Here is a 72,089-nt window from a genome sequence, read left to right as displayed (position 1 = left end):
TGATATTAGAGTCGTGCTAGTTGAGTAATTATGAAATTGAGAAATACTTGTGTTGAGGTTTGCAAGTCCCGTAGCATGCACGTATGGTGAACCGTTATGTAACGAAGTCGGAGCATGAGGTGTTTATTGATTGTCTTCCTTATGAGTGGCGGTCGGGGACGAGCGATGGTCTTTTCCTACCAATCTATCCCCCTAGGAGCATGCACGTAGTACTTTGTTTCGATAACTAATAGATTTTTGCAATAAGTATGTGAGTTCTTTATGACTAATGTTGAGTCCATGGATTATATGCACTCTCACCCTTCCATCATTGCTAGCCTCTTCGGTACCGCGCATTGCCCTTTCTCACCTCGAGAGTTGGTGCAAACTTCACCGATGCATCCAAATCCCGTGATACGATACGCTTTGTCACACATAAGCCTCATTATACCTTCCTCAAAACAGCCACCATACCTACCTTATGGCATTTCCATAGCCATTCCGAAAAATATTGCCATGCAACTTCCATCATCATCATATACATGACTTGAGCATTTATTGTCATATTGCTTTGCATGATCGTAAGATAGCTAGCATGATGTTTTCATGGCTTGTCCGTTTTTTGATGTCATTGCTACGCTAGATCATTGCATATCCCGGTACACCGCCGGAGGCATTCATATAGAGTCATATCTTTGTTCTAGATATCGAGTTGTAATATTGAGTTGTAAGTAAATAAAAGTGTGATGATCATCATTATTAGAGCATTGCCCCAGTGAGGAAAGGATGATGGAGACTATGATTCCCCCATAGAGTCGGGATGAGACTCCGGACTTTACAAAAAAATAAAAGAGGCCAAAGAAGCCCAAATAAAAAAAGAGGCAAAAGAAGCCCACCAAAAAAAATAAAAAAGAAGAGAGAAAATAAAAAATGAGAGAAAAAGAGAGAAGGGGCAATGTTACTATCCTTTTACCACACTTGTGCTTCAGAGTAGCACCATGTTCTTCATAGAGAGAGTATCCTATGCTTTCACTTTCATATACTAGTGGGAATTTTCATTATAGAACTTGGCTTGTATATTCCGATGATGGGCTTCCTCAAACGCCCAAGGTCTTCATGAGCAAGCAAGTTGGTTGCACACCCACTTAGTTTCCATTTTGAGCTTTCATACACTTATAGCTCTTAGTGCATCCGTTGCATGTCAATCCCTACTTCTCACATTGATATCTATTAATGGGCATCTCCATAGCCCGTTGATACGCCTAGTTGATGTGAGACTTTCTCCTTTTCTGTCTTCTCCACATAACCCCCACCATCATATTCTATTCCACCTAAAGTGCTATGTCCATGGCTCACGCTCATGTATTGCGTGGAAGTTGAAAAGGTTTGAGAACGTCAAAAGTATGAAACAATTCCTTGGCTTGTCATCGGGGTTGTGCATGATGTAAATATTTTGTGTGGTGAAGATGGAGCATAGCCAGACTATATGATTTTGTAGGGATGAGCTTTCTTTGGCTATGTTATTTCAATAAGACATAATTTCTTGGTTGGTATGCTTGAAATATTATTGTCTTTATGTCAAAAGATAGATTATTGCTTTGAATCACTCGTGTCTTAATATTCATGCCATGATTAGACATATGATCAAGATTATGCTAGGTAGCATTCCACATCAAAAATTATTTTTTTATCATTTACCTACTCGAGGACGAGCAGGAATTAAGCTTGGGGATGCTGATACGTCTCCGTCGTATCTATAATTTTTGATTGTTCCATGCCAATATTATTCAACTTTCATATACTTTTTGGCAACTTTTTATATTATTTTTGGGACTAACATATTGATCCAGTGCCCAGTGCCAGTTCCTGTCTGTTGCATGTTTTTGGTTTCGCAGAATATCCATATCAAACGGAGTCCAAACGGGATAAAAACGGACGGAGCTTATTTTTGGAAAATATGGAAAATTCGGAAGGAAAATCAACGCGAACCAGTGCCCGAGGTGGTCACGAGGCAGGGGGCGCGCCCCCTACCCTCGTGAGCCCACCATAAGGCGGTTGACGCTCTTCTTTTGCCGCAAGAAAGCTAATATCGGAAAAAAATCACGGCGAAGGTTTCAGGCCAATCGGAGTTACGGATCTCCATATATATACGAAACGGTGAAACAGAGCCAGAACAAAACGCAGAACCAGAGAGAAACAGAGAGATAGATCCAATCTCGGACGGGCTCTCACCCCTCCCATGCCATGGAGGCCAAGGACCAGAGGGGAAACCCTTCTCGCATCTAGGGATGAGGTCAAGGAAGAATAGGAAAAAGGGGGCCCCTCTCCTTCGGTGGTGCCGGAACGCCGCCATGGCCATCATCATCATCACCGTGATCTTCACCAACACCTCCGTGATACGTCCATTTTGCATCATGCTTTTATATCGATATTTATCGCATTACGGACTGTTATTTCACTTTATGTCACAATAATTATGTCTATTCTCTCTTATTTTACAAGGTTTACATAAAGAGGGAGAATGCCGGCAGTTGGAATTCTTGTCTGGAAAAGGAGCAAATATTAGAGACCTATTCCGCGCAACTCCAAAAGTCCTGAAACTCCACGGAACGTCTTAAAAGAAATAAAGAAAAATCCATGCCAAATATGAAGGCCAGGGGGGCCACACCCTTCTCACAAGGGTGGGGGGCGCCCCCCTAGGGCGCGCCCCCTACCTCGTGGGCCCCCTGGTGGCTCTCCGATGCCCATCTTCTCCTATATGAGGTCTTTCGATGAGAAAAAATAAGAAGGAACTTTTCGGGATGAGACTCCGCCGCCACGAGGCGGAACCTTAGCGGATCCAATCTAGAGCTCCGGCAGAGCTGTTCTGCCGGGGAAACTTCCCTTCGGGAGGGGGAAATCATCACCATCGTCATCACCAACGCTTCTCTCATCGGGAGAGGGCAATCTCCATCAACATCTTCACCAGCACCATCTCATCTCCAACCCCTAGTTCATCTCTTGTATCCAATTCTTGTCTCAAAGTCCGGGATTGGTGCTAGTAGGTTGCTAGTAGTGTTGATTACTCCTTGTAGTTGATGCTAGTTGGTTTATTTGGTGGAAGATCATATGTTCAGATCCTATATGCATATTATTACCCCTCTGATTATGAACATGAATATGCTTTGTGAGTAATTACGTTCGTTCCCGAGGACAAGGGGGAGAAGTCTTGCTATGAGTAGTCATGTGAATTTGGTATTCGTTTGATATTTTGATAAGATGTATGTTGTCTAGCCTCTAGTGGTGTTATGTGAACGTCGACTACATAAAACTTCACCATTATTTGGGCCAAGAGGAAGGCATTGGCAACTAATAAGTAGATGATGGGTTGCTAGAGTGACAGAAGCTTAAACCCTAGTTTATGCGTTGCTTCGTAAGGGGCTGATTTGGATCCATATGTTTCATGCTATGGTTAGGTTTGCCTTAATACTTTTGTTGTAGTTGCGGATGCTTGCAATAGAGGTTAATCATAAGTGGGATGCTTGTTCTAGTAAGAACAGCACCCAAGCACCGGTCCACCCACATATCAAATTATCAAAGTATCGAACGCGAATCATATGAACGTGATGAAAACTAGCTTGACGATATCCCCATGTGTCCTCGGGAGCGCTTTTCCTATTATAAGAGTGTAACGCCCTCGATGCGGCTATATCTCCCACGTGTCGAAGCACGACTTAGAGGCATAACCGCATTGAAAGCAATGTCGCAAGTGAGGTAATCTTCACACAACCCATGTAATACATAAGGGAAAGAGATACATAGTTGGCTTACAATCGCCACTTCACACAATTACATGAGTAAAGCATTACATCATCCAGATACAATCAAGGTCCGACTACGGAACCAAAATAAAATAAGACTACCCCAAAAGCTACACAGATCCCGATCGTCCCGACTGGGCTCCACTACTGATCAACTAGAACGAAACAACACAAAGGACAAGATCTTCATCGAGCTCCTCCTGAGCTCAGTGGCGTCACCTGCACGGTATCATCGGCACCTGCAAACTGGTTTTGGAAGTATCTGTGAGTCACGGGGAGTCAGCAATCTCACACCCTCGCGATCAAGACTATTTAAGCTTATAGGAAGGGTAACATGTATGAGGTGGAGCTGCAGCAAGCGACTAGCATATATGGTGGCTAACCTATTCGCAAAAGAGAGCGAGAAGAGAATGCAAAAGCACGGTCGAACAACTATGATCAAGAAGTGATCCTAGAACAACCTACGTCAAGCATAACTCCAACACCGTGTTCACTTCTCGGACTCCGCCGAGAAGAGACCATCACGGTTACACACGCGGTTGATGTATTTTAGTTAAGTTCAACTTCAGGTTTTCTACAACCTGACATTAGCAAATTCCCATCTGCCCATAACCGCGGGCACGGCTTTCGAAAGTTCAAATCCCTGCAGGGGTGTCCCAACTTAGCCCATCACAAGCTCTCACGGTCAACGAAGGATATTCTTTCTAGCGGGAAGACCCGATCAGGCTCGAAATCCCGGTTACAAGACATTTCGACAATGGTAAAACAAGACCAGCAAAGCCACCCAGATGTGCCAACAAATCCCGATAGGAGCTGCACATATCTCGTTCTCAGGGCACACCGGATGAGCCAGACGTCGGGTAAGCCAGCCCAGAGTTGCCCCGGGTAGCCTCGGACATCGCTCAGTTGGACCAACACTTAGAGAAGCACTGGCCCGGGGGGGTTAAAATAAAGATGACCCTTGAGCCGGCCGACTCAAGGGAAAGAAAAGGCTAGGTGGCAAATGGTAAAACCAATGTTGGGCCTTGCTGGAGGAGTTTTATTCAAGGTGAACTGTCAAGGGGTTCCCATTATAACCCAACCGCGTAAGGAACGCAAAATCCGGGAACATAACACTGATATGACGGAAACTAGGGCGGCAAGAGTGGAACAAAACACCAGACATAAGGCCGAGCCTTCCACCCTTTACCAAGTATATAGATGCATTAATTAAATAAGATATATTTTCATATCCCAACAAGTAAACATGTTCCAACAAGGAACAACATCTCCATGTTCCAACAAGGAACAAACTTCAATCTTCACCTGCAACTAACAACGCTATAAGAGGGGCTGAGCAAAGCGGTAACATAGCCAAACAACGGTTTGCTAGGACAAGGTGGGTTAGAGGCTTGGTTTCACAATATGGGAGGCATGATAAGCAAGTGGTAGGTATCGCAGCATAGGCATAGCAAAAGAGCGAGCAACTAGCAAGCAAAGATAGAAGTGATTTCGAGGGTATGGTCATCTTGCCTGAAATCCCGCAAGGAAGAAGAAAGAGTCCATGAAGAAGACAAACGGACGTAGTCGAACGGGTCCTCACAATCACGATGTTAACGGAACCAACTCGAAGAAGCAACACCGAAAAGAAGCACACAACATAATAAACAACCAACACATGAACATGGTATGATGTGCGGGATGCGGTATGCGATGCATATGCATGATTTGGAAAGGAATGATTGAACCTGGCCTCAACTTGGAAATCCAAGAGTGCCACTGGAAAGGTGAGGTGATTTCGGTTGAAATCGATATAAAGATCACCGGAATCGGATGCACGGTTTGAAATGGCAAGCAAAACAAATATGGCACCGGTCTGCGATAAAACAGCAAGTGACCAACTAAATGCAACAAGATAAATATGCTACAACACTCAAACATGACAACACAATACATGGCAGGGATCCACTCATGATGCTTGACAAAGGATGAACACTGAGCTACGACTAATTCATCCATTAACAGGTTCAAACAAGCATGGAAAAAATGCAAATGATAACAGGTTTCAGACTTAGTGAAATTAACACAAGTCTGGAATTTAACATCAGGTAGCACACTTTAGAGCATGAAAACTATATGATACAGGAACTTAACATGGCAAAGCAAGGCATGGCATGGAGCTACTCAAAGCACTTAACAAAAGTTCCTTAGTGACCTTGAGCCAAAAGGGATCAGAAAATACAATTGCAAGCATGTGAACATGACAAAAATATAAACAGATTACAGACTTTGTGAAAAACTGGAGCATGCAAATCTGTTAACGAGTAGGCATGTTTACGAGCTCGATGCACTCACTACAGAGCAAGGCATGACAAACTAAGCATATACCCATCAATAATACATGGCATAGAAGCTATACATGGCAAGAACAACAACATAGCATGCACGGATCAATAACAACATCCTCGGCAAAATCGCTAACAAGTCAACAATATTCCAGGAATCACGAAATAGCAAAAGTAGAGCTCGACTGACTCAAGCTAGGGTGCTCCATAAATGCAAACAAAGACATGGATGGATAGAGCACTACAATGTTAACAAAGCATCATTACTGATCATCCTCAAAAGAGGCACGGATCACTAGGGAACAACATGAACATATGGCATAATGACAAAATCAGAACAAGGACTTAGAGAAATTCTAAGTCCCTGAAATCAGCATTACCGAATACGCTACTTTGCAAGCTTGTGCTAGTCACCACACATATCATAAAAATACATGGTAAGCACCTCTGTAAAGATGGCATGACACATAACAAAACACATGTAGAGCTCAGGAGCATATCATGCACACATTAATCATGGCAAAAATGACAAATAGCTATTTGATGCAACAGATCTGACAAATTAACCACATAGCCCTCTTCAAACAGCATTTCGGGCATCAAGATGAGCTCAAATAAAAATGATGCAATGAGATGAAATGATGTACTCGTCGAGACAAACATTTTGATATGCTACATGCGTGAAACGGATCTACGATGAGAGAGTTACGACATGATGAAGATTGCATAAAATTACTGGAAACTGGGACTTGGAAGAATTCGGATGGGCGCAGGATAGCTATAACTCGCACGGGCGGAAATTAGGGGAGGGCTCACCGCACGGGTTTCGGCCCACGCGCGGAGAGGAGGCCGGCTGGAGGAGGTGGGCCAGAGAGCTGGGCCGGCCCACGCGGGCGAGCGAGCAGGGAGGTGCGGATCGGGCTCCTCCCGATCCCGCACGGCGGCGGCGGCGCACGCCGGTGCTTCGGCGATGGAGAGGCATGGCGGCCGCAACAGGAGGCTGGCCGGCGATGAACAGGCACGGCAGGGCGGAGGCGTGCGGATCCGGCCACCTTGGCGCCGGATCAGGCCGGTTTCGGGCAAGGCCGGTGAAGGAGCTCGGCAGGGCGGCAACCATGGCGTCGCGGAGGCGAGGTCCGGCGAGGGCGCCGGTGGCCGGGCGGAGAGGGTGCCGCAGTGGTGAGGGACCAGAGTGGCGGCGGCGGAGGAAGGGAGCGTGCGCGCGGGGCGCGGGCTCGCAGGCGGCGGGGCTTTGAAGACCGGCGACGAGGCGACGGTGTTGCGGCCTCCGGCGAGGTCCAACTCCGGCGAGCAACGGAGTCCGGCACCGGCGAGTGGCGGAGTTCGTCGCGAGTGCCGCGGGCGGATCTGGGCTCGCGCGGGCCCGATCTGGGCTCGCGGGTCGGCGGCGAAGTGGGGCGGCGCGGGCGCTGACATGGCGTGCTGCGGTTGGCTCGGGCGACAGTGGAGCTGATGTGGTGCTCCCTGATACGTCGGGATGACGCGGCCGGTGGACGCGTCCGGTGCGGGCGGACACGTCCAGCGGCGGAGTGGGAAGTTGCTAGGGTTTTATCTGCGCGAATTTTCGGGGGAGGTGCAAATATATAGGTAGAGGGGGCTAGGAGAGTCCAAATGAGGTGCGATTTTCGGCCACGCGATCGTGATTGAATGACCGAGAAGATGGAGGAGGTTTAGGTGGGTTTTGGGCCAAATTGTAAGGGTGTTGGGCTGCAACACACACGAGGCCTTTTCGGTCCCTCGGTTAACCGTTGGAGTATCAAACGAAGTCCAAATGGTACGAAACTTGACAGGCGGTCTACCGGTAGTAAACCAAGGCCGCATGACAAGTCTCGGTCCAATCCGAAAACGTTTAACACCCGCACACGAAAAAGGTAGAAAGGGACACCGGATGACATAGGAGCGCCGGATTGCAAAACGGACAACGGGGAAAATGCTCGGATGCATGAGACGAACATGTATGCAAATGAAATGCACATGATGACATGATATGAGATGCATGACACGCAAGCAATGACAAGGCAACAACAGCGAATAACTGGAAGACACCTGGCACATCGGTCTCGGGGCGTTACAAAGAGTTTGTTCCGGCTTGTCCTTTGCTAAAAAAGGATTGGGCCACCTTGCTGCACTTTATTTACTTTTGTTACTTGTTGCTCATTACAATCTATCTTATCACAAAACTATCTGTTACCACTTATTTCAGTACTTGTAGAGAATACCTTGCTGAAAACTGCTTATCATTTCCTTCTGCTCCTCGTTGGGTTCGACACTCTTACTTATCGAAAGGACTACGATAGATCCCCTATACTTGTGGGTCATCAAGACTCTTTTCTGGCTCCATTGCCGGGGAGTGTAGCGCCTTTGGTAGGTGGAATTTGGTAAGGAAAAATTTATATAGTGTGCTGAAATTTACTGTCACTTGTTACTATGGAAAGTAATTCTCTGAGGGGCTTGTTCGGGGTATCTTCACCCCGTCCAGTAGAGCAAAGAGTTGCTCCTCAACCTACTGAACCTATTGAAAATGAAATTCCTTATGAGTATCCTTCGGGTATGATAGAAAAACTGCTAGCTAATCCTTTTATAGGAGATGGAACAAAGCATCCTGATGAGCACTTAATATATGTGGATGAAGTTTGTGGATTATTTAAGCTTGCAGGTATACCCGATGATATTGCTAAGAAGAAGGTCTTCCCTTTATCTTTGAAGGGAGACACATTGATATGGTATAGGCTATGTGATGATATGAGATCGTGGGACTATAAAAGATTGAAGCTGGAATTTCATCAAAAGTATTACCCTATGCATCTTGTTCATCGTGATCACAATTATATATATAATTTCTGGCCTCGCGAAGGAGAAAGCATCGCTCAAGCTTGGGGGAGGCTTAAATCAATGTTATATTCATGCCCCAATCATGAGCTCTCGAGAGAAATAATTATGCAAAGTTTTTATGCTCGGCTTTCTAAAAACAATTGCACCATGCTCGATACTTCTTGTGCTGGCTCTTTTATGATGAAGACTATTGAATTCAGATGGAATTTATTGGATAGAATTAAACGCAACTCTGAAGATTGGGACCTCGACGAAGGTAAGGAGTCAGGTATGACACGTAAGTTTGATTGTGTTAAATCTTTTATGGATACCGATATTTTCCGTAAGTTTAGCACTAAATATGGACTTGACTCTAAGATAGTAGCTTCTTTCTGTGAATCTTTTGCTACTTATGTTGATCTCCCTAAGGAGAAGTGGTTTAAATATCATCCTCCCATAGAAGTAAAAGTAGCTGCACCTATTAAAGTTGAAGAAAAGACTGTCACTTATAATGATCCTATTGTTCCTACTTCTTATATTGAGAAACCACCTTTCCCTGTTAGAATAAAGGATCATGCTAAAGCTTCAACTGTTGTTTGTAAAAGCACTATTAGAACTTATACACCTCCTGAGCAAGTTAAAGTAGAACCTAATATTGCTATTGTTAAAGATCTCTTGTCTGATAATATTGATGGGCATGTTATTCAGTTCGAAGGTGAAACTGCTAGAATTGCTAAACCTTGTGATAAGGATAAACATAGACCTGTGGTAGGCGTGCCTGTTATTTCTGTTAAAATAGGAGATCATTGTTATCATGGCTTATGTGATATGGGTGCTAGTGCTAGTGTTATACCTCATGACTTATACAAAGAAATTAAGAATGAAATTGCACCTGTTGAGTTATAAGATATTGATGTTACTATTAAACTTGCTAATAGAGATACTATTGCACCAATTGGAATTGTTAGAGATGTTGAAGTCTTGTGTGGGAAAACTAAGTATCCTGCTGATTTTCTTGTTCTTACTTCTCCACAAGATAGCTTTTGTCCCATTATATTTGGTAGACCCTTCTTAAATACTATCAATGCTACCATAGACTGCACTAAGAATATTGTTACTGTTGGTTTGGATGATATGGTTCATGAGTTTAATTTCTCTAAATTTAGTAAACAACATCGTGAGGAAGAATTACCTAGTAAGGATGAAATTATTGGTCTTGCTTCTATTGCCGTACCTCCTAGTGATCCTTTAGAACACTATTTGCTAGACCAGGAAAATGATATGTTCATGAATGAAAGAAGGGAAATAGATGAAGTATTCTTTAAACAGGAACCTATTCTGCATCACAACTTGCCTGTTGAAATTTTAGGGGATCCTCCTCCACCTTAGGGTGATCCCGTGTTTGAGCTTAAACCTTTGCCTGATAATCTTAAATATGCTTATCTTGATGAAAAGAAGATATATCCTGTTATTATTAGTGCTAACCTTTCAGAGCATGAAGAAGAAAGATTATTGAAAACTCTGAAGAAGCATCGTGCTGCTATTGGATATACTCTTGATGATCTTAAGGGCATTAGTCCCACTTTATGTCAACATAAAATAAATTTGGAAGCAGATGCCAAACCAGTTCGTGATCCTCAACGCCGTATGAATCCTAAAATGAAAGAAGTGGTTAGAAAAGAAATACTAAAGCTTATGGAGGCAGGTATAATCTATCCCATTGCTGATAGTGAGTGGGTAAGTCCTGTCCATTGTGTCCCTAAGAAGGGAGGTATTACTTTTGTTCCTAATGATAAAGATGAATTGATTCCGCAAAGAATTATCACAGGTTATAGGATGGTAATTGATTTCCGCAAATTAAATAAAGCTACTAAGAAAGATCATTACCCCTTACCTTTTATTGATCAAATGCTAGAAAGATTATGCAAACATACACACTATTGCTTTCTAGATGGTTATTCTGGTTTCTCTCAAATACCTGTGTCGGCTAGAGATCAATCAAAGACTACTTTTACATGCCCTTTTGGTACCTTTGCTTATAGACGTATGCCTTTTGGTTTATGTAATGCACCTGCTACCTTTCAAAGATGCATGATGGCTATATTCTCTGACTTTTGTGAAAAGATTTGTGAGGTTTTCATGGATGACTTTTCCATCTATGGCTCCTCTTTTGATGATTGCTTGAGCAATCTTGATCGAGTTTTGCAGAGATGTGAAGAAACTAATCTTGTCTTGAATTGGGAAAAGTGCCACTTTATGGTTAATGAAGGTATTGTCTTGGGGCTCAAAGTTTCTGAAAGAGGTATTGAAGTTGATAAAGCCAAGGTTGATGCTATTGAAAAGATGCCATGTCCCAAGGACATCAAAGGTATAAGAAGTTTCCTTGGTCACGCTGGATTATAGGAGGTTCATTAAGGACTTCTCAAAAATTTCTCGGCCTCTGACTAATTTATTGCAAAAAGATATACCATTTGTCTTTGATGATGATTGTGTAGAAGCATTTGAAATACTTAAGAAAGCATTAGTCTCTGCACCTGTTGTTCAGCCACCTGATTGGAACCTACCCTTTGAAATTATGTGTGATGCCAGTGATTATGCTGTAGGTGTTGTTCTAGGGCAAAGAGTTGATAAGAAATTAAATGTTATTCATTATGCTAGTAAGACTCTAGACAATGCTCAAAGAAATTATGCTACTACCGAAAAAGAACTCTTAGCAGTTGTATTTGCTTGTGATAAGTTCAGATCTTATATTGTTGATTCTAAAGTAACTATTCAAACTGATCATGCTGCTATTAAATATCTTATGGAAAAGAAAGATGCTAAACCTAGACTTATTAGATGGGTTCTCTTGCTACAAGAATTTGATTTGCATATTGTTGATAGAAAGGGAGCTGAGAACCCCGTTGCAGACAACCTGTCTAGGTTAGAAAATATTCTTGATGACCCACTACCTATTAATGATAACTTTCCTGATGAACAATTAAATGTTATAAGTACTTCTCGTAGTACTCCATGCTATGCTGATTATGCTAATTATATTGTTGCTAAATTTATACCACCTAGCTTCACATACCAACAAAAGAAAAAGTTCTTCTATGATTTGAGACATTACTTTTGGGATGACCCACATCTTTATAAAGAAGGAGTAGATGGTGTTATTAGACGTTGTGTACCTGAGCATGAACAGGAACAGATCCTACGCAAGTGTCATTCCGAGTCTTATGGAGGACACCACGCTGGAGATAGAACTGCACATAAGGTATTGCAATCTGGTTTCTATTGGCCTACTCTCTTCAAGGATTCCTGTAAGTTTGTCTTGTCTTGTGATGAATGTCAAAGAATTGGTAATATTAGTAGACGTCAAGAAATGCCTATGAATTATTCACTTGTTATTGAACCGTTTGATGTTTGGGGCTTTGATTATATGGGACCTTTTCCTGCCTCTAATGGATACACACATATTTTAGTTGCTGTTGATTACGTTACTAAGTGGGTAGAAGCTATTCCAACTAGTAGTGTTGATCATAACACTTCTATTAAAATGCTTAAGGAAGTTATTTTCTCGAGGTTTGAGTCCCTAGATATTTAATGACTGATGGTGGTTCACACTTTATTCATGGTGCTTTCCGTAAAATGCTTGCTAAATATGATGTTAATCATAGAATTGCATCTCCGTATCACCCTCAGTATAGTGGTCAAGTAGAGTTGAGCAATAGAGAGCTCAAATTAATTTTGCAAAAGACTGTTAATAGGTCTAGAAAGAATTGGTCTAAGAAACTTGATGATGCATTATGGGCTTATAGAACTGCATACAAAAATCCTATGGGTATGTCTCCGTATAAAATGGTCTATGGAAAAGCATGTCACTTACCTCTTGAACTAGAACATAAGGCATACTGGGCTATTAAAGAGCTCAACTATGATTTTAAACTTGCCGGTGAAAAGAGGTTATTTGATATTAGCTCACTTGATGAATGGAGAACCCAAGCTTATGAAAATGCCAAGTTGTTTAAAGAAAAAGTTAAAAGATGGCATGACAAAAGGATACAAAAGCGTGAGTTTAATGTAGGTGATTATGTATTGCTATACAACTCTCGTTTAAGATCTTTTGCAGGAAAACTTCTCTCTAAATGGGAAGGCCCCTATGTTATCGAAGAGGTCTATCGTTCCGGTGCCATAAAAATCAACAACTTCGAGGGCACAAATCCGAAGGTGGTAAACGGTCAAAGAATTAAACATTATATCTCAGGTAATCCCATAAATGTTGAAACCAATATTATTGAAACCGTAACCCCGGAATAATACATAAGGGACACTTTCCGGAACGTTTCAGACCCCGAAAAGGAATAGGTATGTGGTATGGTAAGTAAACCGACTCCAAAACAATTTTTAAGGCAATATTTCTCCATTTTGGAATATTTAGAAAAATAGAAAAATAAGTAGCAGTCCGGGAAGGACACGAGGGCCCCATGAGGGTGGTGGGCGCGCCCTACCCCCTGGGCGCCCCCCCTACCTCGTGAGCACCTCGTGTGCCTTCCGGACTCCGTTTTCTTGCACATTACGTATTTTGGTCGGTAAAAATTCATTATATATTCTCCCGAAGGTTTTGACTCCCGTTTCACGCAAAAATCTCCTGTTTTTGTTTCGAGCTGTTTTTCTGACAGATCTAGGTTATCATGAGGGCCCCAGGCGCCTCCAAGGACAAGTTCTTCGAGAAGGTCATCAACCCTTACCTCGCGGAGGTGCTGCGACACCCTCAAACCATTGATTTGCGTGATGGGTTGCTGCACATCCGTGATGAAGAGGGACCAAAGGGGACCGGAAGCATAGAGACGAGGCTCGAAGCATTGGAGCAACAAATTTTCAAGTGCCAGGGGATGGTGGAGCGTGGAATCAATGCTAGCCAGACGATGCTCGCGGAGTTCACTAACAATTACAAGCCGGATGCCAAGAACACCGAGGAAGCCATCTTCAAGCTATATGAGAAGATCGAGAACCTCCAAGCCCAAGTCTATGACCTTCAAAACCAAAACTGTGAGTATGAATATAGATTCAAAAGAATGAGTTTGGCTGCAGATTTGAGGATTCCGGAGACTCGATCATCTTTCTATGCCTTGGAAGATGGATGACAAGCCCGCATCATCAACAACACCTCCGTCGTCTCCGCCAACAAAGAAGAATTGAGTATCTGGGTATGGGCACTCCCCTTGGCAACTGCCAAGCTTGGGGGAGGTGCCCCGGTATCGTATCACAATCACAACTCCTATCTTTACCGTTTTTCTTAGTTCGATCCTATTAGTAGTATCTTGATCTAGTAGAATAAAGTTTATGGCATGATCTAGTTTTGAGTTTTGCTTTATGATCTCTCTATGTAATCGAGTCCGTGAGCTATATATAATAAAGATTAGTGTTGAGTCAAGGGCTTGATTATTTTGCCATGATCTTGGGTGAATAAAAGAAAAGAGAAAAAGAATAAAAAGAAACAAAAAGTTCATATTGATCTTATTGAGAGTAATGACTTCACATAGAAATAGTATGATGATTAAAAGTTGTTGGGAGTTGGCAGACATAACTTTGGTCATTGTTGCAATTAATAGGAAGTAATAAGGAAAGAGAGGTTTTCACATATAGATATATTATCATTGACATCTTTTATGATTGGGAGCACTCATTAAAATATGACATGCTAAAGAGTTGATGTTGGACAAGGAAGACAACATAATGAGTTATGTATTTCTTATATCTGAGATAAAGTATGTTGTCATGGATCCTCTAACTTGTTGAGCTTGCCTTTCCCCCTCATGCTAGCCAAATTCTCAGCACCAAGTAGAAATACTACTTGTGCTTCCAAATACCCTTAAACCAGTTTTGCCATGAGAGTCCACCATATCTACCTATGGATTGAGTAAGATCCTTCAAGTAAGTTGTCATCGGTGCAAAGCAATAAAAATTGCTCTAAATATGTATGATTGATTGGTGTGGGAGAAATAAGCTTTATACGATCTTGTGATATGGAAGTAATAAAAGCGACGGACTGCATAATAAATGTTCATATCACAAGGGGCAATATAAAGTGATGTTCTTTCGCATTGAGATTTTATATATCCAACCATAAAAGCGCATGGCAACCTCTGCTTCCCTCTGCGAAGGGCCTATCCTTTATTATTATCCTCTACCTTATGCAAGAGTCATGGTGATCTTCACCTTTTCTTTTTCATTTTATCCTTTGGCAAGCTCCGCATGTTGGAAAGAACAATAATTGGATGTAGGGGAGCATGAACCATTATTGTTGACATTACCCTTTGAGGTAAAAGGTTGTGGGGCAAAACTATAAGCCCCTATCTTTCTCTGTGTCCGATTAAAACTCCGTAACCACAAGTATCGCATGAGTGTTAGCAATTATGGAGGACTAAATGATAGTTGAGTATGTGGACTTGCTTTTTAGCTCTGACATAGACTCTTTCCGATGTTATGATAAATTGCAATTGCTTCAATGACTGAGGTTATAGTTTGTTGGGGCCCAATAAGGTTTATGATTTATACTTTTGCATTGTGAACAGATCATCACTTGAACATAAGTAATTGTATGAAAAAATCTATATATGTTGCTGTTATGAGAATAATCATGATGCCTTCATGTCCATATTTTATTTTTATCGACGCCTCTACCTCTAAACATGAGGACATATTTATTGTTATCGGCTTTTCGCTTGAGGACAAGCAAGGTCTAAGCTTGGGGGAGTTGATACGTCCATTTTGCATCATGCTTTTATATCGACATTTATCGCATTATGGACTGTTATTTCACTTTATGTCACAATACTTATGGCTATTCTCTCTTATTTTACAAGGTTTACAGAAAGAGGGAGAATGCCGGCAGCTGGAATTCTTGTCTGGAAAAGGAGCAAATATTAGAGACCTATTTTGCGCAACTCCAAAAGTCCTGAAACTCCAGGGAACGTCTTAAAAGAAATAAAGAAAAAATCCACGCCAAAGATGAAGGCCAGGGGGCCCACGCCCTTCTCACGAGGGTGGGGGGCGCGCCCCCTACCTCGTGGGCCCCCTGGTGGCTCCCTGATGCCCATCTTCTCCTATATGAGGTCTTTCGATGAGAAAAAAATAAGAAGAAACTTTTCGGGACGAGACTCCGCCGCCACGAGGCGGAACCTTGGCGGATCCAATCTAGAGCTTCGGCAGAGCTGTTATGCCGGGGAAACTTCCCTCCGGGAGGGGGAAATCATCACCATCGTCATCACCAACGCTCCTCTCATCGGGAGAGGGCAATCTCCATCAACATATTCACCAGCACCATCTCATCTCCAAACCCTAGTTCATCTCTTGTATCCAATTCTTGTCTCAAAGTCCGGGATTGGTGCTAGTAGGTTGCTAGTAGTGTTGATTACTCCTTGTAGTTGATGCTAGTTGGTTTATTTGGTGGAAGATCATATGTTCAGATCCTATATGCATATTATTACCCCTCTGATTATGAACATGAATATGCTTTGTGAGTAATTACGTTCGTTCCTGAGGACAAGGGAGAAGTCTTGCTATGAGTAGTCATGTGAATTTGGTATTCGTTTGATATTTTGATAAGATGTATGTTGTCTAGCCTCTAGTGGTGTTATGTGAACGTCGACTACATAACACTTCACCATTATTTGGGCCTAGAGGAAGGCATTGGGAAGTAATAAGTAGATGATGGGTTGCTAGAGTGACAGAAGCTTAAACCCTAGTTTATGCGTTGCTTCGTAAGGGGCTAATTTGGATCCATATGTTTCATGCTATGGTTAGGTTTGCCTTAATACTTTTGTTGTAGTTGTGGATGCTTGCAATAGAGGTTAATCATAAGTGGGATGCTTGTTCAAGTAAGAACAGCACCCAAGCATCGGTCCACCCACATATCAAATTATCAAAGTATCGAACGCGAATCATATGAACGTGATGAAAACTAGCTTGACGATATTTCCATGTGTCCCCAGGAGCGCTTTTCCTATTATAAGAGTTTGTTCCGGCTTGTCCTTTGCTACAAAAGGATTGGGCCACCTTGCTGCACTTTATTTACTTTTGTTACTTGTTGCTCGTTACAATCTATCTTATCACAAAACTATCTGTTACCACTTATTTCAGTACTTGCAGAGAATACCTTGCTGAAAACCGCTTATCATTTCCTTCTGCTCCTCGTTGGGTTCGACACTCTTACTTATCGAAAGGACTACGATAGATCCCCTATACTTGTGGGTCATCACTCCGCCATCTTCACCAACATCTCCATCACCTTCCCCCCCTCTATCTACAGCGGTCCACTCTCCCGCAACCCGCTGTACCCTCTACTTGAACATGGTGCTTTATGCTTCATATTATTATCCAATGATGTGTTGCCATCCTATGATGTCTAAGTAGATTTTCGTTGTCCTATCGGTGGTTGATGAATTGCTATGATTGATTTAATTTTCTTGTGGTTATGTTGTTGTCCTTTGGTGCCCATCATATGAGCGCGCGTGTGGATCACACCATAGGGTTAGTTGTATGTTGATAGGAATATGTATTGGAGGGCAAGAGTGACAGAAGCTTCAACCTAGCATAGAAATTGATGCATACGGGATTGAAGGGGGACCAATATATCTTAATGCTATGGTTGGGTTTTACCTTAATGAACATTAGTAGTTGCGAATGCTTGCTAATAGTTCCAATCATAAGTGCATAGAATTCCAAGTAAGGGATGACATGCTAGCAGTGGCCTCTCCCACATAATACTTGCTATCGGTCTAGTAAAGTAGTCAATTGCTTAAGGGACAATTTCGCAACTCCTACCACCACTTTTCCACACTCGCTATATTTACTTTAGTTGCTTCTTTACCTTAACATCCCCTAGTTTTATTTTCATGCTCTTTACTTTCTTGCAAGCCTTTCCGAAAACACCTACAAAGTACTTCTAGCTTCATATTTGTTCTAGGTAAAGCGAACGTCAAGCGTGCGTAGAGTTGTATCGGTGGTCGATAGAACTTGAGGGAATATTTGTTCTATCTTTAGCTCCTCGTTGGGTTCGACACTCTTACTTATCGAAAACTGTTGCGATCCCCTATACTTGTGGGTTATCAGATACTCCTCGCAAGGCAGCTATCCCATCTGCGGTACGGCGACATCGACACCTAAGGCTGACTAGCTTACTTGACCAAGCCAGCGCCCATATAGCATGTGGTTGTACTGTTATCACAATCTTCAAATCCAAGACTTATTAGGCCTTAAGCGGCACGGACGACTGATTGCCCCCTTCAACTCGTGAAGGGCAGCCAATCGCTCCTTCAATCCTTGATTCAGCTGTCGCCCGCGCCAGTATTCAGATGGTAAGTTTCACCCAGAGTAGAAGAGGATAGAGAAGGTCAACAAGGGCCAACAGGCCTAGCTCAGCATTAAGTTTCAACTGTCAATGACTCAGAGATCATTCAACAAGGCACCTATAGGGTGATAAGCATGGCTAAGCATTTCTACTCTACGGGAACCTTATACTTCTACTCAGGTGTCAAGTAAATAGGCGACAAGCGGATCAAGGTAATGTGTCAATCGACACGCTAGCTACGAGAATTAAAATTGCATGCACAGTAGTAACACTCAATGCAATTTTGTAAACCATAGGATAGGTATGATCAAAGAAGGAGGCATGCCTTCGTTGTTGAGTCCTTCTTCGTAACCTGTTATCTCCCTGTCCAACATCACCACTCCCTACTCGTCGTAACGATAGCAAAAGACAAACAATAAATACTAAAACAAAAGTAATCCAAATAACATCCAAAACAAATTAAGGGTGGATGGATAGCAAGATATTGATCAGATGGAGATTCCAAAAGGAGATAACATGACTGGAAGGTAAGTAGAGGACTCGATGAATTGACAGGGTTTAGTTGATGATGGATAATCAAGGCTTGCCAACAATACTAACGTTCTAATACGAACTATGGTACTAACCACTAGTAGTACCCACTACACATCACAACTAACTATATAACAAAAAGCAATGGAATCAACACACATAAAAAGGAACTGTCCTATGCATTTAACTACGCAATCACAACATGACATGCTCAAGGTAAAAGTTAACCACAAATAAATAATTAGACATAATCTAAATATTTTTAATGGTCATCAATAGCATCCAAACATATACATCATCTATTATATTCAAAAGCAAGTAATCCATATGATAATCAAACCAACATTGTAAACCATACTAGTTAAGCAATCAAATACCATTCAACAACATGGATTTAATTGATCTAGGTATAGCCATAAAACATTACTAAAAGAAATAGGATCAAGTCTATTATATCAAACCAATTCATTTGTAAAGGAATTAACAAGAAACTATACAACATATGGAACAAAAGGATGTACAACTATCCTAAACATGAGATGAACTATCACAACAAGTATAAAGCACTCATAATACTACGTGAGACAAGTCAATCATATAAGAGCAACACAAGTACAACTATAACACCTGGAACATCATAAAATATGAAAGATCACTTGCATGAACGACATCTAGATATACAACAATGTAATAACTAGGTACAAATGTATAACGCTAAGTATGAATGATCATCACACAAGATGCCAAAGTATGATACTAATATAATACAACTCGCAGCAATGAGATAACTTAGTTGATATCAACTAACATGAACATCAAGAATGGAAAGAGCACACAACCTTACATACTAGTTATCTCATATAAGCACATGGACATAGTTATGTCCTATAAGCACATGGACATGCCATACTAAGCATTTAGGCAAGTTAGACAACCAGATTATGACATCAAGCAATGTACTATACTAGAATGAGTGAAAATGACATGCACTTCTATTTGTTACAATCTATAGTTGCAAAGACATAGATACACCACTAGGCATGATCTAATACATGAACTGCTACATACATGCTATACAATCTAGTTATGCAGTTGCATCATCATGCGGGTTATTGATGAAGCATCAAACTTAAGTCATATGAGATCATACACTGGAAACATGTATCTCTAACAGGCAAAGGCTAACCATATGTGTGATCATAAAGTACAAACTAACACTCATATAACACATGTAAAGCATCCAATGGAACACACATGACTTTGAGAAAGTGCTAACAAAATATGACAAGCAATTCATCATGCATAACTACTGCCTAGGTAAGTAAATGGATAATTACTAAGAAGTAATAAACTAAGTTCTATGCCACGAGCACAAATTCTATATAGCACTAAGACCTAAATCATGACATAAAGGAACCAACAATGTAATCTAGGATGGCGACATGTACGAAAATAGAGGAACAACTACACAAAATGTGTTATGCCACAGAAAACTATAATGGAATTGTTCTAAAGTAATATAACACTTTATTTAACATCTATAACCTAGCATAAAGAAAACTATGCAAGAACACACATGACAAATACCTAAACAACTATCATAGGCATGGCATGATTTCAAACCAATAAAACAACATGTGACATGGATGGAAATGAAAATGTGAACCATATCTAAGATATATCAATGCTAAGCAACAATTAAAATTAATCAAGACATGAAGTAATTAATGATTCAATGAACAGAGCAAAGCCTAGAATAATCCTATAGAATTTAAGCATGGCGAACATTCAACAAAAATTGTACACATGCATAATATAGCGCTACATGCTATGCAACAATATCACATGAGACAATTTACAAATATATAATAGGTAAGTAAAAGAAATCCTTACAGTAAATCTAGTCAGTCACATCTAACATCTAAAATTATGAAATAATTATGAGCGAATCCTAGGCATGTCATCAACATATAAAAAATATCAAACCAACACAAAAGTTCACTGATCAACTACCACACATAATAATAATTTGCCGAAACTTGTACATAGTAATATCATATGACTACATACCCCACGAAAGAAATATCACATAACTATAATCGGTAAAATAAATAAATCAAGCAATCATATATATATATATATATATATATATATATATATATACGAGACACACAAATTATGAGATAGCTAGCTGCTACCTCTTGAGCTTGCGTTGGATTTCCCCGAAGAGGAAGGGATGATGCAGCAGAGTAGCGTAAGTATTTCCCTCAGTTTTCGAGAACCAAGGTATCAATCCCGTAGGAGGCCACGCTCAAGTCCCTCGTGCCTGCACAAAACGATAGCTACTCGCAACCAACGCGATTAGGGGTTGTCAATTCCTTCACGGTCACTTACGAGAGTGAGATTTGATAGATATAATATTTTTGGTATTTTTGGTATAGAGATGCAAAGTGAAAAGTAAAAGGCAAAGTACAAAGCAAAGCAAGATTAAAGTGATGGAGATTGATATGATGAGAATAGACCCGGGGGCCATAGGTTTCACTAGTGGCTTCTCTCAAGAGCATAAGTATTCTACGGTGGGTGAACAAATTACTGTTGAGCAATTGACAGAATTGAGCATAGTTATGAGAATATCTAGGCATGATCATGTATATAGGCATCACGTCCGTGACAAGTAGACCGAAACGATTCTGCATCTACTACTATTACTCCACTCATCGACCGCTATCCAGCATGCATCTAGAGTATTAAGTTAAAAACAGAGTAACGCTTTAAGCAAGATGACATGATGTAGAGAGATAAATTCATGCAATATGAAATAAACCCCATCTTGTTATCCTCGATGGCAACGATGCAATATGTGCCTTGTTGCCCCTTCTGTCACTGGGAAAGGACATCGCAAGATCGAACCCAAAGCTACGCACTTCTCCCATGGCAAGAACTACCAATCTAGTTGGCCAAACCAAACGGATAATTCGAAGAGACTTGCAAAGATAACCAATTATACATAAAAGAATTCAGAGAAGATTCAAATATTATTCATATATAGACTTGATCATAAACCCACAATTCATCGGTCTCAACAAACACACCGCAAAAAGAAGATTACATCGAATAGATCTCCACAAGAGAGGGGGAGAACTTTGTATTGAGATCCAAAAAGAGAGAAGAAGCCATCTAGCTACTAACTATGGACCCGAAGGTCTGAGGTAAACTACTCACACTTCATCGGAGAGGCTATGATGATGTAGAAGCCCTCCGTGATGACGGCCCTCTTCGACGGAGCTCCGGAACAGGCCCCAAGATGGGATCTCATGGATACAGAAAGTTGCGGCGGTGGAATTAGGTTTTTGGCTCCTGTTCTGATCGTTTGGGGGTACGTAGGTATATATAGGAGGAAGGAGTACGTCGGTGGAGCACCGAGGGGCCCATGAGGCAGGGGGCGCGCCCCCACCCTCGTGACCGCCTCTTTGACTCCTTGGAGTAGGGTCCAAGTCTCTTGGATCATGTTCGGTGAGAAAATCACGTTTCCGAAGGTTTTATTCCGTTTGGACTCCTTTTGATATTCTGTTTCTCCGAAATACTGAAATAGGCAAAAAAAACAGCAATTTTGGGCTGGGCCTCCGGTTAATAGGTTAGTCCCAAAAATAATATAAAAGTGGAAAATAAAGCCCAATATAGTCCAAAACAGTAGATAATATAGCATGGAGCAATCAAAAATTATAGATACGTTGGAGACGTATCAGGCATCCCCAAGCTTAATTCCTGCTCGTCCTCAAGTAGGTAAATGATAAAAATAGAATTTTTGATGCGGAGTGATACTTGGCATAATTTCAATCCAAATCTTCTTAATTGTGATATGAATATTCAGATTCGAAAGATTCAAGACAAAAGTTTATATTGACATAAAAATAATAATACTTCAAGCATACTAACAAAGCAATTATGTCTTCTCAAAATAACATGGCCAAAGAAAGTTATCCCTACAAAATCATATAGTCTAGCTATGCTCTATCTTCACCACACAAAGTATTTAAATCATGCACAACCCCGATGACAAGCCACGCAATTGTTTCATACTCTAACTTTTTCAAAACTTTTTCAATCTTCACGCAATACATGAGCGTGAGCCATGGATATAGCACTATAGGTGGAATAGAATGATGGTTGTGGAGAAGACAAAAAGGAGAAGATAGTCTCACATCAACTAGGCGTATCAACGGGCTATGGAGATGCCCATCAATAGATATCAATGTGAGTGAGTAGGGATTGTCAGGCAATGGATGCACTAGAGCTATAAGTATATGAAAGCTCAAAAAGAAACTAAGTGGGTGTGCATCCAACTTGCTTGCTCACGAAGACCTAGGGCATTTTGAGGAATCCCATCATTGGAATATACAAGCCAAGTTCTATAATGTAAAATTCCCACTAGTATATGAAAGTGATAACATGTGAGACTCTCTGCTATGAAGATCATGGTGATACTTTGAAGCACAAGTGTGGTAAAGGGATAGTAACATTGTCCCTTCTCTCTTTTTCTCTCATTTTTTTTATTTGGGCCTTTTCTCTTTTTTATGGCCTCTTTTCTTTCTTTCTTTTTGAGCTTCTTTGGCCTCTTTTATTTATTTTTCGTCCGGAGTCTCATCCCGACTTGTGGGGGAATCATAGTCTCCATCATCCTTTCCTCACTGGGACAATGCTCTAATAATGATGATCATCACACTTTTATTTTTCTTACAACTCAACAATTACAACTTGATACTTAGAACAAAATATGACTCTATATGAATGCCTCCGGCGGTGTACCAGGATATGCAATATGACAATGATGGAGTGTGTCATAATAAACGGAACAGTGGAAAGTTACATGGCAATATATCTCGGAATGGCTATGGAAATGCCATAATAGGTAGGTATGGTGGCTGTTTTGAGGAAGGTATATGGTAGGTGTATGATACCGGCGAAAAGTGCGCGGTATTAGAGAGGCTAGCAAAGGTGTAAGGGTGAGAGTGCGTATAATCCATGGACTCAACATTAGTCATAAAGAACTCATATACTTATTGCAAAAATCTAGAAGTTATCAAAGCAAAGTATTACGCGCATGCTCCTAGGCAGATAGATTGGTAGGAAAAGACCATCGCTCATCCCCGACCGCCACTCATAAGGAAGACAATCAATAAATAAATCATGCTCCAACTTCATCACATAACGGTTCACCATACGTGCATGCTACGGGAATCACAAATTTGAACACAAGTATTCTTTAAATTCACAACTACTCAACTAGCATGACTTTAATATTATCACCTCCATATCTCAAAACAATTATCATGCTTCAATCTTTTCTTAGTATTCAACACACTCAAAAGAAAGTTTCACAAATCTTGAATACCAAGCATATTATTATTAAGCAAATTACCATGCTATTAAGAGACTCTCAAAATAATTTAAGTGAAGCATGAGAGATAAATAGTTTATTTAAAACAAATCCACCACCGTGCTCTAAAAGATCTAAGTGAAGCACATAGAGCAAAAATTATAATGCTCAAAAGATATAAGTGAAGCACATAGAGCAAAATTACATAGCTCAAAAGATATAAGTGAAGCACATAGAGTATTCTATCAAATTTTAATTCATGTATGGCTCTCTCAAAAGGTATGTACAGCAAGGATGATTATGGCATACTAAAACACAAAGACACAAATAATACAAGACGCTTCAAGCAAAACACATATCATGTTGGTGAATAAAAATATAGCTCCAAGTAAATTACCGATGGAAGTGAACGAAAGAGGGGATGCCTTCCGGGGCATCCCCAAGCTTTGACTTTTTGGTGTCCTTGGATTATCTTGGGGGTGCCATGGGCATCCCCAATATTAGGCTCTTGCCACTCCTTGTTCCATAATCCATCACAAGAATTCACCCAAAACTTGAAAACTTCACAACACAAAACTTAAAGTAGAAAACTCGTGAGCTCCGTTAGTGAAAGAAAACAAAAAACCACTTCAAGGTACTGTAATGAACTTATTATTTATTTATATTGGTGTTAAACCTACTGTATTCCAACTTCTTTATGGATTATAAACTATTTTACTAACCATAGATTCATCAAAATAAGCAAACAACACACGAAAAACAGAATATGTCAAAAACAGAACAGTCTGTAGTAATCTGTAGCTAGCGCAATATCTGGAACCCCAAAAATTCTAAAATAAATTTATGGACGTGAGTAATTTATCTATTAATCATCTTCAAAAAGAATTAACTAAATAGCACTCTTTAAATAAAAATGAAAGCAGTTCTCGTGAGCGCTAAAGTTTCTGTTTTTTACAGCAAGTTCAACAAGACTTTCCCCAAGTCTTCCCAACGGTTCTACTTGGCACAAACACTAATTAAACACAAAAAACACAACCAAAATAGAGGCTAAATAATTTATTTATTACTAAACAGGAGGAAAAAAAATCAAGGAATAAAAATAAAATTGGGTTGCCTCCCAACAAGCGCTATCGTTTAACGCCCCTAGCTAGGCATAAAAGCGAGGATAGATCTAGGTATTGCCATCTTTGGTAGGCAATCCATAAGTGGCTCTCATGATAGTTTCATATGGAAATTTTACTTTCTTTCTTGGAAAGTGTTCCATGCCCTTTTTTAATGGAAATTGAAATCTAATATTTCCTTCCTTCATATCAATAATCGCACCAACCGTTTTAAGGAAAGGTCTACCAAGAATAATAGGGCAAGAAGGATTGCAATCTATATCAAGAACGATGAAATCTACGGGCACATAATTTCTATTTGCAACAATAAGAACATCATTAATCCTTCCCATAGGTTTCTTAATAGTAGAATCCGCAAGATGCAAGTTTAGAGAGCAATCATCAAAATTGCGAAAATCTAGCAAATCACACAAAGTTTTGGGGATAGTGGAGACACTAGCACCCAAATCACACAAAGCATAAAACTCATGATCTTTAATTTTAATTTTAATAGTTGGTTCCCACTCATCATAGAGTTTTCTAGGGATAGAAACTTTCAACTCAAGTTTTTCTTCATAAGATTGCATCAAGGCATCAACAATATGTTCGGTGAAGGCTTTCTTTTGACTATAAGCATGTGGAGAATTTAGCACGGATTGCAACAAGGAAATACAATAAATTAAAGAGCAACTTTCATAATTAAATTCCTTGAAATCCAATATAGTGGGTTTAGCAACATCTAGTTTTTTATTTCTTTCAATCCCACTTTCATCAATTTCATCATAAAGATCTAAATACTCCGAATTTTTAGAACACCTTCTAGGTAAAGGAAGATCATATTCAGTTTCATCAAGATTCATATTGCAAAACAAATATTTAATAGGAGACACATCAATAACTTTTAGATCTTCATCTTGATTTTCATAGGAATTGGAAGAACACGCTTTAATAAAGGCATCTTTGGAAGCACGCATCCTAGCGGTTCTTTCCTTGCACTCATCAATGGAAATTCTCATGGCTTTGAGAGACTCATTGATATCATGATTAGGAGGAATAGATCTAAGCTTTAAAGAATCAATCTCAAGAGAAATTCTATCAACGTTCCTAGCCAAATCATCAACTTTAAGCAATTTCTCTTCAAGCAAAGCATTAAAATTCTTTTGTGAATTCATAAACTCTTTAACACTATTCTCAAATTCAGAGGGCATCTTATTATAATTTCCATAAGAGTTGTTGTAGGAATTCCCATAATTATTAGAAGGGTTACTAGGATATGGCCTAGGATTAAAATTTCCTCTATAAGCGTTGTTACCAAAATTATTCCTACCAACAAAATTCACATCCATAGATTCATTGTTATTCTCAATCAAAGTAGACAAAGGCATATCATTAGGATCAGAAGAAACACTCTTAGTAGCAAATAATTTCATAAGTTCATCCATCTTTCCACTCAAAACATTGATTTCTTCTATCGCATGCACTTCTTTATTAGAAGATCTTTCAGTATGCCATTGAGAATAATTAACCATAATATTATCTAGGATTTTAGTAGCATCTCCTAAAGTGATTTCCATAAAAGTGCCTCCCGCGGCCGAATCTAAAAGATTTCTAGAAGCAAAATTTAATCCGGCATAAAATATTGTATAATCATCCACAAATTCAAACCATGAGTAGGGCAATTACGTATCATTAATTTTATTCTCTCCCAAGCTTGTGCAACATGTTCATGATCAAGTTGCTTAAAGTTCATAATATCGTTTCTAAGAGAGATGATCTTAGCGGGAGGGAAATACTTATAGATAAAAGCATCTTTGCACTTGTTCCAAGAATCAATACTATTTTTAGGCAAAGACGAAAACCAAGCTTTAGCACGATCTCTAAGCGAAAAAGGAAATAGCTTCAATTTAACGACATCATTATCAACATCTTTTTTCTTTTGCATATCACATAAATCAATGAAGATATTCAGATGAGTAGCGGCATCTTCACTAGGAAGGCCGGCAAATTGATCTTTCATAATAAGATTCAACAAAGCAGTATTGATTTCACAAGATTCAGTATTGGCAAGAGGAGCAATCGGAGTGCTAAGGAAATCATTATTATTGGTATTGGTGAAGTCACACAATTTGGTAGTATCTTGAGCCATCGCGACAAACAAGCAATCCAACACACGAGCAAACAAAAATGCAAGCAGAAAAGAGAGGGAGGAGGAGAAGGAGATTGGGAAAGAGAGGGCGAATAAAACGGCAAGGGTGAAGTGGGGGAGAGGAAAACGAGAGGCAAATGGCAAATAATGTAATGCGAGAGATAGGAATTGTGATGGGTACTTGGTATGTTGACTTTTTGCAAAGACTCCCCGTCAATGGTGCCAGAAATTCTTCTTGCTACCTCTTGAGCTTGCGTTGGATTTCCCCGAAGAGGAAGGGATGATGCAGCAGAGTAGCGTAAGTATTTCCCTCAGTTTTGGAGAACCAAGGTATCAATCCAATAGGAGGCCACGCTCAAGTCCCTCGTGCCTGCACAAAACGATAGCTACTCGCAACCAACGCGATTAGGGGTTGTCAATCCCTTCAGGGTCACTTACGAGAGTGAGATCTGATAGATATAATATTTTTGGTATTTTTGGTATAGAGATGCAAAGTGAAAAGTAAAAGGCAAAGTAAAAAAAGCAAAGCAAGATTAAAGTGATGGAGATTGATATGATGAGAATAGACCCGGGGGCCATAGGTTTCACTGGTGGCTTCTCTCAAGAGCATAAGTATTCTACGGAGGGTGAACAAATTATTGTTGAGCAATTGACAGAATTGAGCATAGTTATGAGAATATCTAGGCATGATCATGTATATAGGCATCACGTCCGTGACAAGTAGACCGAAACGATTCTGCATCTACTACTATTACTCCACTCATCGACCGCTATCCAGCATGCATCTAGAGTATTAAGTTAAAAACAGAGTAACGCTTAAAGCAAGATGACATGATGTAGAGAGATAAATTCATGCAATATGAAATAAACCCCATCTTGTTATCCTCGATGACAACGATGCAATACATGCCTTGCTGCCCCTTCTGTCACTGGGAAAGGACACCGCAAGATCGAACCCAAAGCTAAGCACTTCTCCCATGGCAAGAACTACCAATCTAGTTGGCCAAACCAAACGGATAATTCGAAGAGACTTGCAAAGATAACCAATCATACATAAAAGAATTCAGAGAAGATTCAAATATTATTAATAGATAGACTTGATCATAAACCCACAATTCATCGGTCTCAACAAACACACCGCTAAAAGAAGATTACATCGAATAGATCTCCGCAAGAGAGGGGGAGAACTTTGTATTGAGATCCAAAAAGAGAGAAGAAGCCATCTAGCTACTAACTATGGACCCAAAGGTCTGAGGTAAACTAATCACACTTCATCGGAGAGGCTATGATGATGTAGAATCCCTCCGTGATGACGGCCCTCTCCGGCGAAGCTCCGGAACAGGCCCCAAGATGGGATCTCGTGGATACAGGAAGTTGCGGCGGTGGAATTAGGTTTTTGGCTCCTGTTCTGATCGTTTGAGGGTACGTAGGTATATATAGGAGGAAGGAGTACGTCGGTGGAGCACCGAGGGGCCCATGAGGCAGGGGGCGCGCCCTAGGGGGTGGGCGCGCCCCCCACCCTCGTGAACGCCTCTTTGACTCCTTGGAGTAGGGTCCAAGTCTTCTGGATCACGTTCGGTGAAAAAATCATGTTCCCGAAGGTTTTATTCCGTTTGGACTCCGTTTGATATTCTGTTTCTCCGAAATACTGAAATAAGCAAAAAACAACAATTCTGGGCTGGGCCTCCGGTTAATAGGTTAGTCCCAAAAATAATATAAAATTGGAAAATAAAGCCCATTATAGTCCAAAACAGTAGATAATATAGCATGGAGCAATCAAAAATTATAGATACGTTGGAGATGTATCACTAGCACACACTCCTACGCGTATCAAGAACACAAGAAAATAACATATTAATAAATAGTCCGATAAACAACCAAAAATCTATAATAAAACTCGATTAACCAAACAAGTAACCTAACTCCACTACGGGATTGCTACAGCCACATAAAACGTTTCTTCTACTGGGGAGATCAAACGATGAACAAAAACAATGGAAATGTGACCATGACCTACGGTTTATGCGACGGATAGCATCAACATGGCCAACGATAAAAATAGGAGGAACTATGATGTCTAGGAGATAAATTGAATGATGTTTTGAAGTCGCACAAAAGGAATTGGATAGTTGCTCACCGAGTTTGACAGAACGACGCGAAGAACTCGACGAACAGTGTTGGCGGACATGCAAAATTGTTCGCGTCTGGTCAACGGAACGCGTTCTTTCTTCTCTGAATGGATTCATGGTGTGGAGAGGAACTTTGTGGCGCAAGGGTGCTGATGGAGATGGTCTACACCACCGGGAACGAGCGCCGGCATCCATGGAGCAGCAGCAGTTCGGAGAGAGTTTTGGAGAGATCGTGGAAGGGAGAAGGGAGGAGTTGATATGGGTCTGCAAGAGGAGCAAGGGGCACTCATATATATACTCACGGATTTGAGAACGCTTGAGAGAATCAGGAGTGCTAGTGCGTGTACGTTTCAGCTTCGTGTGCGTGAGGAAGGAGAAGAGCTTGGGTTGGCGTTGGAAGATGGAAGGTGAAGAGAAATAAGGAAGGAAAGAGGAATTAAAGGAGGATGCAGGAGTTTTCTATGTACATGTAGGCGGTTGTTTCTCTTCTGTATTGAAACTTAAGGAGGGAGCGAAGAGGAGGCGCTGGCTTGGCTGGGTATTGGCCCAGGTCCAAGTGGGAGAGAAAGAAGAAAGGAAAAATTGGCTGTTGGCCCATTCGGGTGTGAGAAAAATATAGGTGGGCTTAACACAGGGAAGAGAGAGGAAATACATACTGTCCACGGGAATTTGGTACAAAGTTTGAGAGAGGGAAACAAATTGATTTTCCTCTCCTAAGAGGAAAATCTAGTAATGAAAAAGAAGCTCAAACAAAATATCATGAACTTAGAAATCGAAGAAAACACAAACTCGTATATTTAAATATGCTTAAGACCAAAATAAAACCCAACTAAAAGAAACAACAAAACTCAAATTTAATTTAAGTTGGTATTAGTTCAAATTAAATCCTCCGAATTATAAAAGTACAATTTAAGCTTCATTACCAAACGAAAATTTTCTTGCCTTGATTTTTTGGAAAACTTTTTCTTAAATATTCTGAGAATCGGGATGTTACATAGATTTGCAGATAGCACCTCGAAATTTTTTTTACGCAAAAAAAGCGCCTCAGGCGGTTGGAATAGATGGGCCGCAGAAATATTCTGAGAATTAAAATAATGTGTGCCGTGGTGAATTGATCCTACTGCCTCTACGATATCTTGATGTGAGCAAACCACCCAGCTAGACATCTATTTGTGCCAAATGCTAAGATGTATGCTTTATTATATGATGCAAATAATACAGAGCAAGTTCTACACATCGACTGGGACATGCAAACTGAGCAAACTAACCGTACTAGACTAGGACAATTTTTTTAAAATTTCGAAATGGCAAACACTTCTCCCACCCTTGAAATGGTCAAAATATTGTAAAATTTTCAGACAAATCACCTTTGTTTGAATTCGAACATTTTCCCTTTTTAGAGTCTTGATAAAAGAAAATATATATTACAGAATGAATGCACATAAATTCTTTCAGACAAACCAACAAAATATGTGTTTGAATTCGAATATTTTTAAATTTAAAAATCAAGATAAAAGAAATGAAGTTCAGAATGAATGTACATATTTTTTGGACAAATCAACAAAGTATTTGTTTTAATTCAAATTATTTAAAATTTCAAAATCATTATAAAAGAAAATATAGTTCAGAATGGGTGCACTTAAATTCTTTCAGACAAATCAACGAGATATTTGTTTGAACTTGAATAATTTCAATTTTAAATACTAGATAAAAGGAAATATAGTTCAGAATGAGTTTACGTATATTTTTGGACAAGTCAACAAATTTTTGTTTGAATTCCAGTAATTTTAAATTTTAAAATATACATAAGAATATATAGTTCATAATGAATGTACTTAACTTATTTCAAAAAAAACAAATAATTTTTTTTGAATTCAAATAACATTAAATTAAAAAATCTCGCTAAAAGAAAATAGATTTTAGAATGAGTGTACGTAAATTATTTCGGACAAATCAACAAATTCTGTATTGAATTCGAATATTTTAAAATTTTAAAATCTGGATAAAGAAAATATATCTCAGAATGAATATGCATAATTTTTCAGACAAATTAACGAGCAGTTTTGCTTGTTGAGTACATGTACGGTCATCAAATGTCCGCAGCTAGCTAGTAGCCTTTAATTCCAGTAAAGGAATTAATCAACACTAACTCGGATCGTTATGAAGTTAAAAGATTTAAGACTGTACATCTATTAAGAATAAAAGTAATAGTTTTTGTAGCACATAACTTAAAGATACTTTTGGTTCAAAATTCTAGATAAAATGGATGTTCCGACCTCACAAATAAATTTATTTCTCACGTATTATGCGTCATGTGGGAGCACACAATAGATTTTTTATTTTCATTTACTCTTTTACTGTTGACCTGAGCGAGTATTATTAAAGATGTATACAATTTGTCAAAGTTATTACAACAATCGATTTCTAGGTGACTCCTCAGTGCACAGTGCTGTATGCTTTGAGGTCAGAAGTTCAATCCAGCCGCCGCCATTTTTTTCCATTCTACCAAGCACAAGATGTGCGATCATGTGTTGTAATTAACAAAATCTGGAGGTGTTTTACAAAAAACATCACATGCAGCATTATAAGCCACTCACAGCGGACCTGGCATGCCACCCAGGCAGTGTATACGCCTGTGTACGGAAACTATGACCGTATTTGCACGTTCACGCAAGTTTAATAATTGTAATCATATATTTTACAAGTTTATGCATCAAACTGACCGTCGCGCGCAAGTTATAAGACTGCTAGTGTATTTACCTCATTTGTAATCTGCCAATTGAGCATAATCTTTAAAATATTGGTTTATTCTCTAATGAGCAGACTTCTTTTATACTAGGTATACTACAAAGCCAAAGGACAAGAATGATCGCTAATTTGCTGTGAATACCAGTTCCATCTAACTTGATATGCTTGTTACATTGCCGTTCTGACGGAATGGTGGTTGAATTCTGTAGCATGACTTCTCAGGAGAGATTAGTATTCATTTAGCTTTGGATGTCTGAATATAATTCATAACATATCCAATACATCATTGCACCTCTTGATCAACTCAACCGAAGGATGAAGTTGTGTCACTACCAAGAGGGTATCGTGTATCTGTATTGGAAATTCCGCAGTTGGAAACATAGTTCAAGCAGTTAAAATGTTACTGTAATAAAAATCAACAGAAATAAAGCGCAAATGATGATCCTGATTAATTTATTGGAGTAGCAGTTACCACGAACCACATCATGGGTTGGCCACTTTGAGATAGTCTCACATTACAAGTCAGAGAGCAAATTTGTACACTCAAAACTCAGGTCAAGGATAGCCACTCAAGCAAGAACTCGGTGATGAAATGCAGCATCTCCATTACAGACATTGCACCACAGAAGTAACATTGATGGTGTCCAGTACATATGGATCAGATGCAAAAACAAAGCAAATGATGTTCCTGAATCAAGATACACAATTGTTTAATGGCGTTTTTTCATCACATTACAAATTAGCCTGCAAACAAGTTCGATTCATCCGGGGCCCAAGCATCACAAGGGAAACAACAATCGTACCCAATAGCGCACAGAATCAGATTTACGACATGCTGACAGGCAAGTTTCATTTCCAACAAGATATGCAAATAACTTTGTTCCACGATTCAGTTCGAACTACACAGACAGAGTAAACAGCGAACTGAAAAAGTCAGAGTTCCATCAAGCTTTGCGGATCTGCAGGCGGCGACAGAGACAGGCGACAGTCGGCAGGACCTAGCCGCCGAATCCGTAGAGGGTGCGGCCCTGGCGCTTGAGCGCGTAGACGACGTCCATGGCGGTGACGGTCTTGCGGCGGGCATGCTCGGTGTAGGTGACGGCGTCGCGGATGACGTTCTCGAGGAAGATCTTGAGCACGCCGCGGGTCTCCTCGTAGATGAGCCCCGAGATGCGCTTCACGCCGCCCCTCCGCGCCAGCCGCCGGATCGCCGGCTTGGTGATGCCCTGGATGTTGTCGCGCAGCACCTTCCGGTGGCGCTTGGCGCCGCCCTTGCCCAGCCCCTTGCCTCCCTTGCCGCGCCCGGACATGGCTCACGATCTCGAGCTGCGAGCGGATGTGGTGGAATCGGAGGAACGGTGGTGGCTGCTGGTGCCTGGTGATGTGATTTGCGTGGAGGGGCGAGGGGCGTTTTAACGGGGACGAGAGGGTGGAGGAGGCGTCTGCCTGCCGTTGGATGCGGATGGAGTGGACGGTCGAGATGGCGATCCGGGTGAGGGATGCCGCGGACTGGTGACGTGGCCGAAAGCTTGGACCGGTGGATTGGCGGGCTGGGTCAGAGCTGTGGCGGCAGCCCGAAATTTTTGGGCTGTGGGCGGGGCCGGGTCCAGAACTGCCGTGTCGTGTTCAGATTAAACCCGTAGGTATCAAAGGCAGAATGTATTGAAAATATTTTTATGGGTCTGTGGGATTTTCTCTATCGAAATGAGAATGGTTGTCTTCGGTTAGTCTGCAAGGAACTGACTTTTTTATGGGTGTATACCAAACCCAGAAACAAGATAAGTCACTAATTCACTGTGAATATCAATTCAACTTGAATACCTGCTGCATTGCCGTAGCATGTCCCCATCCAATGACAGATTCTTATTCCTTCATCCGAACTGTTTTGGAGATCTGAAGATAATCTACAAGAAACTGGCTCGAACGCAATGCATCACTGCTATTCTCATTTTTCATCACTTACTGGAGTTCACTTTTTTCAAATTCAAGGATTCAAATAACACTTTACAATATTACATATAATAACTTAGCGATCAGGTAATTGGTCCTAGAAGCTCTGCATTCATTTTGAGCCACACGACAGAGTGCCATTACAAATCTTCTCCCGTCATAGAGACTTGCATCGTGCATCAGTAATAAATTTCATAATTTAAAATGAACTGTACAGTTCATAAACATAATACTGCCTCTCTTCCTACAAAATTAAATTCCGAGATGCTTGACTGTTCTAACATCAGCCTACCACCAGAAAACATTCGGACCCCACAGCAGCACTGTTGTAAACTGCCCAGAATGAACCGTGTTTCGCGTTAAGTGTGTGCGATTGGAGAATAGGTACCAAGAAATTGGCGTTGGTATTACTGTGGGAGCAGTTATTCTCTTAAGAAGTAGCGGTGTGCCTCATGATAAACATTTAATCAAGAAAAACTGTAGTTGGAGGCATCCTTGTAACCTGTATTGTAACTGTGTTTGTAGTTTTGAGACTATACAGCACAGAAGCAGGGTTGAGACACTTTCAGCACCGATGTTATCATCAGGAAAGCGATGTTTATGTGTACTACACAGAACTGAACTGAAAATATTTTTATGGGTCTGTGGGATTTTCTCTATCGAAATGAGAATGGTTGTCTTCGGTTAGTCTGCAAGGAACTGACTTTTTTATGGGTGTATACCAAACCCAGAAACAAGATAAGTCACTAATTCACTGTGAATATCAATTCAACTTGAATACCTGCTGCATTGCCGTAGCATGTCCTCCAATGACAGATTCTCATTCCTTCATACGAACTGTTTTGGAGATCTGAATATAATATACAAGAAACCTGCTCGAATGCAATGCATCACTGTTATTCCCTTTCTTTCCTGCGTACGTATCATATAAGCATACGTATCATAAGCAAACGTATCATAAGAAACAAAGTTTATAGATACCGACCCAAGATCTCACCCCCCCCCCGCCCTGTGCGGGCGACTCGGGCGGCCCCCCAACCCTAGCTAGTGTCGCTGCCGCCGGTCCATCCTCTCTCTGCCGCTGCCGGAGGACGTCGTGGGGCAAAGCCGCGCGACTGACAGCAGCGGCAGGGATCCTCCTCGCGTCAACGGGCGGCACTCGGGCACGACGGGGGTCACTTGTTGGCCGGCGCGTCGATCTGCGAGCGGGGCCTAGTCCCGGCGGCTTATGGCTTCAGCGGCAGCGGCGTGGGGCTACGTGCGTGGGCGCGGAGCTGCTAGTGGGTGGATTTTGGCGGCGGCTTGGGGGCGCGGTGCCTCGGGCGGGGGACTGCTCGCTGGCTCGGCTGCGGCGTCCCGTGGCTGGCGGCGCTGGTGTGGAGGTTGGGGCACGCGCGGCTGGACGGGTGACGCGCCGTGCGCGGCCGGTGCTGGCCCTGCTGCCCCGTGTTGCTCCAGATTTGGCGGGCCGCGGCGTTTCTCATGCACCCCTCCCCTCGTTCGCGACTGTGCCGTGTTGGTCCTTATGGCAAGCTCTTGTTCTGGGCAGTCCTGCTTGTACGGGGGAAGGGGAGGTGGAGGGAGTCCCAGGATCCACGGCGACGGGCTCTGCTCCTTTTCGTGGTAAGTCGGGGGTGCTCTGCTCCCCTCTCGTGGCCTGCGTCGGCGGCCGGAGGTGTGCTAGGTCTTGGATCTCAGGCGATTTGGTCGTGTTTGGCTCCTAGAGAAATCCTTGCAAAAAAATGTTGTTGATGCCGGTGACGGCGACTGTCGGTGTCAAAACCGGCGGATCTCGGGTAGGGGGTCCTGAACTGTGCGTCTAAGGCGGATGGTAACAGGAGGCAGGGAACACGATGTTTTACCCATGTTCGGGCCTTCTTGATGGAGGTAAAATCCTACGTCCTGCTTGATTAATATTGATGATATGGGTAGTACAAGAGTAGATCTACCACGAGATCGGAGAGGCTAAACCCTAGAAGCTAGCCTATGGTATGATTGTATGTTGTCCTACGGACTAAAACCCTCCGGTTTATATAGACACCGGATAGGTTAGGGTTACACAAGGTCGGTTACAAAGGGGGAGATACACATATCCGTATTGCCTAGCTTGCCCTCCACGCCAAGTAGAGTCCCATCCGGACACGAGACGAAGTCTTCAATCTTGTATCTATGGAGTCAAGATCTATCTATGGAGTCATCTAGCAACGAGGGAGGAGTGGATCTACATACCCTTGTAGATCGCGCGCGGAAGCGTTCAAGAGAACGAGGTTGATGGAGTCGTACTCGTCGTGATTCAAATCACCGATGATCCTAGCGCCGAACGGACGGCACCTCCGCGTTCAACACACGTACGGAGCAGCGATGTCTCCTCCTTCTTGATCCAGCAAGGGGGGAGGAGAGGTTAATGGAGATCCAGCAGCACAACGGCGTGGTGGTGGAAGTAGCGGGATTCCAACAGGGCTTCGCTAAGCGCTGCGGGAGGAGGGAGATGTGTCACGGGAGGGAGAGGGAGGCGCCAGGCCTTAGGTCTGGTTGCCCTCCCTTCCCCCCACTATATATAGGGCCAAGGGAGAGGGGGGAGGCGCAGCCTTGGCCCTTCCTCCAAGGAAGGGTGCGGCCAGGGGAGGAGTCCCTCCTCCCCAAGGCACCTCGGAGGTGCCTTCCCCTTTTAGGACTCTTCCTTTCCCCTCTTCTCTTGGCGCATGGGCCTCTTGGGGCTGGTGCCCTTGGCCCATATAGGCCAAGGCTCACCCCCTACAGCCCATGTGGCCCCCCGGGGCAGGTGGCCCCACCCGGTGGACCCCCGGGACCCTTCCGGTGGTCCCGGTACAATACCGGTGACCCCGAAACTTGTCCCGATGGCCGAAATAGCACTTCCTATATATAATTCTTTACCTCCGGACCATTCCGGAACTCCTCGTGACGTCCGGGATCTCATCCGGGACTCCGAACAACTTTCGGGTTACCGCATACTAATATCTCTATAACCCTAGCGTCACCGAACCTTAAGTGTGTAGACCCTACGGGTTCGGGAGACATGCAGACATGACCGAGATGACTCTTCGGTCAATAACCAACAGCGGGATCTGGATACCCATGTTGGCTCCCACATGTTCCACGATGATCTCATCGGATGAACCACGATGTCAAGGACTTAATCAATCCCGTATACAATTCCCTTTGTCTAGCGGTACGATACTTGCCCGAGATTCGATCGTCGGTATCCCGATACCTTGTTAAATCTCGTTACCGACAAGTCTCTTTACTCGTTCCGTAACACATCATCCCGTGATCAACTCCTTGATCACATTGTGCACATTATGATGATGTCCTACCGAGTGGGCCCAGAGATACCTCTCCGTCACACGGAGTGACAAATCCCAGTCTCGATTCGTGCCAACCCAACAGACACTTTCGAAGATACCTGTAGTGTACCTTTATAGCCACCCAGTTACGTTGTGACGTTTGGCACACCCAAAGCACTCCTACGGTATCCGGGAGTTGCACAATCTCATGGTCTAAGGAAATGATACTTGACATTAGAAAAGCTTTAGCATACGAACTACACGATCTTGTGCTAGGCTTAGGATTGGGTCTTGTCCATCACATCATTCTCCTAATGATGTGATCCCGTTATCAACGACATCCAATGTCCATGGTCAGGAAACCGTGACCATCTATTGATCAACGAGCTAGTCAACTAGAGGCTTACTAGGGACATGGTGTTGTCTATGTATCCACACATATATCTAAGTTTCCTATCAATACAATTCTAGCATGGATAATAAACGATTTATCATGAACAAGGAAATATAATAATAACTATTTATTATTGCCTCTAGGGCATATTTCCAACAGTCTCCCACTTGCACTAGAGTCAATAATCCAGTTCACATCGATATGTGATTAACACTCAAGGTCACATCCCCATGTGACTAACACCCAAAGAGTCTACTAGAGTCAATAATCTAGTTCACATTACCATGTGATTAACACTCGATGATGTAGGATCGAAAGTATGTCTAGAGGGGGGGGTGATTAGCCTACTTGACCAAATAAAAACTTAACCTTTTCCCAATTTTAGTTCTTGGTAGATTTTAGCTATTCTAGGACAAGTCAAGCAATCATCACACAATTCAAGCAAGCATGCAAAGAGTTTATGGGCAGCGGAAAGTAAAGCATGCAACTTGCGAGAATGTAAAGGGAAGGGTTTGGAGAGTTCAAACGCTATTGGATACACTGATGTTTTTCCCGTGGTTCGGATAGGTGGTGCTATCCTACATCCATGTTGATGGAGACTTCAACCCACGAAGGGTAACGGTTGCGCGAGTCCACACAGGGCTCCACCCAAGGGCAATGGTTGCGCGAGTCCACGAAGGGCTCCACCCACGAAGGGTCCACGAAGAAGCAACCACCCACAAAGGGTCCACGAAGAAGCAACCTTGTCTATCCCACCATGGCCATCGCCCACGAAGGACTTGCCTCACTAGCGGTAGATCTTCATGAAGTAGGCGATCTCCTTGCCCTTACAAACTCCTTGGTTCAACTCCACAATCTTGTCGGAGGCTCCCAAGTGACACCTAGCCAATCTAGGAGACACCACTCTCCAAGAAGTAACAAATGGTGTGTAGGTAATGAACTCCTTGCTCTTGTGCTTCAAATGATAGTCTCCCCAACACTCAACTCTCTCTCATAGGATTTGGATTTGGTGGAAAGAAGATTTGAGTGGAAAGCAACTTGGGAAGGCTAGAGATCAAGATTCATATGGTAGGAATGGAATGTCTTGGTCTCAACACATGAGTAGGTGGTTCTCTCTCAGAACAAATGAGTTGGAATGATGTGTGTGTTCTGATGGCTCTCTCACTGAATGAGAAAGAGGTGGAGGGGTATATATAGCCTCCACACAAAATCCAACCGTTACACACAATTTACCAATCTCGGTGGGACCGAATCAGAAAACTCGGTTTGACCGAAATAGTAAACCTAGTGACCGTTAGGAATTTCGGTGGGACTGACATGCAACTCGGTAGGACCGATTCGGTTAGGGTTTGGGCATAACGTAATCTCGGTGAGACCGATTACACAAACTCGGTGAGACCGAGTTTGGTAATTAGCTAACCAGAGAGTTGGTCAGGCAGACTCGGTGGGACCGATTTGCTCTTTCGGTGAGACCGAGTGGAACTCGGTGAGACCGAAAAGTTACAAAGGGGAAACACTGAGTTTACATTGCAATCTCGGTGGGACCGATTCGCTCTTTCGGTGGGACTGAAAAGTTACAAAAGGGAAACAGAGAGTTTGCAACCCCATCTCGGTGGGACCGAGATCCTTATCGGTAGAACCGAATTGCTAGGGTTTGGCAGTGACTAATGACAAGTGAAACTCGGTGGCGACGGATAGGAAGAATCGGTAGGACCGAGTTTGGCTTAGAGTTTTGGTCATATGTGGATATGGGAAAGTAGTTGAGGGTTTTGGAGCGTATCACTAAGCACATGAAGCAAGAGGCTCATTAAGCAACACCTCATCCCTCCTTAATAGTATTGGATTTTCCTATGGACTCAATGTGATCTTGGATCACTAAAATATAAAATGAAGAGTCTTGAGCTTTTGAGCTTGAGCCAATCCATTGTCCTTAGCATTTTGAGGGTTCCACTTTCACATCCATGCCATGCCAATCATTGAGCTTTCCTGAAATAATTATCTTGAAATAGTATTAGCTCAATGAGCTATATGTTTTTATGAATTACCAAAACCACCTAGGGATAGTTGCACTTTCAATCTCCCCCTTTTTGGTAATTGATGACAACATATAGATCAAAGCTTCGACAAATGATAATAAGCATGAAATATATCGTCGCTTTGAGAGGTATGTGATAAGTAAGAGCTCCCCCTAAATTTGTGCATATTTAAAATTTGCTTTGGACTGCAAATGCACAAAGAATTAGAATCATGGGTTACTCTTCCATGTCACATACATCTTGGTGGAGCGCTCAAAAAAATGATAAGATTGAAATACATGCACTCATCACCAAGAATAGTGAATGATCACAAACGATAGATAGAATGATAATATTTAAGCAAGCATCAAGCAAACATTGAGTGTAGCTTATGATTAAACACATGATCATCGATGTCTCACAGGCATAAGGACGTAGTATCTCACACACAAGCAAACAAAGTTCGAAGAAACCACCAAATAAAACAAGAGAGAATAAAGCAACACTCTCTCTCTCTCGAAGCCTATGATCTATACATTTTCTCCCCCTTTGGCAACAAGTTACCAAAAAGTTCCTAGAAAATGCATAGTGCTAAGTCGACGCTCAGGCTTGATCTTCAGGTGGTGGTGGAGTCCGGATCACTCCAAGGACGAAGCCTTCGGTAGGCGTGGTCGGAGTGGAAGCTGAAGTGGATGCTGGAGCTGGTGGAACTGAGGTTGTGGCTGGTGCAGATGTAGTAGCTCTGGTGTCAGCAACTGGCAGTGCAGACAACCTCGGACCTCGTGGCACCCTCGCAAACGCATGAGTCGTGGTCCTGCCTCTCCTCTCATTCATGTCCTCCTGGAGCTGCTCCACTGCAGACTGAACTTCTGTTACCTTGATGTCCAAGTCATAGAACCTCTGTTCCATGATCCTCTCTAAACTCGCCTGGTTCTGAGTCAGGGTGGCTATACTCTGCTCAATCCGCAGGGTGGACGCAATCAAGTAACTGAGCTGCTCTTGTTTGGTCTTCAAGAAATAGTCAGATGCCTCCGCTTGAGTGGGCATCCTGGCAGCTTTCTCCTTCTTCGCCTTCTCCTTCTGAGCTTGTGCATGGGCAGATGATGGTTCATTCTCTGTCATCACAACTTCATTGTTCTCAAAATCTGGATGGATGGGCAGGTGTTCCTTATCCAACAAATATACGCCCGTGCCCATCTTGGAGTTGATGAGCTCCTGAATCTGAGGGGCATATCCACAGCTCCTCTTCTGATCTGCCGCAGTCCTTTTGATTGTTTCCACTATAAGGCTCATGACTTTGAATTTTTGAGGCACGTCAAAAACATGAAGCAAATTGATCGCGTGACCTCTGATCATCTTGTGATCTCCAGACTTGGGCAGAAGGGTGTGCCTAAGGATCCAGTTGATCGTAGGCAATCCTGAGAGCAGATAATGCACTGAGCCAAACTTGAACGTGTCAAGTGTTTCATTCAGAATCTCCTTGTACATGTTGGACATGGAGTTGTGGTCCATCTTTTTCTTGGCATAAATGTCCAAGTCATCTGCTTGCTCTTCTGGGGCATTGATCAGCTTCGCCCATTCCTCAACAGTAGAGTGGTACCTCGTACCCTCAGACATCCATGTAATCCTCCCATCTGGATAGAAGTGAGCTGTGGAGTAGAACTGCATGATGAGTTCCTCGTTCCACTTTGTGAGCTTCTGCCCAACAAAGTCCTCTACTCCACACGCCTTAAAGCTGTCCTGAACTCCTGGGTAGTACTCTTCATTATCCTTGATATAGGTCCAGTCGACCCATCTCATGTCACATACAATTGGCTTCTTGTCAAGTAGCACTGTCTCATAGAAATCCTGTTGCTCCTTGGTATGAAACCTGTAGTCCACTGCAGTCCTTCTCCTAGAAGCATATGGATCTGCTTCTCTCCATTTCCTGAGCCCTGAGTCTCTCCTTAGCTTCATATCCTCAGCCACAGGATGAGCATCGTTGTGGTCTGGGATCTTGGGCTTGAGCTTCCGAAGGACACTCTCTTCCTCTTCCTCTGCAACAGTCTCAGGCACTGGGGCCTTGTTCTTCTCAGTGGCTGGGATGCTTCTTGTGTTTCTCTTTGGTGCACTTTTAGGCTTAAATGCAGCCTTAGGTGCTTCCTTGGGCTTGGATGCAGCTCCCCCTGACCTTATGGCATCTCCCATAAGTTTGGCTGCCTTGGGCGCTGGTGCAGCTGCCTCTTCTTCCTCCTCCTCTACCATGATGGAGGTCTTCCCAAGCACTCTAGCCACAGTCTTCTTCACTCTCTCTTTCCTCTTCTTGCCCTCAGCTGCAACGGGCTCAATGGGAGCAGGCTTCTCAGTTGAGGCTCTAGCCTTTGACATGGGCTGCCTGCCTGCTGGCCTTTTGATTTTCAGGCCTGGCTTTGAGCCTTGAGCTGGCTCAACTCTCTTGGAAGTGGCCTCTTCCTCTGCCACATAGTCCTCATCTTCAGAATCTGAGGTTTTCTTCTTCCTTTGTCTCGTGGCAGCTTTAGGCAGGTTGCTGGGTGTGCTCCTGCTGCCATCATCTGAGGAACTTGAGGGGCTAGTGCCCTCACTCAGCTGCACTTGCTGCTCTGACAAGTTTTGGCTGTCACTCTGGTCTGACATGATGCAAACTAACTGCTGACCCTGTGAATAGATTATAGAGGAGATAGAGTGGATGAGCATCACAAAATGCAGAGATTTTTGCAAAAAGGAATGATTCAAAAACTTAGTTTTAGTTTCCCACTGAAATCATCTCGGATCTACCGACTTTCAAACTCGGTGATACCGAAGCAGTTTTGGAACCTAAACTAGTGAACTCGGTAGGACCGAGTCACAGTTCGGTGGCACCGAGACTGCTAGGGTTTCACTGAGTTCAAAAATCGGTCACACCGATAAGTAATTCTCGGTCAGACCGAGTCTCACTTGTGCAATGGCATAAGCCAAATCGGTGGGACCGAGTTTTTCAACTCGGTGGGTCCGAGATGGTTTCGGCGGAGACCTAAACCTAGAATTTTCGAATCAAACCTAATCTATGAGCGTTTTGACTGGATAGAAGTGTTTCAATCGTGGCAAGAATCAATATGATCACAATGTGCTAGGAATCAGATTGAGGAATAGCATAAAGATCAAGTCCATACCCTAGTTCGGCGGGGACATGCTACGGCGGCAACGGCGGGGCAGAAATCCCGTTGACGGTGACGGAGACCAGCGACTGGAGGCTGCTGGCGGCGAGAAGACGATCCGGAGACCTCGGGGGCAGAGCAGGCTATCGCGCGGGCGAAGGGGTTCGGAGAAATTTCCAAAATTTTGCCCGTGACTATATATAGCCCGACCCTGTCGGTGTGACCAAGTTGAACAACTCGGTGGCACCGAGATTCATAACTGCGTGCAGTTACTGAAACTCGGTGAGACTGAAAGGTTCAAATCGGTTGCACCGAGATCGAAAACCTAGATCAACTTAATGATCTCGGTAGGACCAAAAGTGGAGTATCGGTCAGACCGAGAATCATAAAGAGGTTTTGGAAGTTTAAGTCTATGATGAATCGGGGACTCCGAGCGCTCCTCACACAAAGTGGTTCGAATCTGACTTGATCAAATTTTGTGATGCAGCATGAATAGAGTTTGAGACGAGAAAAGCATAGATAGCTAGAGGAGGTTCTTAGGCATTCTTGTCCATCCACTTGGCAAAAAGAAATAAAACCGAACAATCAAAGCAACAAGTGGATGTCCTTGAATGAGTAAAATATGCAATCAACATGCTCACACAATAAGATGGCAAATGAAATATGTGGCAAGGCATGCACAACCAATTCTAGCATCTATCAAGCAATTTGCGATGACTAGGTCATCTATATATGAGTATATTGACTTAGGAGTCAAGTGAGAACACTTGATCGTAGGTCATACTCATCGTTTAAGCTCAAGTGGGGTTACCACTTTTACATAAAGCATTGTTTTGTTCACATCTTTAGAGTTGCTTTAGCTCAAGTCTTAGAGTAAAGCTCCCCCTAGATGTGATATCCCCCCTAAGAGGGATGAACTAACCTTGGGTTTTGTCGATGATGACTTCATGTAGATATTGAAGATGTGGATGCTCAATGTTGATGTAGATCTCTTGGAGCTATCCATTTGAGTGAATTGCACTTTCAATACCTACATGGGTTAGTCCCACAAGGAACAAACAAGGATATCCATAGACATAGAGTGATGCACACAAAAGATGATGTCCATGAAAACTTTTAGGTTACCTTGTCCCTTGTCTTACCAACAAGAGGGTTTGTGACTCCTTGAACTAGTGCAAGATGTGGAAGTTGATTGCACTTGTTCTTGCCAAAATGATAAGAGTGAAGTATGTTGGCGGAGTCACCCTCAAGAACTCTCTAGTTCTTCTTCTTTTGGATCCACATCATCTTGATGGGAACCCTTGGAGTTGTAGTCGTACTTGATGAAGTGGAACTTGAAGAAGTCTTGGGAATCCACTTGACTAAGGTCTTAGGAGCTTCTTCAAATGCATCAATTTCCTCTTGAAGCTTGTCCTTGCCTTTTTGCTCGTAGTCTTGTGGTGGAAGATCATCTTGAGCTTGTGTCCCCTTGAAAGAAGTATACTTCTCTTGTTGAGGGACAAACTTTGTCTTGGGGTATTGATCTTCTTCCCATTCAACTCCATTGGCATTGAACTTTCGTTCAAAACCAACACCTTGATTCTTCCGGTGCATTCCTTGCTCGCGCACAATTTCCTCGAATTGCTTACTCCCGGCAAGGCTTTTGTACACTCCTTTCTCTATAATTCCCTTTAATAAGCTATTTTCTTGCTCAAGTGTAACTTGGCTAAGAGAATCATTAGTGGAATCAAGAGAACTACTAGAAGCAACAATATTGAATTTAGCATGATCATTGTTACAACTAGAGGAAGAATCTTTCTTGTTAGACCTGACTTGAGGCATGTAAGTGGATAAGAGTAAATGCTTGCCAATGTAAGAAGAACTTTTCTTGCGGAGATCATCATTGATTGCCTTTAAGAACTCATGCTCTTGCTCAAGATTGAGCTTTTCAAAGCGTAGTTTCTCATGAGCTCTTAAAAGTTCTCGATGATCTTCGAAGATAGTGTCATGAGCCAACTTAAGAGTTTTTAGTTCTTTAGTTAGAGCCTCAATCTTCTCCTTATCATTGTCACTCGTTTTATCTTGATTAGCATGATTAATTGGTCTTTCATCATAGTATTCATCACTAGAGTTGTCACCAAGCAAATCATCACCTAACAAGTCATCTTCATCACTATTGAAATCAACATACTCGGGGTGTGTTACCTTAGGACCTTTGGCCATGAAGCATCTTCCAACTCCTTCATTTGGTGAGTCAAATATGTCGTAGGAGTTGGTTGACACAAGTGCTAGACCGGCAACACCTTCATCTTGAGTATCTTCGGAGTCGGAGTGATAACTTCTCTCGGAGTGGCTGTCGGAGTCGGAGCCAGATACCCATTCACCAACATGAGCTTGATGTCTTCGTCTTGTGTAGATCCTTGATGATTTTTCCTTCCTTTCCGAATCCTTGCTTCTCCGTGAGTATCTTCGTTCATAACGATCATCTCTACTCCTTCTCTCTCTTGGTGGTGATCCTTTGCTTCTTCTTTTTGGAGAATCTTCTCTTCTCTTGTAGGGAGCCGTACACTCATTGGAATAGTGTCCGGGTCTTCCACAATTGTAACAGTTTCGCTCTCGACTAGAAGATCCTTTGTCATTGTAGGACCTTGATTTGGAGCTTCTATCTTTGCTTCTACTCTTGTAGAACTTGTTGAAGTTCTTCACCATTAAGCTCAGTTCTTCATTGAAGTCTTGTTTCTCACTTGATGATGTAGGGGCTTCACATGAGGCTTTATAGGCACCACTTGATTTGTTGTGAAGTTCCTCTTTATCCTTAAGTGACATCTCATGAGCAACAATTCTTCCAATCACCTCCGTTGGCTTGAGATCTTTGTAATTGGGCATCATTTGGATCAATGTGCACACGGTATCATATTTTCCATCCAAGGCTCTTAGGATCTTCTTGATGATGAATTTATCGGTCATCTCTTCACTTCCTAAGCCGGCAATCTCATTTGTGATGAGAGCAAGCCTAGAGTACATTTCAGCGACACCTTCACCATCCTTCATCTTGAACTTGTCAAGTTGGCTTTGAAGCACATCCAACTTGGATTCCTTGACGGAGTCGGTACCTTCATGCATATCAATCAAAGTGTCCCAAATTTCCATTGCATTCTCAAGACGGCTGATTTTGTTGAATTCTTCGGGGCACAATCCGTTGAAGAGAATATCACAAGCTTGAGCATTGTATTGCAACATCTTCAACTCATCCGCGGCAGCTTCACGGTTTGGTTCTCTCCCATCAAAGAAGTCACCTTGCAAACCAACACACACAATAGCCCAAACAGCGGGGTTATGTCCAAGAATATGCATTTTCATTTTATGCTTCCAACTAGCAAAATTAGTACCATCAAAGTAAGGACCTCTACGGTGATAATTTCCCTCGCTAGATGCCATACTCTCCTAGGTTGTGAAACCAAGGCTATGACCACCAAAGGCTATGGAGGTCTAGCAAATGGAGACCAAATCTCTGATACCACTTGTAGGATCGAAAGTATGTCTAGAGGGGGGTGATTAGACTACTTGACCAAATAAAAACTTAACCTTTTCCCAATTTTAGTTCTTGGAAGATTTTAGCTATTCTAGGACAAGTCAAGCAATCATCACACAATACAAGCAAGCATGCAAAGAGTTTATGGGCAGCGGAAAGTAAAGCATGCAACTTGCGAGAATGTAAAGGGAAGGGTTTGGAGAGTTCAAACGCTATTGGAGACACGGATGTTTTTCCCGTGGTTCGGATAGGTGGTGCTATCCTACATCCATGTTGATGGAGACTTCAACCCACGAAGGGTAACGGTTGCGCGAGTCCACACAGGGCTCCACCCAAGGGCAATGGTTGCGCGAGTCCACGAAGGGCTCCACCCACGAAGGGTCCACGAAGAAGCAACCACCCACAAAGGGTCCACGAAGAAGCAACCTTGTCTATCCCACCATGGCCATCGCCCACGAAGGACTTGCCTCACTAGCGGTAGATCTTCATGAAGTAGGCGATCTCCTTGCCCTTACAAACTCCTTGGTTCAACTCCACAATCTTGTCGGAGGCTCCCAAGTGACACCTAGCCAATCTAGGAGACACCACTCTCCAAGAAGTAACAAATGGTGTGTAGGTAATGAACTCCTTGCTCTTGTGCTTCAAATGATAGTCTCCCCAACACTCAACTCTCTCTCATAGGATTTGGATTTGGTGGAAAGAAGATTTGAGTGGAAAGCAACTTGGGAAGGCTAGAGATCAAGATTCATATGGTAGGAATGGAATGTCTTGGTCTCAACACATGAGTAGGTGGTTCTCTCTCAGAACAAATGAGTTGGAATGATGTGTGTGTTCTGATGGCTCTCTCACTGAATGAGAAAGAGGTGGAGGGGTATATATAGCCTCCACACAAAATCCAACCGTTACACACAATTTACCAATCTCGGTGGGACCGAATCAGAAAACTCGGTCTGACCGAAATAGTAAACCTAGTGACCGTTAGGAATTTCGGTGGGACTGACATGCAACTCGGTAGGACCGATTCGGTTAGGGTTTGGGCATAACGTAATCTCGGTGAGACCGATTACACAAACTCGGTGAGACCGAGTTTGGTAATTAGCTAACCAGAGAGTTGGTCAGGCAAACTCGGTGGGACCGATTTGCTCTTTCGGTGAGACCGAGTGGAACTCGGTGAGACCGAAAAGTTACAAAGGGGAAACACTGAGTTTACATTGCAATCTCGGTGGGACCGATTCGCTCTTTCGGTGGGACCGAAAAGTTACGAAAGGGAAACAGAGAGTTTGCAAGCCCATCTCGGTGGGACCGAGATCCTTATCGGTAGAACCGAATTGCTAGGGTTTGGCAGTGACTAATGACAAGTGAAACTCGGTGGCGCCGGATAGGAAGAATCGGTAGGACCGAGTTTGGCTTAGAGTTTTGGTCATATGTGGATATGGGAAAGTAGTTGAGGGTTTTGGAGCGTATCACTAAGCACATGAAGCAAGAGGCTCATTAAGCAACACCTCATCCCTCCTTAATAGTATTGGCTTTTCCTATGGCTCAATGTGATCTTGGATCACTAAAATATAAAATGAAGAGTCTTGAGCTTTTGAGCTTGAGCCAATCCATTGTCCTTAGCATTTTGAGGGTTCCACTTTCACATCCATGCCATGCCAATCATTGAGCTTTCCTGAAATAATTATCTTGAAATAGTATTAGCTCAATGAGCTATATGTTGTTATGAATTACCAAAACCACCTAGGATAGTTGCACTTTCAGATGAGTTCTGGGTTTGATCATGTTATGCTTGTGAGAGATGTTATAGTCAACGGGTCTGAATCTTTCAGATCCATATGTACTTCGCAAATCTCTATGTCATCTTGTAGATGCAGCTACTACGCTATATTTGGAGCCATTTCAAATAACTGTTCTTCATGGAGCTATTCTAAATTGTTGCTCCATTATACGTATCCGGTATCTCTACTCAGAGCTATCCGGATAGGTGTTAAGCTTGCATCGACGTAACTCTTTACGTCGAACTCTTTATCACCTCCATAACCGAGAAACATATCCTTATTCCTCTAAGGATAATTTAGACCGCTATCTGGTGATCTACTCCTAGATTACCTTTGTACCCTCTTGCCAGATATATGGCAAGGCACATTTCAGGTGCGGTACATAGCATGGCATACCGTATAGAGCCTATGACAAAAGCATAGGGGACGACCTTCGTCCTTCCTCTTTCTTCTGCCGTGGTCGAGCTTTAAGTCTTAACTTCATACCTTACAACTCAGGCAAGAACTCCTTCTTTGACTGATCCATCTTGAACACCTTCAAGATCATGTCAAGGTATGTGCTCATTTGAAAGTACCATTAAGCGTTTTGATCTATCCTTATAGATCTTGATGCTCAATGTTCAAGTAGCTTAATCCAGGCTTTCCATTGAAAAACACTTTCCAAATAACCCTATATGCTTTCCAGAAATTCTATATCATTTCTGATCAACAATGTGTCAACAACATATACTCATCAGAAATTCTATAGTGCTCCCACTCACTTCTTTGGAAATACAAGTTTCTCATAAACTTTGTATACACCCAAAATCTTTGATCATCTCATCAAAGCATACATTCCAACTCCGAGATGCTTACTCCAGTCCTTAGAAGGATTGCCGGAGCTTTGCATACTTATTAGCATCTTTCAAGATTGACAAAACCTTCCGGTTTGTATCACATACAACCTTTCCTCAAAAAAACATCGAGGAAACAATGTTTTGACATCCTATCTGTAAGATTTCATAAATAATGCAGTAATCGCTAATATAATTCCAACAGACTCTTAGCATCGCTACGAGTGAGAAAGTCTCATCATAGTCAACTCCTTGAACTTGTCGGAAAACATCTTAACGACAAGTCGAGCTTTCTTAATGGTGACATCTACCATCATTGTCCGTCTTCCTTTTAAAATCCATCTGTACTCAACAGCCTCACGACCATCGAGCTGTTCTGTCAAAGTCTACACTTTGTTTCCATACATGGATCCTCTCTCGGATTTTATGGCCTTGAGCCATTTATCGGAATCCGGGCCCACCATCGCTTCTCCATAGCTCGTAGGTTCATTGTTGTCTAGCAACATGACTTCCAAGACAGGATTACGCACCACTCTGAAGTAGTACACATCCTTGTCATCCCACGAGGTTTGTTAGTGACTTGATCTGAAGTTTCATGATCACTATCATAAGCTTCCACTTCAATTGGTGTAGGTGCCACAGGAACAACTTCCTGTGCCCTGCCACACACTAGTTGAAGAGACGGTTCAATAACCTCATCAAGTCTCCACCATCCTCCCACTCAATTCTTTCGAGAGAAACTTTTTCTCGAGAAAGGACCCGATTCTAGAAAAAATCCCTTATTGCTTTCGGATCTGAGACAGGAGGTATACCCAACTGTTTTGGGTGTCCTATGAAGATGCATTTATCCGCTTCGGGTTCGAGCTTATCAGCCTGAAACTTTTTCACATAAGCGTCGCAGCCCCAAACTTCTAAGAAATGACAGCTTAGGTTTCTCTAAACCATAGTTCATATGGTGTCATCTCATCGGAATTACGTGGTGCCCTATTTAAAGTGAATGTGGTTGTCTCTAATGCCTAACCCATAAACTATCGTGGTAATTCGAAGAGACATCATGGTATGCATCATATCCAATGGGGTGCAGTTATGATGTTCGGACACACCATCACACTATGGTGTTCTAGGCTGTATTAGTTGTGAAACAATTTCCACAATGTCTTAATTCTGTGCCAAACTCGTAATTCAGATATTCATCTCTATGATCATATCATAGATATTTTATCCTCTTGTCACGACGATCTTTCAATTTCACCCTGAAATTACTTGAACCTTTCAATAATTCAGACTCGTGATTCATCAAGTAAATATACTCAACATCTACTCAAATCATCTATGAAGTAAGAACATAACGATATCCACTACATGCCTCAGCACTCATTGGACTGCACACATCAAAATGTATTACTTCCAACAAGTTGCTTTCTAGTTCCATTTTACTGAAACCGAGGCTTTCAGTCATCTTGCCCATGTGGTATGATTTGCATGTCTCAAGTGATTCAAAATCAAGTGAGTACAAAACGGTCCATTTGCATGGAGTTTCTTCATGCATATATACCAATAGACATGGTTCGCATGTCTCAAACTTTTCAAAAATGAGTGAGTCCAAAGATCCATCAACATGGAGCTTCTTCATGCGTTTTATACCGATATGACTTAAGTGGCAGTGCCACAAGTAGGTGGTACTATCATTACTATCCTATATCTTTTGGCATGAACATGTGTATCACTACGATCGAGATTCAATAAACCATTCATTTTAGGTGTAAGACCATTGAAGGTATTATTCAAATAAACAGAGTAACCATTATTCTCCTTAAATGAATAACTGTATCACGATAGACATAATCCAATCATGTCTATGGTCAACGCAAACACCAAATAACAATTATTTAGGTTTTAATACCAATCTCGATGGTAGAGGGAGCGTGCGATGCTTGATCATATCAACCTTGGAAACACTTCCAACACATATCGTCAGCTCACCTTTAGCTAGTCTCCGTTTATTCCGTAGCTTTTATTTCGAGTTACTAACACTTAGCAACCGAACCGGTATCTAATACCCTGGTGCTACTAGGAGTACTAGTAACGTACACATTAACATAATGTATATCCAATATACTTCTATCGACAGTCTTCTCATCTACCAAGTATCTAGGGTAATTCTGCTCCAGTGGCTGTTCCCCTTTATTACAGAAGCACTTAGTCTCGGGCTTGGGTTCAACTTTGGATTTCTTCACTTGAGCAGCAACTGACTTGTCGTTTCATGAAGTATCCCTTTCTTGCCCTTGCCCTTCTTGAAACTAGTGGTTTCACCAACCATCAACAATTGATGCTCCTTCTTGATTTCTACTTTTGTGGTGTCAGACATCGCGAATATCTCAAGGATCATCATATATGTCCCTGATATATTATAGTTCATCATGAAGCTCTAGCAGCTTGGTGGTAATGACTTCGGAGAAACATCACTATCTTATCTGGAAGATCAACTCCCACTCGATTCAAATGATTGTTGTACTCAGACAATCTGAGCACAAGCTCAACAATTGAGCTTTTCTCCCTTAGTTTGCAGGCTAAGAAAATCGTCGGAGGTCTTATACCTCTTGACGTGGGCACGTGCCTGAAATTCCAATTTCAGCCCTCGAAACATCTCATATGTTTCGTGACGTTTCAAAACCGTCTTTGGTGCCTCAACTCTAAACCGTTTAACTGAACTATCACGTAGTTATCAAAACGTGTATGTCAGATGTTCGCAACATCCACAGACAACGTTCGAGGTTCAGCACACTGAGCGGTACATTAAGGACATAATCCTTCTAAGAAGCAATGAGGACAATCCTCAGTTTACGGACCTAGTCCGCATAATTGCTACTATCAACTTTCAACTAAATTTTCTCTAGGAACATATCTAAACAGTAGAACTGAAGCGCGAGCTACGACATAATTTGCGAAGACCTTTTGACTATGTTCAGGATAATTAAGTTCATCTTATGAACTCCCACTCAGATAGACATCCCTCTAGTCATCTAAGTGATTACATGATCCGAGTCAACTAGGCCGTGTCCGATCATCACGTGAGACGGACTAGTCAACATCGGTGAACATCTTCATGTTGATCGTATCTACCATACGACTCATGCTCGACCTTTCGGTCTTCTGTGTTCCGAGGCCATGTCTGTACACATGCTAGGCTCGTCAAGTCAACCTAAGTGTTTCGCGTGTGTAAATCTGTCTTACACCCGTTGTATGTGAATGTTAGAATCTAACACCCGATCATCACGTGGTGCTTTGAAACAACGAACTGTCGCAACGGTGCACAGTTAGGGGGAACACTTTCTTGAAATTTTAATGAGGGATCATCTTATTTACTACCGTCGTTCTAAGCAAATAAGATGTATAAACATGATAAACATCACATGCAATCAAATAGTGACATGATATGGCCAATATCATATTGCTCCTTTTGATCTCCATCTTCGGGGCTCCATGATCATCATCGTCACCGGCATGACACCATGATCTCCATCATCATGATCTCCATCATCGTGTCTTCATGAAGTTGTCTCATCAACTATTACTTCTACTACTACAGCTAACGGTTAGCAATAAAGTAAAGTAATTACATGACGTTTAAGTTGACACGCAGGTCATAAATAAATAAAGACAACTCCTATGGCTCCTGCCGGTTGTCATACTCATCGACATGCAAGTCGTGATTCCTATTACAAGAACATGATCAATCTCATACATCACATATATCATTCATCACATCCTTTTGGCCATATCACATCACATAGCATACCCTGCAAAAACAAGTTAGACGTCCTCTAATTGTTGTTTGCATGTTTTACGTGGCTGCTATGGGTTTCTAGCAAGAACGTTTCTTACCTACGCAAAAACCACAACGTGATATGCCAATTGCTATTTACCCTTCCTAAGGACCCTTTTCATCGAATCCGATCCGACTAAAGTGGGAGAGACAGACACCCGCTAGCCACCTTATGCAACTAGTGCATGTCAGTCGGTGGAACCAGTCTCACGTAAGAGTACATGTAAGGTCGGCCCGGGCCGCTTCATTCCACAATGCCACCGAATCAAGATTGGACTAGTAACGGTAAGCATATTGAACAAAATCAACGCCCACAACTACTTTGTGTTCTACTCGTGCATAGAAACTACGCATAGACCTAGCTCTGATACCACTGTTGCGGAACGAAGCATAAATTCAAAATTTTCCTACGTGTCACCAAGATCTATCTATGGAGTCATCTAGCAACGAGGGAGGAGTGGATCTACATACCCTTGTAGATCGCGCGCGGAAGCGTTCAAGAGAACGAGGTTGATGAAGTCGTACTCGTCGTGATTCAAATCACCGATGATCCTAGCGCCGAACGGACAGCACCTCCGCGTTCAACACACGTACGGAGCAGCGACGTCTCCTCCTTCTTGATCTAGCAAGGGGGGAGGAGAGGTTAATGGAGATCCAGCAGCACAACGGCGTGGTGGTGGAAGTAGCGGGATTCCAACAGGGCTTCGCTAAGCGCTGCGGGAGGAGGGAGATGTGTCACGGGAGGGAGAGGGAGGTGCCAGGCCTTAGGTATGGTTGCCCTCCCTTCCCCCCACTATATATAGGGCCAAGGGAGAGGGGGGAGGCGCAGCCTTGGCCCTTCCTCCAAGGAAGGGTGCGGCCAGGGGAGGAGTCCCTCCTCCCCAAGGCACCTCGGAGGTGCCTTCCCCTTTTAGGACTCTTCCTTTCCCCTCTTCTCTTGGCGCATGGGCCTCTTGGGGCTGGTGCCCTTGGCCCATATAGGCCAAGGCGCACCCCCTACAGCCCATGTGGCCCCCGGGGCAGGTGGCCCCATCCGGTGGACCCCCGGGACCCTTCCGGTGGTCCCGGTACAATACCGGTGACCCCGAAACTTGTCCCGATGGCCAAAATAGCACTTCCTATATATAATTCTTTACCTTCGGACCATTCCGGAACTCCTCGTGACGTACGGGATCTCATCCGGGACTCCGAAAAACTTTCGGGTTACCGCATACTAATATCTCTATAACCCTAGCGTCACCGAACCTTAAGTGTAGACCCTACGGGTTCGGGAGACATGCAGACATGACCGAGATGACTCTCCGGTCAATAACCAACAGCGGGATCTGGATACCCATGTTGGCTCCCACATGTTCCACGATGATCTCATCGGATGAACCACGATGTCAAGGACTTAATCAATCCCGTATACAATTCCCTTTGTCTAGCGGTACGATACTTGCCCGAGATTCGATCGTCGGTATCCTGATACCTTGTTCAATCTCGTTACCGGCAAGTCTCTTTACTCGTTCCGTAACACATCATCCCGTGATCAACTCCTTGATCACATTGTGCACATTATGATGATGTCCTACCGAGTGGGCCCAGAGATACCTCTCCGTCACACGGAGTGACAAATCCCAGTCTTGATTCGTGCCAACCCAACAGACACTTTCGGAGATACCTGTAGTGTATCTTTATAGCCACCCAGTTACGTTGTGACGTTTGGCACACCCAAAGCACTCCTACGGTATTCGGGAGTTGCACAATCTCATGGTCTAAGGAAATGATACTTGACATTAGAAAAGCTTTAGCATACGAACTACACGATCTTGTGCTAGGCTTAGGATTGGGTCTTGTCCATCACATCATTCTCCTAATAATGTGATCCCGTTATCAACGACATCCAATGTCCATGGTCAGGAAACCGTGACCATCTATTGATCAACGAGCTAGTCAACTAGAGGCTTACTAGGGACATGGTGTTGTCTATGTATCCACACATGTATCTGAGTTTCCTATCAATACAATTCTAGCATGGATAATAAACGATTTATCATGAACAAGGAAATATAATAATAACTATTTATTATTGCCTCTAGGGCATATTTCCAACATGGGCGAGGTGCAGCAAGAGCTCCAGGCTCTCGTGTCGAAGCATGAGGCGTTGGAGCGTGACTCGAAGACGCGAGAGTCCGAGCTTGCCGCCGCCCGTGAAAGTGCAAGAGTGCCAAGGCCGAAGCACAGAAGGCCCTCCAGGAGATTGATGCGATGAGGAAGATAGCGGCGGGTAAGGCATTCTATATGCAAAGCAAGCATGTGAAAGTAAATTACCGATTACTTACCCAATTTCGGAGCTCTCCAGGAGCATTCGCAAATTTGCCCCGCAGCGTGTCGGATGCCACACAGTTTTACCAGGCCGAGGAGGGAAGCTCAACGGAGAAGTTGTTCTGGTCTCAGTATACTGGGACCGAACACCCGATGCCTCTGAGCGACCAGCTAAAGCAGCTGGTCGAGCTGCACAAGGCGACCGAACAGGCCATGAAGGGCCTTATAGTCCGGCTGTGGCCTGGCGACGCCCTTCCGAACAGCTACTTCGCCCTGGTGAGGCGGCTTGTGGATGCCTGCCCACGGCTGGAGGTCGTCAAGTGGTCCGTCTGCATCGAAGGTGCACACCGGGCTTTCGCCCGTGTGAAGGTGCAGTGGGCCAAGCTAGACGCTGTGAAGCTGATCAAGGAAGGGCCGCCGCAGGGCAAGGAGCATCGCACCCCCGAGATTTATTATGAGGGTGTCTTGAAGGGTGCCCGTCTTGTAGCAGACAAATATTCAAAGGATGTAATATTTGAGTAAACTTGCTCGTGTGATCCTGTATGATGAAAACTTGTTTCATATGCGCTATGCAATGCTTGTGTGAATTTAAAATATTACCTTCTGTTTGGCTGTTTATCCAATCTGAGAGATGGCTAGTCCTCGGCTTCTGCCCCCATGCCACGAGTGCTGGGGTGTTCGGGATAAACCTGAGCACTCTTGTTCCCATGTTTGGGTCCTTCGAGGGAGGTGCTCAGCACAACGAATAAGGCAACCGGACTAATAATGCTTTATCACTCTCACTTAGCCATAGAATTCTATAATTTTAAATTTCGGCGAAGCCCCTGGTGTTCGGAAGGCCGAATTCGGGGCGCGATACACGCCTTTAAGCCGGACAGGGCCGGCCGCTTGCTGTAAGCGGCATAAGTCTTTAGAGACTCGAAAACCTCGCCGAACAGCGACCAGTCTCTCGCCTTATCATGACAGTCAGTTTTAGCTTTCTCTACTGAGGTGTTTTAGCCCAGTAGAACCGGGGCACAATCGCAGTAGTTCTCCTAGCGCTACCTTAGCCGATAGAGCGGAACGTAAGGTACCAAAACATAGGAGCCGGGCAAACCCAACATTTGACCAAAGACATGATTCGAAGCTGATGCATATAATGCTATAAGTTCGGGGTGCCGCACTTGTGAAAGTGTTCGGACTTTTCACACCATATTGTGGGTACGTAAGCCCCTAGTGTATTGGCCGTACCAAAGTGTACGGTTGCAAGGCGTTATTAATGAACATATATATATATAACAAGAATGCAATAATAGTCATAATGTTATGCGTTGTTTATTCAAAAAGTTGCGTTAAAGTAGAATGATACAGATGGTGCGATAAGCAAAGAGTAGGACTAGGTCCCTTCCAAGGGCAAGCTGAGGAACAATATTAAATCAAATATTTCGCTCGTTAATGTAATCCACCTGGAAATTCCATGGTGTGACATAGCTTTCTGCCTCCTTGGTTGCTGCATCATGTGTTCGGTAATAGTGCTGCCGGACAGGGTTTCCAGAGATTAAGGTCCTGAAAAAGAGAAAAATAACCAAACGGGAAGCCCCTAGTGCGGTTTAAGCCGCGTCTTGGGGCGTTCCGCAGTTGTGTCTCCCTCCCCATCTGTGCCCATGGTATTTTTAATGCGTAATGATGTACGCGTGACACAAGTTTCGCCGTTTGGCTAGGACTGGGGTGGGGGCTGCATTGCTACGCGAGCTCAGATCGCGCCAGTCGGTCTAGTTGCCGGTTGCTCCGAGCACGCTTGAAGGTGTCCGGGTCTTGAAACGCCGAACTGGTGGATTGCCTTGAGAGGTTGCTTTGCGCTTCTACTGCGAGGGCTGCGGTGTGCTCCTCCGTTCGAAGAGAGCGCTCTGTGTTTCCATTGATTGTAATTACCCCGCGAGGTCCTGGCATCTTGAGCTTGAGGTATGCATAATGCGGTACCGCATTGAATCTCGCAAATGCGGTTCGCCCGAGCAGTGCATGATAACCACTGCGGAACGGGACTATATCGAAGATTAACTCTTCGCTTCGGAAGTTATCCGGGGATCCGAAGACCACTTCCAGTGTAATTGAGCCTATGCAATGGGCCTCTACGCCTGGAATGACGCCTTTAAAGGTCGTTTTTGTGGGTTTGATCCTTGAGGGATCTATACCCATTTTGCGCACTGTGTCCTGATAAAGTAGGTTCAGGCTGCTGCCGCCATCCATAAGGACTTGAGTGAGGTGAAATCTGTCAATGATTGGGTCCAGAACCAGTGCGGCGAATCCGCCATGATGGATACTAGTGGGATGGTCCCTGCAATCAAAAGTGATCAGATAGGAAGACCATGGATTGAACTTTGGGGCGACTGGCTCCAACGCATATACGTCCCTGAGCGCACGCTTCCGCTCCCTCTTGGGGATGTGGGTTGCGTATATCATGTTCAGCGTCCGCACTTGTGGGGGAAACCTCTTCTGTCCTCCGGTGTGTGGCTGCCGGGGCTCCTCCTCGTCATCGCTATGTGGCCCCTTGTCCTTGTTTTCGGTAATTAACTTGCCGACCTGCTTGAACACCCAACAATCCCTGTTGGTGTGGTTGGCTGGCTTTTCTGGGGTGCCGCGTATTTGACACGAGCGATCGAGTATACGGTCCAAGCTGGACGGACCCGACGTACTTTGTCTGAATGGCTTTTTCTGCTGACCGGGTTTAGAGCCTTTGAATCCGGCATTGATTGCCGTATCCTCGGTATTATTGCTGTTAATGCGACGCTTATGTTTGTTGCGACGTGACCTGCTATTGCCGTCCTTGGTATCCGAAGTACCATGGTTCTTTGATATGTTATTACTGCGAGCCAGCCAGCTGTCTTCTCCCGCACAAAAGCGGGTCATGAGTGTCGTGAGGGCTGCCATAGATTTCGGCTTTTCCTGACCAAGGTGCCGGGCTAGCCATTCGTCGCAGATGTTGTGTTTGAAAGCCGCTAGGGCTTCTGCATCCGGACAGCCGATGATTTGATTTTTCGTTGTTAGGAACCGAGTCCAGAATTGTCTGGCCGATTCTTCTGGCTGCTGAATTATGTGGCTCAAGTCATCAGCATCCGGTGGCCGCACATAAGTGCCCTGAAAGTTGTCGAGGAATGCGGCTTCCAGATCTTCTCAACAGCTAATGGACTCTGCTGGCAGGCTGTTAAGCCAATGCCGCGCTGGTCCCTTAAGCTTTAGTGGGAGGTATTTGACGGCGTGTAAGTCATCACCGCGGGGCATGTGGATGTGGAGGAGGAAATCCTCGATCCATACCGCGGGATCTGTTGTGCCGTCGTATGATTCAATATTTACAGGTTTGAAACCTTCTGGGATTTGATGATCCATTACTTCGTCTGTGAAGCATAAGGGGTGTGCGGCGCCTCTGTACTGGGCTATATCGCGATGCAGCTCAAATGGGTCTTGCCCGCTGTGTTCGGCCCGGCCGGATTTATTTTTACTGTATCCGGTGTGATGTTTATCGCCTCGCATAGTGGCGCGCCCTCGTGATCCGTAGATCGATCTTGCATGCTTTGCTTTGTCCTCCAATATGTCTCGCAGGTCCGGCGTATCTCCCCATGCCTTTTTATTTGAATGGCGTCAGGGTGCAGGCTGAGTTTTTGGCTGGAATGCCTCTCTATCGCGGCCACGAGGTGGCCGATCAGCCGCGTCATACGCTTCTTCCTCCAGTCGGGGTAGCAACCTGCATTTTGGGTAACTCTTGGAGGGGCGCTCGAGTTTATATTCCTCGGCCGCGAGGACATCAGTCCATCTATCAGCTAGCAGATCTTGATCATCTTGAAGCTGCTGCTGCTTTTTCTTAAGGCTATTTGTCGTGGCTATAAGCCGGCGTTTAAAGCGCTCTTGTTCGACGGGATCCTCTGGAACGGCGAATTCGTCGTCGCCAAGGCTTGCCTCCTCTTCGGAGGGGGGCATGTAATTATCATCCTCCGCCTCTCCATCTGCCGCTCGCTCAGGAGGGCTGGCTCCTCCATCCTCCTGCTCTAAATCTTGCCGGAGGGGATTGTTGTTGTCTTCGGCACTATCCGGAGTGTTAGTATCTCCTGTGCCGGTATCACCACTTTTGCTTTGGCGGGACTTAGAGCGGCGCCGCTGACGTTGGCGCTTGGGTTGCTTCTTGAAGGGGTCATCCTCCGCTATCTCGTCGCCATTGCCTTCTTTGGGTGTATCCACCATGTATATATCGTATGATGAGGTGGCTGTCCAGTGCCCTGTGGGCAGTGGTTCCTCTTCGTTTCCCGCATCGTCGTCCATACCGTCGATGTCTTCGGAGTCGAAATCGAGCATGTCGGTTAAGTCATCGACAGTGGCTACTAAGTGGGTGGTGGTGGGTCGTGGATTTCTTCATCGTCCGCATCCCAGTCCTACCGGACATAGTTCGGCCAGGATCCTCCTGACAAGGAGAGAGACCTTAATGAGTTCAGTATGTCGCCAAAGGGCGAGTGCTGAAAAATATCCGTGGAGGTAAACTTCATGATCGACGCCCAATCGGATTCGATAGGAACGGGCGCAGGCGGCTCGGAGTCCGTGGCCAGAGAAGGATCCGGCAGTTTAACAACACGGCTCTTACAAGGTAAGGTCGATGTTTGGCTCGATTGCCGCTGAGGGTAAGGCCTCCATGGCGGGGTCCATCCACCCGTCCATGGACGGTGCAGCTGGCTCTGAATTGAGGGTCGGAGCGGCTGCCTATGCGATTTCCTGAACATTGTCCGATGATAGAGCTAAATCGTACTCATCGTGACCACGTGATGCACAAGGCAGAGACTCGAATCCGTCGAAGATCAAGTCTCCACGGATATCGGCTGTATAGTTTAAGCTTCCAAACCTGACCTGGTGGCCAGGGGCGTAACTTTTAATCTGCTCCAGATGGCCAAGCGAATTGGCCCGCAGTGCAAAGCCGCCGAACACGAAGATCTGTCCGGGGAGAAAAGTCTCACCCTGGACTGCATCGCTATCGATGATAGTAGGAGCCATCAAGCCTAACGGCGACGACACAGTGAAACTCTCAATGAAAGCACCAATGTCGGTGTCAAAACTGGTGGATCTCGGGTAGGGGGTCCCGAACTGTGCGTCTAAGGCGTATGGTAACAGGAGGCAGGGAACACGATGTTTTACCCAGGTCCGGGCCCTCTTGATGGAGGTAAACCCTACGTCCTGCTTGATTAATATTGATGATATGGGTAGTACAAGAGTAGATCTACCACGAGATCGGAGAGGCTAAACCCTAGAAGCTAGCCTATGGTATGATTGCATGTTGTCCTACGGACTAAAACCCTCCGGTTTATATAGACACCGGAGAGATTAGGGTTACACAAGGTCGGTTACAAAGGGGGAGATACACATATCCGTATTGCCTAGCTTGCCTTCCACGCCAAGTAGAGTCCCATCCGGACACGAGACGAAATCTTCAATCTTGTATCTTCATAGTCTAACAGTCCGGCCCATGGAGATAGTCCGGCTGTCCGGAGACCCCCTAATCCAGGACTCCCACAGCGGCGCCATCTTTGGTGTCGTTCACCTTCTTGGAGGCGTTGCTGAGGAGTCCAGTTCACCCAAATCCCTTGAGAGTGTCTTCGGGCAAAAGCCCAAGATCTTGTTTTGCTAGATCGGACGACGACGGCGTCAGGTTCGTCGCCACCTTCTTGGAGGCGTCGTCTTGGAGACCATGGCTATTGGTGGTATCCGACGGCTTGCGTGGGTGGCGGTTGTTGGTGTGGTGTGGTTGATGTTGATGGTGTTGCGGCCGGCTTGGGTGTCGACGGTGGGTTTTTGTCTTCGGCGATGTTCGTGCTCGAGCGCTTCTTGGTGTGTCTTTGCTAGGCGGTGCCCTGCGATTTCGTCGGTGGCACACAGGTGTCGTGGAGTCGTCTCGGCCTCGCGTGTCCTTTCGAATCTACCCCCAACACAGGTGGTGTTGTGGCATTGTACAGTCTCGGATGCGCGGTGCCTTTCGATTGCGTTGACAGTGGAGTGTCGTGATTTGGTCTGCTTGGTGATGCCCCTCACGATGCCGGTGGCACACAGGTGGCGTGGCGTCGTCTCGGCCTCGTGTGACCCTTCGAATGTGCCCCGTGACGCAGGTGGTGTCCCGTCGTTGTGCAGTCTCGGTTGTGTGGAGCCTTTCAATTACGTCGACGGTGCAGTGTCTTGGTTTAGTCTCGGCTGGCCGATGTCGTTCGATTACACCGGCAGTGCTCTCTGTTGTGTTGTGTTGTGTTTCCCTCCTTATTCTCTCCTGTTGTGTGTGGCGTCTTGTGTGTCGTCGGTATGTTGTGTTGTTTTTTATCTCTCCTCCCTTGTATCCCCTGTACCCCTGGTTCACTTGAACCTATCTTGCGACAGGCTGCAAAGCCTTATAGGCAAATGAATACAATTCAGGTGGGGGAGCCCCTCCCCCCCTGCGTCAAAATTCAAAAATAAAAATATCCATAGAAGAGACGGTGAAGAAACCCATCCACAGTACAAGCTTAATGATCATTGAGCAAAAGTGTAACCCTGGCTATGCATATTCACTCATGGACTGCTCTTTGATATTCTACTTGCATTCTAAGCCACACTACAACATAGTACCATTAGAAAATTTCTCCTATCATAGAACTTACATTATGCATCAGTAAATTATACTCCCTCCGTTCCAAAATAGATGACTTAACTTTGTACTAATTTTAATACAAAGTTAGTACAAAATTGGGTCATCTATTTTAGAATGAAGGGAGTATAATTTAAAGTTAATTGTACACTTCATTTTTTCCTACTCCCTCCTCTACAAAATAAGTGTCGTCGTTTTAGTTCAAAATTTAATTGACATGCTTGACTGATCCGGCATCAGCTTACCAGAAACATCCGGATCCCACATGAGCCCTATTTTGTGAACTGCCGAGAGTGAGCCTAAGTGTGTGTGTGCGGGGTCGATTGGAGAACGGGCATTGATAGGCGCTGGTGCACCGGCCCAAATTTGGGCCGGTCGCACCGCAGCTGCACAATTAGCGCGTCATCGACCGTCTGTTTTGCCAGCTGGCCCACGCCCTTCATTGACTTCGTCTTCCACCACCGCGATCCCTCTCTGTGAGTAGTTTCCTGCCCCGTCGGCTGCAGACCTCGAAGCAGGTCGCGCCTCGCATGACCCCTCCCCCCGCAGTGCAGTTAGGCGCCTTCCCCTCATCGCCGGTCGTCGCCCGGCTCCATCGGAACGTCGTCGCTCCCTCCCCCCAGCAGCCTCTCCACGCTGTGCAGCACGCGTCCGTCGTCGACAATCACCGCCAACGCTCGCCCCTCGATGGTGTTGTCCATCCCCTCACCCCCCCTCCAGAAAACAATGGCAACGACGTTGTGGTTCGCATCAAAAACAACGGTTGTAGCAAAAAAATGCGCTGCTTCCAGCAAACTTGAAAACACTGGTATCAAAAAATGGGGAAAATGGACCTTGTTGAAGCAAAAATCAAAGATGCCGGTGGTAGCAAAAAATGAAGCTCGTTCCAGCAAATCAAAAAGCCTGTGGTAGCAAAAATGCAAAAATTTGGCGTTGTACCAACAAAACCAAATAAAACGATGGTAGCAAAAAATGTTGATGGTTCCAACAAAAAAATATTATGGTGGTAGCAAAAAGAGTAAAATTGGGCATGATTCCAACAAAACCAAAAAATGATGGTAGCAAAAAATGTTGATGGTTCCAGCAAAAAAATATTATGGTGGTAGCAAAAAGAGTAAAATTGGGCATGATTCCAACAAAACCAAAAAAATGATGGTAGCAAAAAATGTTGATTGTTCTAGCAAATACCTATTACGGTGGTAGCAAAAAACTGAAAATTGGACGATGATGGTTCCATCAAATCAAAACGCCTGTAGTAGCACAATTAGGCGTTGGTTCGAACATCTGGTCGCCGTGGTTGTAGCACTTGTCGGGGCACGGTCATCCACCCCGTTGCCTGCCCGTGGTCGTGGTCACCCACCCGTCGCAGCTCCTCTGTCCACCGGTTGCAGCTCCGGCGAGACCGTGTGCAACTCCGGCCAGGCTGGTTGCAGCTGTTCCCGTCCACCAGGTGCAGATCCCCGGTGTGCTTCCTCCTTCGCCCAGCGCCGACCCGTGGTCCATCACACGGGGGCGTCGGGGAGCAGGAAGGGGAGGGCCGACGAGCAGAGGTGAAGATAGGTGAAGAAAGGAGCAGGGGATGCCTCGCCGGTGGGGGCCTCGCCGGAGAAACCGTGGCATTGGCCGGAGCTAGGTTCATGGAGAGAGGCGAGTGGGGATGGATATGTGCGAGAGATGCTGAGGAGAGAGGCGAGCAGGGGATGAAAGGATAAGACACGGCTGGTTGAGATATAAAAGGTGTGTGCGGGCCCTGTGGCCGCGTGGCACGTACGTGGTCGCTCGCGACCGGCCGAGAGTTCGACCAGTGCGCCGCAGCCAAACGTTTACCTTGGAGAATAGGTACATAGAAATTGGTGTTGGTATCACTGTGGCCAAAATGACCCCATCCTCATGGGCGACCACTAAAATTCTCCTAAGAAATACTCCTCCGTCCCAAAATAAGTGACTCAAAAATGACAAAGTTGAGTCATTTTTGAGTCACTTATTTTGGGACGGAGGGAGTACTAGCACTGCGCCTTATGATAAACACTTGATCAAGAAAAAATATACTAGTTGGAGACATCCTTGTAACTTGTATTACTAGTAATAATGTACGTGTAATGCACGTTTATATTAGGTAGGATATTAGTTGCACGTTATATTAGGTAAGATATATCTGTTGCACGTTGGTATTTGATAAGACATCAATTACTTTTTCACGGAAATGGTAGGATATTAATTACACAACAGATTTCAAGGGATAGCGTTAAGTCAAAACGTGTTTATAACCAATGGCAGTGGTGGTTAATTAGACTGTTAAACATGTTTGGTGCTCAACATTGGAATGATTTGAACCGCTAGATAACATGATTTGACGGTTGAGATGGTTTAGATCTGCCCATTTAAGTCTTTTTATATTGGTATAGATATAGATAACTGCATTTGTAGTTTTGAGGTTATACAGCACAGAGGCAGGGTTGAGACACTTTCAGCACCGATTTTACCATCAGGAAAGCACTGTTTATGTGTGCTACACAGAAGTGAACTGAACGAGCGTATTACATCTGTTCATTCAGGTTCAGAGGAAACCAACCGGAATACTAGTTATTTTGAAGAATTTTGACACAGTACCACTCCCTCCGTTCCAAATTACTCGTCGTGGTTTTAGTTCAAATTTGAACTAAAACAGTGCTACAAAACGGAGGGAGTACCATTTATAAGCTACAAAATCGAAGCAATGAAGAACACACTAGCTAAAACTGGCAGGTCATTTCACATGCTTGGGGTAGGATACATATTCTCTTTATACTCCTGAATGTAACCAATGTTCAGGATACTCTGTCCAAGCAATGGCCAGCCCACTGGAACAGAACATCAAGCAAACAACTGCTGTTTCGACAGACAGAACCGGGAATGGCATGAGATTTTGATCAATCGTTGCCATCGCTTCCTAGATGTTCTGGTGCGTTATTTAGGAATTGTGGGTGATGCAACCAATAATATTGCAGGTACGGTGTGGAAGCCTGCAGCATTTCCTGAACCTGTAAAATCTGAAGACACCAAGCAATTTGTAGCATCAGTATGTTGAGCACTCCAGTATGTTTGATAGACTTGCGTGATTGCAACATAACTAGGCAAAGTAGGGATGGTTTCAACAGAATATGTGCACTGAACATCAAACATACCGGCACTGGACGGAACTGAAGAAGAGCACACTATCAGACAAGCAATCTCAACTGCTCGTTCGTCCAGGTTCAGAGACAGCTAGCCAGATGACAGTCGAATGATAATTCAAGCTCAGATTCAGAGCAAAACAGGCAAGAAATTTGACAAGTTGGGAACAGGCATTCAAACACAGATGAATGAGAACAGGAAGTCAAACATTTTTCATTTCCATTGCTAATGGCAACAAGACGGTACCATCACATTAGGCATACCACATCCACCATGACAAGAACAACACGGGCACAGTCTGAAACCCTACTACTAGCACGCACACACTTCCGCCGACGAACTCAGCCTAACAAGGATCTAACACACGACGCATGGATTACAGATCGCGACCTAGGCCCTCTCCCCACGGATGCGGCGGGCAAGCTGGATGTCCTTGGGCATGATGGTGACGCGCTTGGCGTGGATGGCGCAGAGGTTGGTGTCCTCGAAGAGCCCCACCAGGTAGGACTCGGCGGCCTCCTGCAGGGCGGAGACGGCGGAGGACTGGAAGCGGAGGTCGGTCTTGAAGTCCTGGGCGATCTCCCTCACCAGGCGCTGGAAGGGGAGCTTGCGGATGAGCAGCTCGGTGCTCTTCTGGTACTTGCGGATCTCGCGGAGCGCGACGGTGCCGGGGCGGAAGCGGTGCGGCTTCTTGACGCCGCCGGTGGCCGGGGCGGACTTGCGGGCCGCCTTGGTGGCCAGCTGCTTCCTCGGCGCCTTGCCGCCGGTGGACTTCCTCGCCGTCTGCTTGGTGCGGGCCATGGAGTCGGAGATGCGCCGGGTGGTTGTTGAGGAGGGGGAGCGCTGGGAGGGTTGGGGGATTGGAGTGAGGAGGAAGAAGGGGAATGGGCGGCGTTAAATAGGGAAGGAGGGGAGCGCCGAGCAGGTGCGTGAGTTTTGCTTTTCCGGGAGAGAAGATGAGCGTGGAGCGTTGGATGTGTGGTGCCTGGACGGTTGAGATCTGGTATGGAGGTGGTGATCCGTGGGATGGTAGTTCGCGTGCTGTGATTGGTTCGCTACGAGTGAGGCGGATCGTGGAGGCGTGCGTTCCTGCTGGCGCCACTGATCTCCATGTGGTGTTGGGCTGTTGGCCCGAGATGGAACGAAATGGTCGTGGAGCAAAGGCGCGGATCATGTTTGCTCTTTGCCGCCAACATCCCAAGCAAAAATCTACTCCTTACTCCTATGTCATGTCACCAAAAGAGAAATAAAGGACCCTAAAAAAAAGAGAATTAAAGAGGGAAGTAAGAGCAACTCCAACGCGCCGACCCAAATGGACGGTTTTTTTTTTCGTTTGGGTTGGCCGTCCGCTCGGCGTCTGTCTTGTTTGAGATTTGAGTCGGCAGTGCGCCCAACTCGTCGACCCATATATGCCGGCGTGGCCGGCTGGCCGCCCTTTTTAACAAATAGCATGAATTTTGCATTATTTCACACACAAATTTTGCACAAGCAAACATATAATCCATAACCAAATAAATAGCATAGTTTTACACATGGCCGGTCGAGATTTTGGGGTCCGGGGCAAAACTAAAACTCGGGGCCCCTTTTATATAGAAATTGTAACGATGATAATGGATATGAGATTTGTAACAAGCTCACTTTCGCTTATATAGTTATTCCTACAACTTGAACTATGACCTTTGGCGAGGGAGATCCTCTTGTGAGATCCACAAGTGTTGGCCCATGACTAGTTGTCATAATTCCGGCACAGTGTGCTTGATATGGTATTTCCTTTGTTCGAATTTATTAGTCCTCCTCTGGTTTTAAGCCTATTTTGACCTAACATTTGACTAATAAACTATGTGTTATATATCACAAAATATAGATCATTGGCAACATTCTTCAAATACTAACCCATAGATTTTTGGCATATAACTCGTATATCTGTGAGTAAAATTTCCAATCAACTTCAGGCTCATTTTTTTAGGGGCCTAATAAATTCAAACAGAGGTAGTTTGCAGTGTCATGTAGAGCAGCCGGCGTGTTGTATTTGAATTCTAATTAATATACACAAATATAGAATGGTACAAATAGATACTTAGATAGACCCAAAAATAATATTTTATAGATTCAATGACGCTAGATATGCATCGTCCATGCCAAAGTAGATTCGTTAGTTAGCCATATGAGTCGGAAACGGTAATATGATGTACCTAAAATGGGTTGGATCAGCGCCGGTGATCGGACGACAGGCGCTCGACGATGACGCAAAGTGAGACTGGTGCCTGGCCCTCGCGGGAGGTGGGAGGCGCTCGGCTATATGTGCATTGGCTTACAGCAATCATGGCCCAGAATAGGCATCGGCTCGGCCTTGATCAACCCATCCATTCAGTGATCGCTGCCGGCAAGAGAAATAGGAAGAGCGAGATTGGATCGGGGCTTGGAAATATGGAATATGATCTCAATTTTGAATGGAGACTAGAGACATGGAATACATCTGTACATGACGGCGTACTAGTTGGGGAATAGGCACGATAGAAGAAGGAAAGCTGCATTTTTTTTCTTTGAGAAGAATCAGGAAAGCTGCGTCTGCATATGGAATCCGCGTGCGAGATCCAAGGAAATTAAGCTTTTTCTTAGGAAATGAAGGAAAATATGCTGCGTCTGCGGCTGTGCACTGCCTCGCTGCGATACTGGCCTGCTTCGCTGGGCAAGGGCCCATGGACTACGTGCATGGGAGGGGCCCCATGACCATGGGGGGCCCGGGGCGGTCGCCCCCCTGCCCCCCCCCCCCCCCCCAGGGCCGGCCCTGGTTTTACAAGCCGAATAAAAATAAAAGTCTCATATAGTTTTGCAAGTGGAATAAAAAAGATACATCTATTGGTTGCCAACATGAGCCCACATATGCTCAATCAAATCATTTTGCAGTTGCATATAAATTTCCCAATCACGCATGTCATGATGAAATTGGTTGAACTGTTCAAAAGTTGCCGCTCCTCCATGCTCACGCGCAACATTCTCACCTTGAAGCTGAAACCCTTGATCGTACAAATGTTCCGGGCACTCATCTTCTACGATCGTATTGTGCATGATGACACAAACAGTCATCACCTCCCACAGTTTCTTCGTGCTCCAAGTCCTAGCAGGATAACGGACGATGCGCCATCGAGATTGCAAAACACCAAATGCACGCTCGACGTCCTTCCTAGCACTCTCTTGCTCCTGGAAAAAATATTTTCATCTTCTCTCTGACAGGGTTGGAGATTGTCTTCACAATAGTGGCCCACCGAGGATAGATACCGTCACCCAGGTAGTATCCTTTGTCGTAGTTGTGGTCGTTGATGGTAACATTCACCGGTGGGTTGTTGCCTTCGGCAAGCCTAGCAAACACCAGCGAGCGCTGAAGCACATTGATATCATTGTGTGATCCCTCCATGCCAAAGAAAGAGTGCCAGATCCAGAGATCTTGAGATGCCACGACCTCAAGTATGATAGTGCAAGCCCTGACATGGGAGTCACGCCGCCCTCAGACCAGCTAGCTGCCCTGGCGGCGGCCGACGAGTGTGTCGGTGTCATGACGAAGGAGCTGGCGGGGCGGCGAGGCGGCTTCTTGGTCGTGGTTGTGTCGGGGAGTGGGCGGGAAGCTTTCAGATCCCCGGTGGCAAGACGGCGGTGGCGGCGACGTGGGAGGTGGCGGCGTTGTAGGGGGTATGTTGCGGCACCGGCAGCTAGCAGAGGCACCAGAAAAATGGGCGTCGGTGTCAGCGACAAAGGAGGCGGACGAGTGTTTGCTGTTGGAATGGGGAAAGGATGGCCAATGTGCCACCGACTAGCAGGCCAGGGGGTTAGGGGGCGCGGCGTGCGTCCATTTTGTGTACGCACCGACGCAAATGAGGCTGAAAAATGGGCCGAAAATGGGACAACGTCCGTTTGGGTCGGCGCATCAGCTGACTTTTGTCCGCGCCGCCCAAATGGACGCGCGCGGACGAAATGGGTCACCGTGTTGGAGTTGCTCTAATGAGCACTCTCCGGAGACTAGGCAGTCCAGTTACTGTTTTGCCGTCTAATTTTTAGGGTTGGCCCAGTCTTTGCACGGGAAAAAGTAACCGTCATCATAGTCCACTCGCCTTTCGAACACGCATCAACAAAACTAACGAGTTGCTTTTGTGCTAGGGCTGTTCAGCACCGACCCGCACAGGTCGAGCGACTCATTGGGCATGTTTGGTTACATTGCCAATTCAGCCTGGCCCGGCGAGCCTGGCTCTAGTGAGCCGGTTTGAGGGGATGCAGGCCAAAAAAACCACATGCACATAGTTTGGTTGTCTGCATGCCCCTAGTTGCATGAGACAACCATTTTTTGACCCGACGTTTGGTTGCCTGCATTGCATTAGGCGCATATATGACATGGTGTTTGGTTGCAACCTGCATAAGGTGTTGTCACCACTTCTAACTAGTGGTGAGCTTACCACACACAATCTGAACATGTAGAGCCAGCTACTTAAACAAATGACAGTTCATCCTAACTACTATCAAATGACAGTTCAAATTATTAAGAGCCATTGGCTAAATAGGGGATAGTTCACCGGTGTTGCTGCTACCAGATCTTCCTCTTCATCTTCCTCTTCTTCTGCTTCTGCTATTGTTGCTTCTTCTTCTTCTTCTTCTTCTTCCATCTTCTTCAAATCCTACACCGACCTCTGTTAAGCCACATTGCCTCTGCCCACCCCAACCTTTTGTTCTTCCAAGCATCATTGTCAAATGCCTCCACACCACGGCCGGAGCTAACAACATCGTCAGGCTCGACCTCTTCCTCCTCAGGCACGTGTTCATCAAAGCCCCACTGGAGGATCCAGTTATGCAGAATGCAACAAGCAAGAACTAGCTTAACCTGAGTGGAGTATGGGTGGAATGGCTTCTGATCCAGGATCTTAAACCTATTCTTCAGAGCTCCAAATGCCCTCTCAACAGTTACTCTAAGGCTGGAGTGTCTGAGATTAAACAGGTCCTGTGCAGTCCTAGGATAATTCCTACCAGAGAACTCGTTGAGATGGTACCTGGTTTTCCTGAAGGGTGGAAGAATACCCGGCCGACATGCATAGCCAGCATCTCCAAGGTAGAACTTGCCGTCGGGGATGTTGATCCCATCAGGTTGACTCATATGTTGTCACTGAGAATGTTAGCATCATGCGCTGACCCCTCCGAGCCAGCCAGCACATATGTGAACTTCAGATCAAAGTCAACAGCAGCAAGCACATTCTGGCTTGTGTAGTGCTTCCTCACCCTATATGCTGCAGACTGTGACCTAGGAACTCTGACAGTGACATAAGTACCATCTATTGCCCCAATGCAATCCTGAAAATGGCATCACAAGCATGTGTTAGTGCTCAACTTGAACAATACAAGCATATCAAGCCATGAAAAGTGTATATTGTCAATGCTCACCTCGAAGTATGGATACCATCTTGGGCTTCCGCGAATCTTGGGTGGAGTTTGACCAGATGGTCTCTTGATCGTCTCTCCTCTAAGCTCCCCAATAGCAAAAAGCACCTGCTTGAAGTGTTGGGGAACGCAGTATTTTAAAAAAATCCTGCAATCAGGCAAGATCTATCTAGGAGATGCATAACAACGAGAGGGGAGAGTGTGTCTACGTACCCTCGTAGACCGAAAGCGGAAGTGTTAGGTAATGGGGTTGATGTAGTCGAACGTCTTCGTGATCCAACCGATCAAGTACCGAACGCATGGCACCTTCGTGATCTGCACACGTTCAGCTCGGTGACGTCCCTCGTACTCTTGATCCAGCTGAGGCCGAGGGTGAGTTCCGTCAGCACAACGACGTGTTGACGGTGATGATGAAGTTGCCGACGCAGGGCTTTGCCTAAGCACTACGACAATATGACCGAGGTGTAAAACTGTGGAGGGGGGCACAACACGGCTAAAGATCAACTTGTGTGTCTATGGGGTGCCCCCTCCCCCGTATATAAAGGAGGGGAGGAGGAGGAGGGCCGGCCTCAAGAGGCGCGCCCAAGGGGGGATTCCTACTCCTAGTAGGAGTAGGTTTCCCCCTTTCCTAGTACAAGTAGGAGAAGAAGGAAGGAGAGGAAGAAGAGAAGGAAAGGGGGGGCCGACCCCCCTAGCCCTAGTCCAATTCAGTTTGGGCTATGGGGGCACGCGCCCCACCTTGGTCTGTCTCCTCTTCCACCATTAGGCCCATGAGGCCCAATAACTTCCGGGAGGGGGGGGGGTCCGGTAACCCCCGGTACTCCGAAACTTATCCGAAACGACCCGAACCATTTCGGTGTCCGAATGTAGCCTTCCAATATATGAATCTTTATGTCTCAACCATTTCAAGACTCCTCATCATGTCCGTGATCACATCCGGGACTCCAAACAACCTTCGGTACATCAAATCACATAACTCATAATACACATCGTCATCGAACGTTAAGCGTGCGGACCCTACGGGTTCGAGAACTATGTAGACATGACCGAGACTCATCTCCAGTTAATAACCAATAGTGGAACCTGGATGCTCACATTGGTTCCTACATATTCTACGAAGATCTTTATCGGTCAAACCGCATAACAACATACGTTGTTCCCTTTGTCATCGGTATGTTACTTGCCTGAGATTCGATCGTCGGTATCATCATACCTAGTTCAATCTCATTACGGGCAAGTCTCTTTACTCATTCCGTAATGCATCATCCCGTGACTAACTCATTAGACACATTGCTTGCAAGGCTCATAGTGATGTGCATTACCGAGAGGGCCCAAAGATACCTCTCCGATACACGGAGTGAAAAATCCTAATCTCGATCTATGCCAACTCAACAAACACCATCGGAGACACCTGTAGAGCATCTTTATAATCACCCGGTTACGTTGTGATGTTTGATAGCACACAAGGTGTTCCTCCGGTATTCGAGAGTTGCATAATCTCATAGTCATAGGAACATGTATAAGCCATGAAGAAAGCAAT

General features: G+C 44.3%; 2 protein-coding genes across 2 annotated transcripts; both read right to left on the bottom strand.

Annotated features, from left to right (window-relative positions):
- Positions 1-33,127: 33,127 nt before the first annotated feature.
- Positions 33,128-33,705, bottom strand: LOC125521120 (histone H4). Its single transcript, XM_048686168.2, has one exon. The coding sequence runs from the start codon at positions 33,611-33,613 to the stop codon at positions 33,302-33,304; it is 312 nt and encodes a 103-aa protein (XP_048542125.1). The 5' UTR covers positions 33,614-33,705; the 3' UTR covers positions 33,128-33,301.
- Positions 33,706-65,320: 31,615 nt separating this feature from the next.
- On the bottom strand, positions 65,321-66,017 carry LOC147992352 (histone H3.2-like). The gene has a single exon (XM_087529466.1). The coding sequence runs from the start codon at positions 65,930-65,932 to the stop codon at positions 65,522-65,524; it is 411 nt and encodes a 136-aa protein (XP_087385592.1). The 5' UTR covers positions 65,933-66,017; the 3' UTR covers positions 65,321-65,521.
- Between the last annotated feature and the right edge of the window lie 6,072 nt (positions 66,018-72,089).

Source organism: Triticum urartu, chromosome 1A (assembly GCF_056163025.1).
Source record: "Triticum urartu cultivar PI428250 chromosome 1A, HENAU_Tu73, whole genome shotgun sequence".
Classification (NCBI taxonomy): Eukaryota; Viridiplantae; Streptophyta; class Magnoliopsida; order Poales; family Poaceae; genus Triticum; species Triticum urartu.
This window is presented reverse-complemented; position numbering and strand designations above follow the sequence as displayed.

Excerpts from the sequence above, each read along its gene's own strand:
- LOC125521120 (XM_048686168.2), bottom strand. The coding sequence starts at position 33,613 with ATGTCCGGGCGCGGCAAGGGAGGCAAGGGGCTGGGCAAGGGCGGCGCC.
- LOC147992352 (XM_087529466.1), bottom strand. The coding sequence starts at position 65,932 with ATGGCCCGCACCAAGCAGACGGCGAGGAAGTCCACCGGCGGCAAGGCG.